The 72,089-nt window shown below is 36.1% G+C and overlaps 1 protein-coding gene across 1 annotated transcript; it reads right to left on the bottom strand.

Moving 5' to 3' along the window:
- Positions 1 to 13,592: 13,592 nt before the first annotated feature.
- On the bottom strand, positions 13,593 to 69,619 carry LOC150086798 (uncharacterized). Its single transcript, XM_090372271.1, has 7 exons — positions 69,376 to 69,619; positions 61,307 to 61,447; positions 49,548 to 49,694; positions 44,931 to 45,065; positions 32,882 to 32,990; positions 26,337 to 26,463; positions 13,593 to 13,972 (listed from the first exon to the last, which is right to left on the bottom strand). Exons 1-7 carry the CDS (start codon positions 69,617 to 69,619, stop codon positions 13,682 to 13,684), a joined length of 1,194 nt encoding a protein of 397 aa, XP_090228397.1. The 3' UTR covers positions 13,593 to 13,681.
- Positions 69,620 to 72,089: the final 2,470 nt, after the last annotated feature.

Here is a 72,089-nt window from a genome sequence, read left to right as displayed (position 1 = left end):
TTTGTCATCTATTACACAGAATTAGGTCTTGATGCTTCAACAGTGAATACTATTTTAAGGGACAGTGCACGTATAAATGAACATGTTAAAGGATCAATGCATTTAAGATCAAAAGAGATGACAAAACAGCGTTCAGGTGCTATATCGAAGCTGGAAAATCAGATTCAGAAGCGAGTGCCCCTGAGTCTAATGGCCATTCAAGCAAAAGCAAGTATTTATGAGGATATTAAGGATAAGTACAGTGAACCCCAAGCCAAGTTTGTGACAAGCAACAGGTGGTTTAATAGGTTCAAGCATTGTGCTGGTTTCCACAATATTAAAATAAAATTTTTGTAATTTCCTAACTTTAATTTTCCTACATGAGATAAAAAAATTTAATAAATTTTATTTACATGCAGAGGCAGGCCATCCAGGGGTGCACTGTACCTGGGCGCCAACATTGAAGGGACTCCTGAAAACTTGAAACTTACATTCACATTTAAGAAAATTTTAAAGGGGGTGGGTGCCAAATTTCAAATAGCACCTAGGCACAAAACTGCAGTTGGCATCCGGGCACCACATACCCTAGGAATGCCATTTACATGTTCGTTGAACATTTTTTTGCTTCAAATTCAACGCATATAATTGCGAGTGCTGCGTAAGCATTTAGGGAAATTCCAACTTATGCAAAATTCCACGGGGCACAACCCTTACATAAGTCGGGGAGTGGCTGTACAGAATTTTTTGACTTTACTATGAAATAATTCATAGCAAATGTTTTATGAAAATATGGTGTAGAAAATGTTTTTTTATTTTCCACAGGAAAATTAAAATTTTCAATTTCAACTTAACATCCTGATTTTATCCATTAATATTTTAGGCCAAAAGTTTGGATCATGAAAAATTTCACAATGTTTACTATTCTGAAGTATTTTCACTCTTCACTTATATCTTTAGCTGTAGGTGACTGAACCACCACATTTTGTGATGGTGTTTCCAAAGAAAAATCTTTTGAAGATACAGAATGTTGACTTGTCCTTTTTTTCATTACTGATATTTGAGAGTTTTGACAATTTTTCTCTAGGCCTTGTATTATGTGTACTCGAAAGTGTGCTGGTTCAAACATTTTGTAATTGAACTAGTTGTTTTAACATTTACTTTTTCGATATGCAGTCCCAATAATTTTTTTCTTTCATCAGACATCTAAAAGGTGGCAAAAATTAAATTTACTAAAACTATGATATGTTTAATTTTAAATAGTTTATTATAAATAAATTAATTGAACAAAAAAGTTGTTTTTTAACTGTCTTTAAAATGCTTATTTCAGAAAAAATGGTACATACCTTAGTGGTTACAAATATGAAATAATTACTCAACAAAATAACAAACATTTATTTATTAAAGCCCATTATATGGATTCACCGGCTTTATATCCAAATTTTTAAGCTCGCACGAACATGATTATTCTTTTTTAAATATGTTTAATAGTATATGGCTGTTAAGTCTTGTTATCAATAATAAGCGATGCCTAGTTGCAACTGTTTAAGCTGAATTGTTTAAAATGAAAAATGTGCAAAATCTTAAATTTTGGAAGGGATGAAAATTATGCAATTGGCTGAAATTCCAAATACTGATTGGTTGTCTAATTTAATGGAAATTTGTGTTCTGAGAAGGTCTGAAAGCAATTTTGTTGTAAAATGTGAAATTTAAAAATATTTGCTAGCATAATAATGTACAAGCTATGATGGTAATAATGCCTTTTCCATATTCTACCTTTGTGAGAGCATTTTCAGCACTGAAATAAAAAAGAAATACTGAAAAAAAAAAAAAAAAACAAAAAAACTGGCAGTTGCACTATCAAATTTCCCCCCCCCCCCCAAATTACAAGGTTGAGCAGGCCCAAATTTCACATTAATTTTTCAGTTGTTATTCACAAGAATTTTTTTTTATTTCTTTATGCTAATTTTGTTAAATAGTGAATTGTAAGATTTCATTGTACACCCTTGAAATGACTTGGTTCATATGTATTTGTACTAATTTGACATTAATAAACAAGCACTATTAGATATTTTTATTGTGATTTCTATTGCTAAATAAGGAATTTAACCGTTATTGTTTTTACCAAGAAAATTGACCTGTTGTCATGAGAATTGGATCACTGAAAAGTTTTTGCTTTTATTTTAAAAACAAAAAAAAGTCTGTTTTATTGTTAAATAAGGAATTATAAGTATATTTGTTATGTATTAATGAAAATTTGAATGCTGTGCTGTGGAAACTGGATAATTTAGCAAGTGTTTGCCAAAGCAAAAAAAGGTTGAGAAACACTGCCCTAGACAGTCTCCTAATGGCAAGTGCAATTTGCAACTTCACTGACTGTTTTTATGGCAATCAACATAACTGTGACCAGTTAACAATGGATCATTTAATTTACACACACACACAGATTCCTTGATTCATCAAAATGAAATATGTCAACCTAAAGCAAAATGGATACTTTCATGATTTGTTTACTGTGATTTTTAAACCATTTTTAGAATACTTATTAATCCCATATGACATTGGGTTATTGAGGCCCTCAGTTTTCCACTGGATATGTTAATTCTACTAGCCTTATGTTTTCCTCATTTCAGAATGATATCAAGTTGTACTCTTCAAAATGTAGCAAATAACAGTTTTAGTTTAACTGTTTCCACAAAAAGTTATTTCAAATGGTAGCAATGGCTTCCTTCTACTGCCCTATGCTAAAGGAGGAAGGCTGTCCTAATAATATTGAAAGTTTTGTCCACTATGAAAGCTATTAAAAGATTCAAGTATATTAAAATATACTTGAATATGAGACACAAAAGTAAACTTTTGTGTCACAAATCAAGTTAAGATACAAATTAAATTTTAATGGTTACATAACAACCTAAAGTTATATGATAAAAACAACTGCAATGAAGATAATCAGCATATTTAAGAAAATAAAAACTTTATTTACAAATTACAGTTTTCTTTTACATGAAAAAATATACCTTGCATTCAGTTGCAAGTTTCTTATTTTATAAAATGAGTGAAAAAATAGGTTTCACGTAACTGGTATTAAAAAGTTATTGGACAGTAATCTTATGGATTGAGATTTTTTTTCTAATTTAAATATAAAATTTTTACATGTAAAAGTTTTTAAATTTTGTACAAGGCATAATTTCAAAAATTTGCTTTTGGATTTAAACATAGCTACTTCTATGGGTAACAGAAGTTAACTGAGCCACTGGAAAATATTTGTATCCAAAGTTTTCACATTATGTGATTTTTGATAAAAGTATTATAAGTATCAAAAAGAGTAAACAATACATAAATATAAAACCAGAATAAATGAATGAATGGATCATTTTACCATCTTCCTTAACCTTCTTTTATTTGCATCCTTAATTTAACAGACACTCGTGTGGCATTTCTACAATATTCCTTTTTTCTTTTAATTATAAAAAATTAATTTTTAGCTTTTTTACTCAATTGATGTTGGTGATCTATTATGATTTGCTAAACCCAATAAAAAAATTCAAATAAAAAAAAAAAGAGAAACCAATAATAGTTTTTTTTTTAGAATTTCCATGGTCACCATCCCACATGCCAATTGAAACCCAGTCATGTGGTGTTTAGTAGACATAACATGAATGCATATATTTCTGTTAGCTGTTCACATTTAGTTGGCAAAATCAAACCTCTATGACAAGGTTAGATACCCGTTACCGGCATCTCACAGATGCCACATGGGAATTGCCTAGAAGCTAAATGTGGTGCTGCTTCTCGTATTCTCTGTATTTTGTGAAGTCCTCTATCTGTGTGGTTGACTGAAGTATTAAACATTGTAATTCACAATATATAAAAATGAAAACAGAAAATACTGTATAACCAGTTAGAGAATATTGGGGAGCAAAGGTACAGATTTGATTTAATTTACAAATTTAAAAAAATAATTTTAAAAAGTGGCATGTGTCAGATGCCACACAAGAAATGGAAATTTAATAATTTAGAGAACGGGAAGAAGCCATCAAAATCCTTGAATGCAGTTAAACTTTTCTTTTTATACTCCACTTGCCATTATGTGTCTAATGGCAAGTGGAGAGTGCAACTTCATTAACTCTTTTTACGGCAGCCAATGTAACTGTGACCGTTTAACAAAGGATCATGTAATTTACACACACACAAATTCCTTGTTTCATCAAAATTAAATATATCAACCTAAAACAAAATGGATCCTATCAGAGAAATTTCTAATGGGGTTCAGAAATAAAAAACGTTTCTTGAGACACATAATATGAAATAAATATACATGGCACACAGAACACCGTTTACCAGAAACAAATTTTTCATAGTATTCTAGTACGTTTGATTGCAAGTCCAGATATCTGAATCTAGATATAAATTTATTATAAGAAGCAAGGGTGTGTTAAACACCCTGATTCTTGAGAGAAGAAAATAAGCTTGGGTACCTCACAAGGATCCCAAAGGAACATACTATCTAATAAACTTACATAGGTTCATGTAAAAAGTATCCTGACAAATGACATTGAAGATATGTGGTTTAGGATTTTCATTAAAGAATGCAATATTTAAGTTCTCTGTAATTGGCAATCTCATTTTGAAATAAATTTTCCATTAAAAGATAAGGATATAAAATGCATTCTAATTAATTTTATATTGTATCTAATATAAAACCCAGTAAATTTTTGGCTTTAAACTCCCAGTGACAAATGAAATCATGTTTTGCTGATTTATTTCAAATGTTCAAAATAAGTTTAAAACTTGTTAAACCTAAAATTATTACACAAGCCAACTACTATAAAATTCTGGTATATTCAAAATCAAATGATGTGCTTACCCTCCTACCTTGGATTGATGACAGTTCATAAATATTTAATGACAGAATTTGTTGACTCAATTATAAATTTTTTACACTATTTATAGTAACATTTTCTTTGACTATGAAGTTACATCACATCTTCACTGTTTTGTGGGGTTTGACAAGGAGAAATTGTTCCTGTAAAAATCCAGAAAATATGACAGACCTGATAGCCATGACTGCTAAGCTGGGGCAGGAGATTACCAATGACATGTCATTAAATAACTAAAAATATTGTGCCGACCGGGCTAGCCGAGTGGGTAAAGTACCTGCCCGGCAACCCAAAAGTCGCGGGTTCGATTCCCGCCTCGGGCTTGGATCAAAGTACTGCAAAAACCTTGGGAGGTGCAATATGGCCATAGAAGCCGATGCGCCAACAACTACCAAATCAAAAAAAAAAAAAAAAAATATTGTCTTAAAGAAACTGTATAAAAAAAGAGCATACACTGGACATGTGTTAGCCTAAAAATATTTTCCAGGAATCTGAGCATAAGACTTCACAAACTGTAAAACATTCCGATGTCACATTTCATGCATATCTCCCTGTACAAAATGTTAGGAGGAACTGGGTGCTAATGATAAAATCACTTTTCCTGGAAAAATCTTTTGACTATAATCTTTTTATAGAAATAAGTTTATTTGCAATAAAGAATGTTATTAGTTCTCAGTTATAAAGTTTAGTATTGTAGCCACAACTATGACCAACAGAAGTGATAGGAAAGAGTTGCAATATTTATGAAAGATATAATTTCAGATATTCAACTAGGAAACCACCAAAATGATCAGCATTAATTTAGACCTGTAAAATGTAATTAAAGCTATTAAATAAAATCAGTAGAAATTAGGATATCTGTCATGAAAGAGACAGATAAAAAGTACTTAGTATTATCAATCATCTAAGTTATGTTTTATTTCAATTGTATAATCACAAATCATTATGGAAATTGATGTGTTCCATTAATTATATAATCTCGGTGTAGATACACCACAGTTTACCCATATATGGGTTAACTATGGTGTATCTACACCGATATTATATAGTTAATTTTAACCCATATCATATTATGCCTCGTGCATTGAATCTTCAAATATTAATATAATTATTAATGGAAATAAGATTATTATTTACCACAAAATAATTACATGGTGTAATTATTTAGAATGAAATCAAATCATTAATTTTATTGGCTAAATGTGTAAAAAAATTACCTTCACAGCCAGTTATTTTTTTTTTCAACATATAAAAAAAAACAAAAAAAAAAACTTTTTTTATTTACTTTTCAAATGTTGGTTGGTTTATGAGATTGTCATGTGTGTGTCTGTCACAGGCTCACTTAAGTTTCTAATGAATTATCTTGAACTCTTGACATCTGGAGGAGATCACAAATTCTATCTTTTACAATTTTTTTTAAAAATTTGGATTTGATTTTTGACAGTAATGTCACTCTAGTGCAATCATGTAAATTAAGAACAAATTAACATTTCTATGTACCAAGTTTTAATTTTTATAAAATATAAAAATATGAAAAAAATGTAGCCATTCACAGAGCCAGCAGCTAGTGGAAAACTCACTGCCTAAGCCACTAGTGTTCATCAAACTCAATGCTGAAAGGGTTAAATCATTAAATAGTTTAATGCTCATGCACATATTCTTGCTGAGATTTATGGAGAGAGCTTAATTCAGAAGAGAGTAATAATTAAGTAAATTTTTGTAACTTAATTTCTGAAGAGAAATCACTGAAACTTTGTGTTGTATGGGATAGTAAATAAATTCTGCAGTATTATTTTACAAAAGTGATACTGCAAAACTCCTTTACTATTTGTTGTCATCTACTTATTACCTTCTTAAAAGTATGCTACAGGTATGAGGAGCATGACAAAAATCTCTTTGGGAAACCTGAATGGGCAGCCAAATGTGACTACATCATTACGGGCAACTTCAGCCAAATTTTACAGAGCAAAAATTGTAGAACAGCAATTTACCACATGGAAAGAGATTTTTGAGCTAACTACAGTAGATAATCGTTATTTATTCTAACATGTCAGAGAAAGTACAAGGGATTCTAATATCCTCAACTTTGTTCTTATGAAAGATCCAAGAGATCTCTTCAAGAAAGGACACTACAGTGGCCTGAAGTACTTCTTGGGTTTCATCAGCTGGAGAGTCAACTATGTTTGTTTGTTTTGTTTTTTAGGAGCATTAGCAACTACGGCCATATTGCTCCGGGATATGCGGTGGTCATTCCCTGACCTTTCCGCATCCTCCGTACTTGGTGGTGACGGGCTCGAACCCAGGTCTAACCAAGAAACGTGTGCTACGCACTGCTGCTCCTTCCCACCTGGCTACTGAGGCGCCTAGTCAACTATGTGATACAATATGAGCTCATTATGGGAAGTCAAAGAATTTACCTTGAAGGGTACAAAATATATTTGTTCTGGAGAAGTTCTGCAAAAGAAAGATACCAATGTGGATGATGAGAGGCTAAAGGTTTAACTGAGAAAAAGCATGGGATAATTACAGACTACTGTGAGATACTGATTGATATGAGTATTATAAGCATTTGCATAAGAAAACCACACATTGGCTAAGATGGAAAAAGCTAAATACCTTTTCATACATAAATACAAAAAAAAGAAGAGAGTGAATTTGATAGGTCCTTACTTGGTAAAAGTGAAGAAAATTCAGCAGAAGTGGCAGATGAGTTGAAAGACCATTAAAATTAGGAGGAACAGTGACAAATCAGACTACTATAAATTAAGTGATATAATGATCTCAGAGGAGTCTGTTGAAAAAATCTATGGAAGCTGAGCAAGGTAAGACCAGATAGTATACATCTGTTATGCCAGAAAAGGCTGCACATGAGCGCATCATCCCATTGGGTATGTTAATGAGATTGTCATTAAATCCTGGGATTCCTTCCTTCTCCAGAGTGGAAAAGGACTAGTCTCCTTACTCCACAAAAGTGCAAAAGACACAACAGACAATTATATGCATTAAACTGTGATCTGGAGAAAGTTCGATCTGTAAAAAAAAAAAACTTGTGGATTGTATATGTGGACTTTTTGTAGCATGAATCCAATGGGAAGTGGGGGAGAGATTACCATATGTTAGTTTTTAACAGTGGATTTTAGGATTTTTAGTCTAAGGAGGACGACATAGGATGTATACTTCCAATGAGTGACCTTGATCCAGGAGTAGGAGGAGTAAGATTCTTATTGGAGCATCCTTGGACTCAGGGGAGGTTCCCATGGACTGGAGATGTGCAAATGTATCCCCAATTCACAAAGGGGGATCGAAGGGTGACACGAGTAATTACAGAGCAGTTAGTTTAACTTCTGTTCCGGGTAAAATAATGGAGTCGCTGGTTAAAGATGCATTGCAGGATCATCTAGACAAGACTGCAGCAATAATTCAGACACAGCATGGGTTTGTTAAGGGAAAGTCTTGTCTGACAAATTTGATAGGATATTATGATGTGGTTACAAAGGAACTGGATGCAAAAAATAATTTTGATATCATATATTTGGATTTCAGGAAAGCTTTTGACACTGTTGCGCATGGAAGACTATTGTACAAATTGGAGCAGAATGGTATTAAGGGTAAGTTGCTACAATGGATAAAAGGATGGTTAAGTGGGAGAAGATAGAGGGTGGTAATCAATGGGTGCTGCTCTTCTTGGACTAATGTTATTAGTGGAGTCCCACAGGGTTCGGTGTTAGGTCCACTGTTGTTTTGTATATTTATCAATTACATTGATGAAGGTATATCAGGCTTAATGTCGAAGTTTGCAGATGATACAAAGGTTGGCAGGGTTGTTAATGACAGTAATGGCAGTGTGCTACTGCAACAGGATCTAAATAATTTGGGCAGATGGGCTAAGAAATGGCAACTGAAGTTTAACCTTGACAAATGCAAAGTACTGCATATGGGTAGAAGTAACCCCAGAGAAACGTACCAACTGTATGGTACTACACTTAAGGTGGTAGAAAATGAAAAAGACCTGGGAGTAATTGTGCAGTCAGATATGAAGTTCTCTGAGCAATGTAGACAGGCAGCCAGGGCAGGTCATGGGGTTTTATCAATGATATATAGGAATTTTGCTAGCAGGGAAAAGGAGGTGATTATCCCTCTGTATAAGGCAATGGTCAGGCCACGCCTTGAGTACTGCGTACGGGTCTGGAGGCCTCATTTTAGGAAGGATGTAGATTTACTTGAGCGTGTACAGAGAAGGGCAACAAGATTGGTGAGGGGAATGAAGGGATCCTCTTACCAAGAGAGGCTTAAGTTCTGCAAATTGCAGTGGCTGGAGACTAGGCACCTGCGCGGTGATCTGATTGAGGTATATAAGGCCTTGAATGGGTTGAGCACGCTGAATTCTGATGGGATTCTTCCACTTGTTCAGATTACGAACCTAAGGGGGCATAAATTCAAATTAAGAAAAGACAGATGTAGAATAGATGTGCAGAAATTTGCCTTTAGCCAGCGGGTGGTTAATTACTGGAACAAACTTCCATCTGTCGTTGTGGAAGTTGATAGGTTGAATAAATTTAAGGAACTGGACAGGCATTTGGAGGGAATGGTGTGATTTTTTTTTTTTTTTTGGCTGATGCTGTATAAGCTCATACATGTGCTTTCTTGCATCACATGCCACTACTACTACTATTACTACTTGCATTGTAGGAGCTGTAAATCCTTAGCAATTTCTATTTCTGAGAGGTACATAGAGTTGTACAGCCTGTGACTCCAGCCTAGCCTCAAGCGAAAGCAGTATTTTGATGACTGGTTCTGGCCTGTCTGTTTTGTTTAGAAGTACACTGTGATTTTCATAAGATAGTGGGGAATGAAAACTGATGTGGGGAAGAAAGGGTACTAGGTCTGAGAGACATTTCCTGGGGTGAAGACCGAGACATTAGGACTACTGAGGTGAAATGTATTGCTCTCACAGTTGCTGTGAAATGCCATGCTGCTCTACATTCCCAAAAATTCATACAAATGCCTAGAGAAATGCATGTTTAAAGTGGTTGCCAATCAAATCCTTTCTCAGAGACCTCAGCATACACATTACACACTCTCACAAAGATCGCCGATAACATGCATACAGGCCCTGAATTTAAAAACCCTTCAAGCCTTGGAGCAAGGCTATGTTATGCATGCTGTTTTTCTGGATCTGAAAGCGGCCTTTGACTCAGTGCATGTTAAGCCACTTATGTGCCTCCTGGAGAACTACTACGGTTTCACGGGTAATGTCTTGAAGCTCCTCAGGAATCTGCTGACCAAGAGGTGCCTTACCTTCCAGCAAGGGAATAACTCACAAAACAGGTGGAAGTCGGTATACCCCAAGGTGGATCGTTGTTGGCACTGCTTTTTTTCAGCGATATTCATTCCGCTAATGAATGAGATTTTTTTTTTGTTGTTTGGACATCGGCTTCTGTGGCCATATTGCACCTCCCAAGGTTTTTGCATTTTCTACTTTGATCCAAGCCCAAGGTGGGATTCGAACCCGTGACCTTTGGGTTGCCAGGCAGGCATTTTACCCACCCGGCTAGCCCGGTCGGCAATGAATGAGATACCTGCATTTATGGCCCACACCAACGATATTGTATGTTACCTCTCAAGCCCGGCTAACACCTCACCAGACCAGGCAGAGGAATTAGAAGACTGTCAGCCTGAACAAATATCTGTCCTCTTTCTGTGAATATGCTACCTATTTTGGGTTTAAAATAAACCCTGAAAAATCCAAATATATTTTGGATTTTTCAGGGTTTATTTTAAAGCACAAGCAGACCTTCTAGAGCACAAGCAGACCTCAATCCTGCACCCTTCCATTGTGGGGCATGTTCTCTTCGCCACTCATTCTGTAAAATTCCTAGGAGTAGTAATCAACGAAAACCTAACGTATAAGGAAAAAATCCAGCAACCGCGTTCAAGAGCATTAGGGGCTTTCTAGGGTATGAAACTTGATCTCTATAGAGTGCACAACAAGGAAACAGTCAGAAAATTTCTCCTCTACTATTTTAGTTCTGTCATCAGTTATGGCATTGAAGTTTGGTTGGCTGCTCCTATGTCCAGTCTGAAGATACTCTGGGGGTCTGGAATTCTGGGTCCTAAAGTGGGCCAACAATTGGGCTCACCTACAACATCAAAATCACAGCTCTGCATAAATCTAAGATACACCCCGGCCGAGCACCTGGCATATGCGAGGAAGCTCACAATGGCGCTTAATCTGTGCTCCGCTGCTCTCGACTTTGTTAATATCTGGGAAATCGTAGGCTGGGAAATCCCTGGCAGAGCCCTCAGAAACCATCCAGTGCTCTGTTCTAACCTGCAGAAGCTCTCGACCTTCAAGCGGCACTTTCCGAACAGCATCATCGGTGCGCTGAACTCCGCAAACATTGATTTGGATGTGTGGTCCAGAGATTCTGCCTACAGAGAAGAAAAGCACAAATCCATAGTGAAGTGAAGTGCAGTCAGCATTCCTGCAATTGTCAGCGGAATAATTTCAGTGAGAGTGTCCAGATCAGACTGTCTTAATGTGTTGCAGATTGTATATAATAACTGTAAAATCTATATAATTCAATATAAACTCTGTATAATAACTATAATGCAATATAAGCTCAGTATAATAACTATATAATGCAATATAAGCTCTGTATAATAACTATATAATGCAATGTAAGCTGTATGTAATCTATTAGCACTTTCTGTGTATTTTATGAATTTGTGAACCCACATAGTTTTTATGTACTGAATGTAATGTGTCCACTTAATTGTTAGATTCCTCTGGTTGCCTGTAGTGGGAATCGTGTCCTACATTTCTATCAGTAAAGAATTTTATTATTATTATAAGGGTATGTTTTGCAGACAAATGCAAGCCTTTTCAGATTTCTCCCCCCCCCTCCCAGGAGTGGATGACTTGGTTTCCTGGGTGGATAACAAGTATAGTAAATGCTGAACACCTTGGGGTGACCCGGTTTTTAAGGTATTTTCTAGGTCACACAATTGTTTCTGGAAGCCTGGACCATCCAATGAAACCCAGGGGGGATGAATCATCTGATTCATCCCCCCATGGATTTTCCCTTTCCCCAACCTCAGATGCTGTCCTTTTAGGAGACACTTCAGACCAGGTAATTCACAGGCCTTTTCCCTCATCCAGGGTTATGTCTACAGACACTAGGAGGTCCCAAGAATGCAATACAAACTTTCCAGGCAGCTAGCAGCCAGTCAACCAAACCTGGCTCTGTCCATCAACATCCAATTACCTGCCATCCTGCAAAGATCTCAATATGTTCTTTACACCAATCAGAAAAACACATCTTTCTCGCTCTAGCTCTCAAGGCTAGAGAGAGAAAGGATACAGAAAACTCCTGGGTACAGAAATCACCGGGATTCTATATTTCCCATAGATGTCCAACAGAAATAGGGATCAATCAGAATCTTCCTCTTACCGCTTTGTTTACTGCTATCACCATGTCAAACTGCTCACTGAAGGTATATATCCCATGCAGTTCTACCTAGCCTAAAAACCCCAAAATCCACTGTTGAAGGCCTTCTTACTTTGGCCTTGGCATATGATATAATCTCTATCTCCCCATTGTCTGTTTTACTTTATTTCAGTTTAGTTTACTTATCTGTATATAGTTTTGTGCTATTTTGCCATACTTCAAAGGAGATGTGACAAGAATTGAGCAACAACTTACAGAGTATTGTTCCTTCTTTCATATCTTCCTACATGTTTACGGCATATGGAGGATTGCCTTTAAACTCTTATATCATGTTTAGAAGTACTTTCATAAAAATAATTGATTTTTCAAAAAATTAGTTATATAGTTTCATGTGTTCATATCTGCCAGCCACATGAAAATAACTGATTTTTGTTGTTTGCCTACTTGAAATAATATGGAGTTAAAAGGAAGTTAAGCTTCAGATATTTAATATTTACCTCTTTTTATAGAATATTTGAAACTTAAATTCTGGTCTGTTCAATTCTCCATGCCTCATAGAGGCACTAGCAATCCAGAAGCTGGTTGGACAGACCTCCAATGAATAACCTGCATTTAATACTGTCAAAGGCAAATTTCTAGAAATATGACAAAGTGAGGCTTAAATACACTGACAATTGTGTGTCCTAATTAAACGTAGTAAGTATCTTCTGGGTAAAAATTTAATGTAGATTTTCAACTCTCATAAGAAATAAGCCTTTTATGATAGCTCAGTGAATTCACTTGTTACTAATTTGGAGAGAGTCTGGACTCAAATTTTGTTTGAGGCTAGAAGAATAATCTGAGATCTAGTTAGCTGATCTCAGGTGGTGAGAGACAGAGAGAACAGATTTTAACCATGAGCTATGTCAGGATTTTCAGCCAGCACAAAATGCTAGTCAGCCCATAAACACATAACTATACAGATATATATGACATAAATATATAAACTGGCATTGCATATAAACTGTGCACTATAATTTTTTTTTTTTTTTTTTTAAGTGCACCAATTAATGTCTTTAAAAACTTCAAAGCAGCCAAAAACAGCTGACAGATTACTTCACATCAAGTACATGGACATAAATAAGAACCTGATTTGAAGCTTGTAAAAATATTTAAATATCACACATAGTATGAACTGGAAATGTTAGTTACACAGATTACACATCAGTATCCTTGATGTATACCACAATATTTTGAAACTGATGTGAATATTAATATTTACAGAGCTAAGTGCACACTCCACAGTTACATACACACTAAAAAAAACCAAAAAACATAAGTTCTATTCATTGCTTAGCAATTATGGCAAATCCAATGGAAATATTTGTGTAAATATCACTTATCATGTTCATAAACTGGATTGTCATATGACACATTTTCTGTACATTTCTGAGATACAAGCAGTTTTGGAACCACAGAAGTAGCAGCAGTATTCATATTAGACACTGAAGGCATCTGAGGGCTAAGTACATTTTCTGTAATAGGTAAGTGAGAGTGTTGTAAAGGTTGAGGATGAAGATTCCTTTCTAAGGAATGGCAAAGTACCTCATCAGCAGATATACTCCGGAATACAGGCTGTAGTCGTTTTTTTCGTACTGCATCCTGATATGCTGGAGGACTACAATCCTGAAATACAAATTGCAGCCATAATTGATATCTTTTTAATTTTTAAAAATGAAACTTTATAACTTAGGTGGCTTTTGTTATATGTTAAGAATATAATAATCTGACTCTTAGAATTAATCATCCTTGTGAAGATAATCATATAACTATTCCCCTCAAATGATATTTCATGATCACTGTAAAGTTAATTTTTATTTTTTTTAAATATAAAAAAAAAAAAAAAAAAAAAAGATTTAACTGAAAATATTTTTCAGATAATACAAATTCAGATATACAAATAATACAGATAATAGGCTTCAATTATCTTCTGTGAATTATAGCTCTACCCTGAACCTAGACAGTTTCTCCTCAGTGAAACTATCTAATGGTTAGAATAGAGATACAATTTTATTGTATTTATTCTCTAAATGCAGTAGATGCTACATGCTAAAGGATTGGTTCTCTATGGTGAATAATTAACCAGCGAGATGTTGATTGCTGGAACAACTTGCCTTCACAGATAGTTGATGTGGTTGAAATGCATAATTTGTATTTTCTTATCTACTTTTTTTTTGGCCGGTGCAGCAAGTCTGTGGTTTCCTCAGACTATATGGCTAACACTAATACTAATTCATTCTCTAATGGCAAATGTTAATATTTATTGCTAGATTATAGTAATAAGGTTACTGATTATAAATCTTCAATAGTTTTCATGCTGTCTATTAGAATAGCTATAAAGTGTACTAAGAGGCTAGACACTAAGCCTACTAAAATCAGGAAAAACCAGGTGAAGGGAAAGGGAATGATTAATGAGAAAACTGTTTCTACAAGCTTGTTCTGATATGGAAGAATGCTTATAGTTTTTTATTCAAAATTTCTTATATTTTTTATGTAGTAGAGGCATGTGATGCAAGAAAGAAAGCTTATGTCGCATTAGCCAAAAAAAAAAAAAAAAAAAAAAAAACCATTTCACACATCCATTTCCTCTAAAAGTTTGTCCAGTTCCTCCTTGAATTTATTTAAGCTATCAACTTCCACAATAGATGGAAGTTTGTTCCAGCAATCAACTACCTGCTGGCTACAGGCAAATTTCTGCACACCCATTCTACAACTGTCTTTCCTTAATTTGAATTTATGCCTCCTCAGGTTCACAATCTGAGCAAGTGGAAGAATTCCATCAGAATTGAGTCTGCTCAACCCATTCAGGGCTTATACACCTCAATCAGATCACCTGCAGGAGCCTAGTCTCCAGATGCTGCAATTTGCAAAAATTAAGCTTTTTTGGTAAGAGGGACCCCTTTGTTCCCCTCACCAATCTTGTTGCCATTCCCTGTACTAACTCAAGCAACTCTACATCCTTCCTAAAATGAGGCCTTCAGACCTGTATGCAGTACTCAAGGCATGGCCTGACCACTGCCTTATACAAAGACCCCCTTTTCCCTACTAGAAAAATTCCTGTATATTATTGACAATACTCCATGACTTCCTCTGGCAGCTTGTTACTCCCAAGTCTTTTTCATTTAATACCACCCTAAGTGTAGTACCTAAGCATAAGTGATTATAGTAACATTATGGGGAGAAGGAATTGAGGTTGAAAAAGGAGAAAAAACTAGGTACCCTCCCTTTCCCAAACACAGATAGATGTTGAAAAACTGTTCTTTTCCACGATGAATGAAGGCCAATTGGGAAGTAAAGAACAAATGAATTAAATACAAAATGGCACCACAAATGTCACTAAAGAGTTCAAGAAGATACAACTGAAGGTAAACCACATCAAAAACTACTGGCAGAATTATATAAAACTAAGTCTGAGAATGCAAACAGTATTTCTGGGAGAAATACTGTGAGACACCTCGTCTTCCATAAAAAATATGGAAGAACTGAAAAGAGAATCTGAAGAATCTGGCGAGAAGAGATTATTGAAATAATTTTTGCTAGAGAGATGAGATGGAAGTAGAGCATCAATCTTTGTAGACACTAGTATCAGTTTCTTGGCACAGAAAAATCTAATAATTCGGCCAAAAATTAGAAAAATATTTTTATTTTAGAAAATGATTAAAGGCAGAGGATATTAGTATTAGCCACACAGTGCAAGGAGGACATAGGCTTTTGCTGTACCATCCAAAAAAAAAAAAAAAAAAAAGATAAAAAAAGAAAATACAAATTATACACTTTTCTTCTTGCATACTGTAGGTTATTATCCAGTTGACATTTGCATTTCTTCAAACTATCAATCAACTATCTGCAGAGGTAAATAGTTCCAGTAATAAATGACTTGCTGGATAACAGAAAGCTTCCTACAATCTAGGCTAAACTTCTTCCCTTGTAATTTGATTTAATGGCCTCTAGTTGTGGAATTCTTTATAATAGTGAAATTGCACCATCATTCATTCATTTTACTAAACCCTCTCAGAGCCTTATAAACCTCAGTTAAGTTGCCTGTAAGGTGCCTGGTTGCCAAGCTCTGCAGTCAACATAATCAGTCTTTCCTTGTTATGGTCACCCTTTTGCCAATTTCATCGTGTGAGTTGCCATCTTTGAACCCATTCAAGATCAATGTCTTTTTTTTTTTCTGATGAGGTCTCCATACTTTAGCATTAGCACATGATGCAAGAAAACAAGCTTATATAGCATCAGCCAAAAAAAAAAAAAAAAAAACCCACACACACCCCCTTCTCATTTCACTCATCCACCCACCCCAAATGTTTGTCTAGTTCTGCCTTGATTCTGCTTAAGCTATCAATTTCTACAATGACAGATGGAAGTTTGTTCCAGCAATCAACCACCCGCTGGCTAAAGGCAAACTTCCGCACATCTATCCTACAATTGTCTTTCCTCAATTTGAATTTATGCCCTCTCAGATGATTATTTTGAGTAAGAGGAAGAATCCCATCAGCATTGAGCATTTGGGGACTAGGCACCAGCGAGGTGATCTGATAGAGGTGTATAAGGCCTTGAATGGTTTGAGCATGCTCAATGCCGATGGGATTCTTCCTCTTGCTCAGAATAATCACCTGAGAGGGCATAAATTCAAATTGAGGAAAGACAGATATAGGATAGATGTGCAGAAATTTGCCTTTAGCCAGTGGGTAATTGGTTGGTGGAACAGACTTCCATCACTTGTTGTTGAAGTTGATAGCCTAAATAAATTTAAGGCTCAGCTGGACAGGTATTTCGAACGAATGGAGGGGTGAAATGGGAGTGGTGTTTTTTTTTTTTTTTGGCTGATGCTGAATAAGCTTGCTTTCTTGCATCATATGCCTCTACTAATGCTAATGCTCAAACCATTCAAGGCTTTATACACCTCAATCAGATCACCTTGCAGTTGCCTAGTCTCCAGACACTGTAATTTGCAAAACTTAAGCAACCCTTTTGTCCATTCACTAATCTTGTTGCCCTTCTCTGTACTCATTCCAACAGCTCTATATCCTTCTTAAAATGAGGCCTCCAGACCTGTATACAGTACTGAAGGTGTGGCCTGACCACTGCCTTATACAAGGGGATAATCACCTCCTTATCCCTTCTAGAAAAATTCCTGTATATCATTGACAAGACACCATGGGCTACTCTTGCAGACCATCTACACTGCTCAGAAAACTTCATATCTGCCTGCACAATTACCCCCAGGTCCTTTTCACTCTCTACCTCTGTCAGCGTAGTATCACACAGTTGATATGTTACTGGAGTTACTGCTTCCCATATGCAGTACTTTACATTTGCCAATGTTAAACTTAGATATGATATTTCAAATGTAGTCTTTTAATTGCCTTTATATGGTTTTTGATATATTTCTATATATTTTTGATAGGACACCATCAGCTTCCTGGCCGCCTGTTTACCTCATCAGTAAACTTCGTATCTGCTCGTATCATAACTCTCAGATCACTTTCTTCCTCTATTGTTTTTAATTGAAGTGCATAAGTTATTTTGGGGTTGCTGTTTCCCAAGTGTAAGACTTTGCAGTTTGCTGCATAAAAACATAGCTGCCACTTTTCTGACCATCCTTGAGCCTGAGAATGGTCATCCTGAATGCAGCACTGCTTGGCCCTGATCACCAATCTTTATGTCAACTGTAAAGTTTGATATCATGCACTTTATTCCTTCATCGATGTTGTTTATGAAAATCAGAAACAAAAGTAGTCAAAGAACCAATCCTCTGGGGATCTCACTTCTGACGTTACACCAATTTGAAGAATATCCATTAATCACATCACTCTGCTTTCTTCCCTGCAACCATCCCAATCCATCTTAGAATCCTTTTAGTAATCCCAACTTATACAGGAACCTCTCATGATGGACTGAGTTAAATGCTTTGCTAAAATCCAAATAAACTATGTTGAAATTTTTCCCCTACATTCAGCTCATGAGTAACTGTGCCAAAATAACTTATTAGATTAATTAAATGTGATTTTCCCTTAACAAAACCATATGTGTCCTTCAGAATGCCATTTCTATCTAAATGTCCGTGGACTGTACTCTTAATTACTGCCTCTAAGATTTTCCCTACCACTGAAGTCAGACTAACTAGTCTGTAGTTAGTCTGATCAACTACAAACTAGAGTAGTAGTCAGACTTCTTAGTCTGACTCTTAGAACCACCTTTATGTACTAGCGATATGTTGGCACTTCACCAATCCAAAGGAATCTCTCTCTCGTCCAATGATGCCCTCATAATTAATCCAAATAGTTCAATACTCTCTCTGGCCACCTCCCTCAAAATTACTGGGTATATCATCAACTGCAAGAGCTATACTTGCCTTTAGGCTCAAAAGTTTTTCTTATAAACCATCACCTGCAATTTCGATATCAATAATTTCATATAGCTTAGCTTCATTTGCACAGCCTCTCCTCAACGTGAAGGATTTTTTGTCAGTAAAGACCAATGTGAAATACCTACTCAATTCATCAGCTGGGTTATCTATGACTCTCCCACACCCAGTACACAAGGGTCCAATCTGATTTGTTCTTTTTCTTTGTGTTTGCATACAGGAAAAACTCCTTGTCCCCCATTCTTTGCTTTCTTAGCCAGAGTTTTCTCACACTCAGCCTTGGCCTTCCTAACCTTATCTGTGGCACTATTATAGATCAACTGGTAGCTGTTGTAGGCTTCAGTATTTTTCATCACATATATTTTTCATTTCAAGGCTAACTGGTCCCTCGTCAGATGGTGTCTAGTGACAAGACTCAGATAAAGCAGTTGTAAAGAAGCTGTTCAATGTGAGTTATCATACAGTATACAAAAGAGTTTTCAAAGTTGTGATATAGCTAAAACTATTTGAAATTAGTGCAAAACTAGGCCAACTCATTACAAAGACAAGCCTGTTCTACTGTGAGAATTAAGACTATTGCATTATCCATCTAGTTTAAATCATGTACGGGTAATGTATGACTTAAACAGCCCTAATGCCTTAGATTGTATGTACTTCTTAACCAAGATCAGAACTCCTTCCCCCCATCCTTTCTGAAAAAAAACAGATGAAAGGACATAATAAGTCATTATAAATATTCATTGAAATGGGTTCCTATAAATCTACACAACCACTCAGTAAACATCTCTAAAATCAGGAAAATTTTAAAATCCAGCACCTCTCAATCACTGAAGGTGCCACACTTTACAAAGTTTTCTGTACAAGCTAATTATAACTTTCCCATGCTATTATTTTCTCCTCTATTAGAATGGTCAGCTCTGTATTCATCCATCTTGGCGTCCTCCATGTGTTATATCTTCTTAGTGATATATGTGTTCATAGCTTCTATGATTATAGCTTTAAAGGTATTCCATGAGTCTAATGTAATTGCCATCCCTCTGCAATCCACCCAATTAACAGATGCCATGGAGTGCCTTAAACCGTCATAGTCTCCCTTTCTGAAATAAAACCTGTGCCTTTACCTTTAACCACTGCAACATCTTTTTTCATCTTCCAACTAATGACTGAATGATCATTACCTGCCAATGGTTCTTGTACTTTAAGCCCTGTGATATATTCTAATCCATAAGTTATGATTAGCTCAAGGATATTCTTATCCCCTGGTATTTTCTCTAACATTTTGGTATAAATAATAATCATATCATGTATTTTATTTAAAAATTTTGTTGCCCATGGAAAAAGTGGGAGAGCATAGTGATTAGAGAGGATTAGATTAGGATTCAGAGGTTAGATAACTGCATTTAAATAACTTATTTAATATATTGTTAAGTTTATTTTGATATGTTTTTTTTTTCTTGGAATAGTTTTGTAAAATAAATTTTTATAATATTCTAAATATAATTTTTACTTTCTATGATATTTAGTAAATTTAACTATGGCCGTAACAAGATTGAGCCACCTTGAACACTTTGTCAGAGGGTATCATGATTCATAAAGAAATAGCCGATGGCGATTTCTGGGTGAATCATATTTTATCATTTGTAGAAGCTGTGGCATGTATTTTAAGGTTGACCTAGTGGATAATCACGGCTCACCTGGCGATTCTTTTATTTGTCACCATTGTACAGAGTGTACCGATCTAAATTTAAAAATTAGTACATTGCTAGAAGTTGAGTCACTGAAAAAACAGGTGCTTGCCCTCGAGAATAATGTAACTGGGAGCTCGTCGGTGACTCAAGGCTCTAGTAACCTACCAAGTGATGATGCACTCCCGATTCGGGCTGCAGAGCAGAATAATCAAGTGCAAACTGTTCTGGTTAAGAAGGACTTAGTTCTATTAAGAGACTCCATTGTCAGGGAAACAGAAATATTTTTTGCAAGAAGGATAGGTGGACTAGAATCAAGGTATGTCTGTCGGGAGCAACAATTAATGTCACCAACAGATTGTCAGATTTAAGGGGGTTAAAGAGAATATTATTATTCATGTGGGACTAATGATATTAAGCACACATGATCTGATGATTTGTTAGACAAATATAGGATAATTCTGAAAAAATGCTGTTAGGTCAGAATGTTTATGCGTCTGCTATTCTGCTCAGGCACAATAGGAGGGATTATCCCTCTTATCGTGCCTGAGCAGACTTGAAGAGTCCTTAAAACAAGACTTTGAAGGACTCTGCAAGGCTTTTGGTGGGAAATTTTTATCAGTTTGGCCTGTACTCATAGGTAGAAGGAATCTGTTTTGTAGAGACAGGATACATTTAAACAAAGTTGGTGCCAGGGTTTTTGCCAGTATTAGTGAGGATACTTTAAAGGTTCAGGGAAAATGCTCGTTGGGGGAGGTGGACAAGGGCAATATAAATATGCATTTATCTGATAATATTGGTCAAAGTAACATACCTGAAGAGTTCTTGTTTGTTACCGAAAGAGATCATATTAGCAAGGTGTTCTGAGGGCAGAAATGTTTCAAATGAGCAGGTAACCAATGATAGGGAAGCAAGTTTAAATAATTTCAAGGGGTGTGTCAGGGGAGTTAACTATTCAAGAACACCAAGTTTTAATTGTTAATACAGTAATGACAGAAGTGTTGTCAATAAAATGAGTGAATTCGAACTTCTGATTACGACAAGTAACGTTGACATAATAGGGCTTACGGAAACATGGTGTCACCCAGAAATAGGGAATGATGAGTTTCAGTACACTATGTACAATGTATTTAGGAAGGATAGGGCAGATAGAAGGGGTGGTGGGGTCATGCTTCTTATCAAAAGCAGCCTGAGTACAATGCCAACTTTCCCAGATTCAGACATTTTACATGATAGTATAGAATCTGTATGGTGTGAGATAGTTGGAAGCAAAGGTATAATGAAAGTGGGAGTAATCTACAGGCCAAGTGATTGTGCAAATTACGATGAGAGCCTCTATAAGAAAATGGAATGGGCAAGTAAGCGTGAATGTCTTATTATGGGTGATTTTAATTTGCCACTAACTGATTGGAGCAAATGGGAAGGATTGTTTTTTTTTTTTTTTTTTTTTTTTTAGGAGCATTAGCAACTAAGGCCATATTGCTCCGGGGATATGCGGTGGTCATTCCTAATCAAGAAGCGTGTGCTATGCACTGCCGCTCCTGCCTACCTGGCTATGGAGGTGCCCGCAAATGGGAAGGAAACTCTACATGGGGGACAAAACATTTAAATCAACTAGATGATTGTTATTTGTATCAGCATGTCAGGGAAAGTACTAGGGAAAAGAATATTCTAGACCTGATCATTACCCACGAATCAGATGACATAATAGGGCTAACAGTACAGGAACCAGTAGCAGGAAGTGATCACAGAGTTCCATGAGTGCATCACTGAGCCCAGGAGAGATTCCATTGGATTGGAAGAGTGCCAATGTATCTCCAATACATAAGGGTAGTTTTAAAGAGTGTAGTGAGAAATTACTGACCAGTCAGTCTAACTTCAGTAATAGGGAAAATCATGGAGGCAATGATCAAGAGTAGAATTCAGGATCATTTGGATAGAAATAGAATTCTGAGGATATGCAGCATGGTTTTGTAAAGGGAAAGTTATGTTTAACAAATTTGGTTAGCTATTTTGAAAGGGTCACTCATGAGCTGCATTTAGGGAATAATTTTGACACTGTTTATTTGGATTTCAGCAAAGCATTTGACTTAGTCCCACATGAGCGGTTACTTTATAAGCTGGAACAGGTTGGAATCACGGGAAAAATCCTTAGATGGATAGCAGGATGGCTTCAGGGCAGGATGCAGAGGGTTGTGATAAATGGTGATTCCTGAGATTGGGTTAAGGTAAGAAGTGATGTTCCCCAAGAAACAGTACTGGAACCACTGTTCCAGTACTGTTGTTTTTGATTTTCTTAAGTGACATCGACGAAGGGCATGACGTCTAAATTTGCAGATGATGTAAAGATTGGTAGAGTAGTTAATGATTACTACCAAGCAGAGCTTTTTCAGAGTGACCTAGATAGACTGCAGGGATGGTCAGAAAAGTGGCAGCTAAGTTTTAATCCCGCAAAGTGCAAGGTCTTACACCTGGGGAATGGTAACCCCAAAATAATTTATATACTTGGTGGAGTTTAACTAAAGTCAGTAGTGGAAGAAAGGCACTTGAGAGTTATGATACGGTCAGATATGAAGTCTCAGAGCATTGCAGACATGTTGCAAGGAAGGCCCGTGGTGTCCTATTGATGATTTATGGAACATTAGCTAGTAGACATAAGGATGTCATAATCCCATTATATAAGGCTATTGTTAGAACACACTTGGAATAATGTGTTCAAGTGTGGAGACTGCACCTAAAAAAAGACATCAAGCTTCTTGAAAGGGTCCAGAGACAAGTAACTCACCTGGTGAGATCAGAAAAGGACGTCTGTACGAGGAAAGACTATGAATATGTGGGTTGCCCAGCTTGGCACCTTAGAGGAGACTTGATTGAGGTGTGTAAGGCTCTGAGAGGCAATAATAAAATGAATGAGGATGAAATTTTCATGGTTATAAATGATTCTAGAACTAGGGGCCATAAATTCAAGTAACAGGGAGAGATGTTTAGACTGGATTGTAGGAAGTTTTATTTTAGCTAGAGAGTTATAAATTACTAGAATAAGTTACCTACATGGGTGGTAGAGGCTGACAGTTTGGGGGAAATTCAAAGATCAGCTGTATAGTTACCTACGGGAGGAGAGAAATGCATAGGTTTTCTATTTTCTTTTCTCTTATTATTTATTTTATTTTATTATTATTTTAAAAATTTTTATTTATTAATTTTTTTTTTTTGGCTGGTGAGCATAAGCTTTAGGTTTCCTTGCACCATATGGCCATTACTAATACTAATTCCAATTAATTATGGGCAGATTGAAGACACCAATAATAGACATTCAAACTTGCTTGTCCATTCCATCTACATGTGGAGACTCATTATACTCTTCACAATCTTCTGGACTGTAGATTATTCCCACTCTCATTATACCTTTGCTTCAAACTAACACACAAATTCTATGCTGGCAGATGTAACCTCTGACTCAGCAAAAATTGTTTTTGTACTCAGGCTGATTTTGTGATAATAAGCATGATCCCCCCCTTCTGTCTTTCCTAAATACATTATACATGCCACAATGGAACTCATCATCCCCAATTTCCAGGTGGTATCATATTTCTGTTAGTCCCATTATGTCAGTATTAGTTGTCCTAGTCAGGAGTTCGAATTCGCCCATTTTATTGACAACATTCCTGACATTCTTGTAGATAGAAGGCTAAGTAGTCTCCTATAGTTCACTACCCTAACACACCTTTTGAAGTTATTCAGGCTTGTTTCTATAGCTTTATCTTCTCACTCATTTGAAACATTGCCACCCTCAAAATATCTTGCCAAGATCAGCTGTTGCAGCAACAAACAAGAATTGAGATGTGTACAAGCATTACTTATCCGATGATATGTGGGTAATATATACCAACATATCATCGGATAAATGTGGGTATATATTACACTTTCCCCCTAACTAGCAGTTTCCCTGAACCTTTAAGACATCCTCATCAATGATGTATATACTAGCAAATTTTATATTAGAATTTGGAATATTGTCAGGACTTGGAAAATCTGAAAAGGGGAAGCATATTAATTTCATTTCTAAGTATGTTCACTAAAATTTCAAGTTCTTGTTATTGTATTTATTATTCTGCCACAAATATTGTGGCTGCATAGGCTGATATTGGTTAGGTGTTCCCAGGGTAGTAGTAGTAGTAGTGGCATGTGATGCAAGAAAGCAAGTGTATGAGCTTATGCAGCATCAGCCAAAAAAAAAAAAAAAAAAAAAAATCACACCATTCCCTCCAAATGCCTGTCCAGTTCCTCCTTAAATGTATTTAACCTATCAACTTCCACAACGACAGATGGAAGTTTGTTCAGGCAATTAACCACCCGCTGGCTAAAGGCAAATTTCCGCATATCTATTCTATATCTGTCTTTTCTTAATTTGAATTTATGCCCCCTTAGGTTCGTAATCTGAACAAGTGGAAGGATCCATCAGAATTCAGCGTGCTCAACCCATTCAAGGCCTTATACACCTCAATCAGATCACCGATAGTTTTTCTTCAAACAAACGGGAAGTTAATCCTAGGGAAACAAACTTAAAAACTTCAAGGGTCAAAAACTTCAAAAACTTCCAGATGATCTTCCTGTATCAGAGTCAATGTTATTAGTCTTGACTGCATCTAGTCAGATCATCAATAAAATGAGTACATTTGAGCTTCTGGTTAGGACAACTAATGCTAATATAACAGGGCTAACAACATCACCCATACAGGATGATGAATTTCACAATAAGTATGTCTTTAGGAAAGTTAGAACAAGGTAGAAGGAATAAGATGGAGCAGGTGAAAAGGTCATGATTCTTAATCAAAAGCAGCATGAGCATGGCAAAGCTTCCTAAGTAGGGAAAAGGAATGAAACACAATCTGTGTGATGTGAAGAATTGGATGCAAAGGTAAAGTGAGAGTGGGGATTATGCTACAGACCAAAAGAGTGTGAAGAGTATCACAAGAGCCTCTATGTGGAGCTGGATAGATGAGCAAGCATTAATGTCATGCAATTCAAGCTGCCCCTTATGACTGGAACATGTGGGAGGGAACTCACAAAAGGGACAAAATTTTAAAATAAACTAGATGATTATTTTATAAGATGCTTGCATGACTATCTTATCCTTTCATATGTGTTTTTGGCCAGCATTGATAACTGCATTGGATAATGCAATTGTTTTAATTTCCATAGCACTTGCTTTTGCAGAGTTTTTTGGTATTGCGCTATTTTCAAACAGATAGATTTGCTCATAGGGTAATTGGCCATTTGTTAAAAAATGAAACTGCTATGATAGCCTGTTTCAAGACTAACTGGTCCCTCGTCAGATGATGTCTAATGACAAGACTCAGATAAAGCGGTTGTAAAGAAGCTGTTTGATGTGAGCTATCATGCAGTATATGAAATCAGAATTTTAAAAGTTGTGATATAGCTAAAACTATCTGAAATTAGTGCAACACTAGGACAACTCATTACAAAGGCAAGCCTGTTCTACTGTGGGAATTAAGACTATTGCATTACCCATCTAGTTTAAATCCTGTACAGGTAATGCAGGACTTAAACAGCCCCAATGCCTTAGATTCTATGTGCTTCTAAACCAAGATCACAACTCTTCTCCCCATCCTTTCTGCAAAAAACAGATGAAAGGACATGATAGTCATTATAAATATTTACAGATATAAATAAGTCCAACTGTTTGTGCTTAATATTCATTGAAATGTGTTCCTATAAATCTACACAGCCACTCAGTAAACCTCTCTAAAATCAGGAAAATTTTAAAATCCAGCATCTTTCAATCACTGAAAGCGCCATACTTACAGAGTTTGCTGTACAAGCTAATTAAAATTAGCTTGTTTGCTGGTTCATAAACACAAACTTTGGGAATATTAGAATTCAGACTAAATAACTGTAATAGTAATTTCCTTACCTGTTGTTCAATTTGAAGTAAATCATTATAAGAAGGAGGTTTATCTGCTGGATTGATTTCTCCTGAAATTCTTATTTCATTTCCATTACCCCTTTGAGCCTGACTATTTGAATTCACCTGACAAGATCTATATTTAAATAAGTCGTTTTTACTATATTACAAAAAAATTTGAAGGTAGAGAAAGCCAATGTGAGAAACACAGCAAACTACAGGAAACTTACCGGACAAACTGGTTTGCTGCTACTGAAGTTTCTTCCTGCATTCACAGTAAACAGAAACAGTTATCGGTAGCGGCAGTAGACGCCGAGAATGATATATTGATTGATGCGTAGGCACGACAGATGATGTACTGATTGGTGCTTGAACACAACAGAACATAACAGCATAGTGTTAAGTGATTTATTGATGTTACGATACACATATATATATATACAGAATCTTTCTTTCTTTCTTTTCCTATTATTTCCTAACCTTTAAAGTTAGGTAAGGAGACCTTACCTATTTTTTTTTTTTTTTTGGTAGTTGTTGGCGCATCGGCTTCTGTGGCCATAGTGCACCTCCCAAGGTTTTTGCAGTACTTTGATCCAAGCCCGAGGTGGGATTCGAACCCACGACCTTTGGGTTGCCAGGCAGGCACTTTACCCACCTGGCTAGCCCGGTCGGCCCTTACCTATTATTTCATAACATAACATTTAAGGTCAGGTTAGGAAATAGAACGGAAAATAAAGAAACCTGGTAAAACTTGGAACAGGGTCCACACTCCAGCATAACATAACCTAACCTTTTTTCATTAATCAAAAATGAAAATCTATTAAAAAACCTACACAATTAAAAAAATGCAGAGTCTGGAGTGTGCACCCAGTTCTGAAGACCAGCCAAAACCGGTAAACCATTTCCTTTTTTTCTTAACCTACCCTTAAAGGTTAAGTTAAAAAGGAAACCTAACCTTAAAAACATACAAAGAAATCAATAATATGGTTTTCTTTTTTTAATAGCGAAAAAACTCATGAACTCCAATAATCTGCTTTTAATAATGAGAAAAAATTAATTATTACACCGTCTCACACCTACATGTCAATCAATATATCATTCTCGACTTCTACTGCTGCTATCATCAATAACACACACACACTGTCTGTTTTCCGAGAATGCAGGGAGAAACTGCAGTAGCAGTAAACCAGTTTGTCCATTAAGTTTCACGTAGTTTGCCATGGTTCTCATCTTGGCTTTCTTTACCTTAGCCAAAAATTTTACATTTTGTTACTATTTTAACCCTTTAGCAGGAGCATGAGGGGTTACAAAAATAAGCTATTTTACGGTTTAGGTAGAAACATTGGACAATAAAAAATCCCATAATAAAAAGCTTATTAAAAAGTCCATAATTAAAGAGGGATTAAAGAGAGAGAAGGAATTAAGCAGATGGGATTCAAATCCTGTTTTCCAGGTTTTTAACCTTAAAGAAAATGCACAGAACACTAGGAAAACAACACTAATCATGTATATGTGTTTATAGTCTTTTATCTATTCTTTTATGATAATCAAACTTAAAAGGTATAAGAACCTAAAACACTTTCATACTCTATACAGAATGACGGTTGAAAAAAAGTTTTACTACTATGGTAGTGTTGTTTTTTTTTTTTTTTTCTTGGTAGTTGTTGGCACATCGGCATCTGTGGCCATAATGCACCTCCCAAGGTTTTTGCAGTACTTTAATCCAAGCCCGAGGCGGGATTTGAACCCGCGACCTTTGGATTGTCAGGCAGGTACTTTACCCACTCGGCTAGCCCGGTCGGCACTATGTGAGTGACCAACTCACATGTTGCAGTCAATATCTAGAAAGTTAAAATTCCCTATATGACATTCTAATTTATTGGCCCACTCTATTTATCTATGTAGCTGTTCTGTTTTCTTCACAGTCATTTGGCACATAACATACTCCAACTCTCATTTGTGTTTCCGGCACCTACATCACTTCAAACTGATTAAACATTATCCTGGCAGCTTGTCAACTGAGTGCACCTTAGAGTCTGTGTGCTTCTTAACCAATGGCATAACTCTTCCCCCTCCCCCACCCATCTTCTGTCCATAAACACTGTACTCACCACCACACTCAAATTCAATTCAAACTCAATTCCTATGTCTGAATAGTAGCATGTTTCTGCTATTGCCACAATGTCTACATTTGATGACATGATTAATACTTTAAAATCTTCAAATTTATTTACTGTACTCCTTGCATTAGTGTAAAAGTATATGCATACCGTTTTTTATTCTTCATAAACCTAACACAGCCCTTGCAATCCCTGACACCTTGCTTTCTAGGTTCCTGCATGTCCCAATAGAAACAGTGCAAGAAACAATTTCACTATTGCTCATGGTTGCTGTTAAGCTATTATTAAAATGGAAGCAAAGGTATCACATAAATGCTTTCTAAGGAGGCCTTTATGCAAAAGAAGATCCCAAAATCCTTAGAAGTTCAAAAACTATTTGAGCTGTTGCTTCTTCAAACTTTGTACTTACTCATCTTCGCACAAACTCTGTAGGAAAGTTTCAAACTTTTCCTACAGAGTTTGTGCAAAGATGTGTAACTAGATAGTATGAATCAGAGCTGTAATACTCAATACATTCTACCTTGATATTTGTAATATAATTTGTAATATTTGTAAAATAATAAGAGGTGTTTACCTCAATATAGTATGTAGAACACTTCCGAATGATACTCTCCAGAAATTAAAACAAAAAAATTGAAAACTTACATTAGAGTAAAAAATAAATAATTAAAAACCAATTTAACACAATTCAAATCAATTAAACACAATTAAAAATCAATTTAATGCAATTAAAAATGAAAGAGAATCTAATATTTTCATTAGATTCTTTTTAATTTTTAAATGCATTAAATTGATTTGAATTGTGTTAAATTGGTTTTTAATTATTTATTTTTAACTCTAATGTAAGTTTTCGATTTTTTTGTTTTAATTTCTGGAGAGTATCATTCGGAAGTGTTCTACATACTATATTGAGGTAAACTCCTCTTAGTATTTTACAAAAAAAATAAGATGTGTAACATAAGCCACATAACACATAAGTAATATAGCATCAGATACAGTGGATATCATTGAACAGATGGAAGGTTTCAAGAGAGTGCAAGAGGGTTAGTGGTCAGTACATTTCTCCAGTTTGGAAAGAGTTGAGGTAACTGCAATGGAATGATACTTGGGAGGGATTCTTCATTTTGCTTGGAGCTAAAAATATGTTTCAAATTCCTTGCCAGAATTAGTAAATTTAATGAGTAGTAAGGCAGCTGTTGCCTTCATTTAATTTTTTTTCTTTACTTTCTTCGCCTACAGGTTTTTCTTCTCGAAATGCTGTTGCTATTTCTTTTTCTGTCCCCATACAATATCTAGCCTCATCTTCATTATTCTTAGCCATGTTCTTATGCCAACCAAATTACCTTTAGTAATATTATGATCCCATCTCTCATTCCATCTTAATCAGCACGAACATAGTCAACATTAAATAGCTTTTTCAATGCATCTACGATCGTATACAGCTCTACTTCATTCCAACTTGCAGCACAATTGCAAATAGCACTTTTTGTTATAATTTTTAATAGTAGCCACTGTCTTTTCTCCTCGAGCCCACCCACTGTCGGATTGTCAAAAAACTCTTTCCATAAGACAGGGTTAGTATGACTTCCTGGTCTATAGGTTAAGAAAAGGCACAGATATTGCCATCACTGCTTGATAAAATTTCAGCAGAAGGCTGTGCAGATGCACAATCTAACAGGTCGATGCCTTAATGTTTTTATTTACTTTCGTAAAAGAAGTAAAATTATTCCATTTGAATGATTTTACTTCTTTTACAGTTTGGAAATGTATCATTAAATTCTCATTTAGGTAAAATGTTAGTTCCGCATAAATAAAAAACATGCATAAAGGCAGGTAGTCCAAATTATTGAGGGCCTGAATTTACTGTACTGCCACTCCCCAGCTTACGTAATACTCGACTTACAGAAATTTGACTTTATGTAATTTTTTTTCCAGTGGGTGTAAACTTAAAAAATCGTGGAAACGTATTTTGCATCCCACAGGAATAATAGTAATAGTAACAGAAGCATGTGATGCAAGAAAGAAAGCTTATGAGCTTATGTAGCATCAGCCAAAAAAATAAAATAATAATAAAAAAATAAAAAACATCATAATGTGAACCCAATAACACATTGTTTTTTTTTTTGGTAATTCATTCCAAGACCTTGGAAGTTGAAATTTTTGCTATATAATAAACTATTTATCTCTCTAAAAGGTAATTTTTATAATGAAAATTGCACTACACTTTCATCATTATCATATGTTCTGTTATAAGAACCAATTTTGAACGACTTTGTGATATTTTTCTAAAACACATTTTTGGAGGTCACTACCATAAAACAATAAAAACAATTTGCACTTTCTGGTTTACTGGGCTTTTCTGTTAGTGTAATATATTATAAACGGGCAGTAAACTCGATCTTATTGCATTTGAAATAATACTGATGACTGGAATTCTGTGGGTTTTTATGTTATTATGGTGAAATGAGTTCCCCTCACTGAAATCTTCAATCGTATAAAAAACATAAATAAATTTTCAGAATCTTCTCTTCATTCCTATTTACTTATTACAATGGTGAAGGGAAAGGAACCAATGGAAAGTGCAAGTGCTGACTGTGCTAGGAAATGAAACATTATTGATTTAGAAATGAAGATGATTAATTAAGAAGTACGAAGCAGGACAAAGTTTGTCATCTATTACACAGAATTATGTCTTGCTGCTTCAACAGTGAATACTATTTTAAGGGACAGTGCACGTATAAAAGAACATGTTAAAGAATCAACAGTGATCACAAAACAGCATTCAGGTGCTATATCGAAGATGGAAAAGCTATTAATAATATGGATGGAAAATCAGATTCAGAAGCAAGTGCCCCTGAATCCAATGGTCATTCAAGCAAAAACAAGAATTATTTATGAAGATATTAAGGATAAGTACGGCGAACCTCAAGCCAAGTTTATGGCAAGCAATGGGGGGTTTTATAGGTTCAAGCATCGCGCTGGTTTCCAAAACATTAAAGTATGCGGTGAAGTCGCCAATGCCGATACTGCAGCTGCAGAGAAATTTTGTGATGGGTTGGAAAAAACCCCTTCTAAATATCCATAGCCCTCACCTTCAGCAGCGGCGTGCTTATCAGCTGGAGAATTAATTCTGGCAACGATGTTCAAAAGATAAAACTTGCTGATGTTATGCCTGTCTCCTCTCTCTTTTTGTATGTAATTTTATAATATTGAAATTTTTGTAATTTTGTACACTTTTGTAATTTTTCCTGCGCATGAGATAAAAAAATTGCATAAATAATTCTATTTACATGTTCGTCGAACATTTTTTTTTGCTTCGATGAAATTTGCGAGTGCTGCATAAGCATTTAGGGAAATTCTGACTTACGTAGAGTTCCGCGGAACGCAACCCTTACATAATTGGGGAGTGGCTGTATTCCTAATTAAATAATTCATTTTGTTCAAATGTGACTTACAAAGTGCTATTAATAAGCCAAGTTCTGGTACTTGTGAATATTTTTATTATACAGGGAGATTCACTACCAGCGCGACAAACTTGCAGGAGGTGTAGGGGGCACAAAGACGAATCGGAATCACATAGCATTGCAGGGTCCGAAATGCCTTCGTCATATGGTAGGGGACATTGAACGGGAGGTTCCATGAACAGCGATCCCGCTGGAAGTCAGCATTTGCAAACCGTTTCTGTTGAAGAAACCAAGTAGCAAAAGTCCTCCAGGGTGGATAATCTGCAGGCTCTAATGATTGGACGCGTTGCAGATGGTATGAACTCATTTGGTTTGTTGACAGTATCCTCCATACAGTGGATTGGGAAATACTCAAATCGTTCGCCTCCTATCGTTCGAGTACTCATACTCGGATTACCTTCTGCAAGACGTAGGACATTCTCCTCATTGTCTGGCATCCTCGTTGTTCGCTCTAGATTCATGGTACCTCTCGTGAAACAACCAGTCTCAAGTAACCTTCTGTGCACACGTGTGAAAACTGTATGATGAGGAGCACGCCTGTGCGGGAAACGTTCCTGGTACATGCGCAGAGTGACGCGCCTGTTACAGTCCGCAGCTCCATACGCGAGGTGCATGTCGGCCAGTTCAATGTTTGAATACTCGTCCATTTGAATACTGCCTCGGGAACCGGTTCGCAAATGCTGACTTCCAGCGGGATCGCTGTTCACGCGACCTCCCGTTCAATGTCCTCTACCGCATGATGAAGGCATTTAGGACCCTGCAATGCTATGTGATTCCGATTCGTCTTTGTGCCCCCTACACCTCTTGCAAGTTTGTCGCACTGGTAGTGAATCACCCTATATACTTTTTTTTTCAAAGAATTTAACTGCAACTATAATGGGATTTTCCTGTATTCAGTAAGTGACTAAACAGAATAATAACCTTTATTAAAAGAAAAAGAAAAAAAGGAAGGGGGAAACAAGAAACTTACCTCCTCAGAGTTACCCACAAAGATAAGGCTACAATAATAACAATTATGCATGTTGCTGCAATAAGACCGATGCGATATACATCCTGCCCTTTAGAATATTCATATGCATCTGAAAGAAATAATTCATTACAAGCCAGTAAAGAAAGCACATCATATTTTCACATTTAAACTTTCATTTAAAGAAAGTGAACAAAAAGGAGAATATATACAATACTGTTAAGCAAAGTTGGAGCAATGAATGAAATACCTAAATAAAATTAAACTCTCAAGGCCAGCCCTTTTAATATTCTTTGTGCAATGCAATATAATTAGTAGTAGTAGTATGTTGCTTTCTTTGTACAGATAACATGGCTGAAAATCAAATAACACTGCACAATACAGAACGGTGTCCATCCAAAATTTACAAATTGCTCTAGCCATTAGGAATTAGAAAAATATCTATTGTGCTATTAAAGGAAACAGCTACACCTAGAGAATAGATGACCACTATCTAATCAATCACACAAAGTCCACAGATGATTGTCAGAAAAATGTAAATATCACCAAGAACCACATCAAGTCAATTAAATCAGATCAAGGGATACATACTTTGCATATGATGCTAAATCTACTCCAAAGGAAAATCAAGAGGTTGTGATATGAACTTTTACTGTAAAAGTACAGTATATCCTCATATGTTCAATATCAGATTATTTGAAATGTGATGTATTTCAAAGTTGCTACTATTCCCCAATTAGTGTTATATTGTTTTAAATGCAGTTTTGTACAGATTATTTGAAATATGTCTACAATAAAATCTGAAGTCAGTACAGGTAACCATTTTCTTCTGAAAAATTTTCCAAAAGAAAATGGTTACCTGTACTGACTTCAGGAAAATTTTGGGTGTTTTTGAATTCTACTTGAACAATGCCAGTCTTTCTATTTTCTTAATGGATTACAATACTTACTGTATGTAACTTTTTAAGTTTTAAAACATGCTATGTGTTTTACACCTTTTATTTTAAAAAAAATAAAAAAATAATTCTGCTGAAAACAAAAACAGAAAAAACGTTTTATACATACAATATAAATATGAATCTATTAAACAGTCAATTCCATTTTCTAGTTTAAAAGACCATTAAGTGTACAAAGATTCAAACATGCACATATTCTTGAGGGTCATTTTGACAAGTGACCAACTTTTATTTTTAATTTATGGAAAATTTTTTAGGTTTTTTGGAATGCTACTTTCATAATACCAATATTTCATCTTTTCTTAATGGATTGCAATACTTATTTATATAACTTATTAATTTTTAATAAAAAGATAAAACATTTAAAAAGTGTGTTGTTGCATTTTCAAAAAAAAAAAAAATAAATGTAATTAATAATACTGAAAATTACAAAACGTTTTAGACAGAAAATATAAACATCAATCTATCAGTCATGTACATGTGCATACATTTCTGCTTTTTATGTATATAAATATTATTAAAAAAATCATATATATTATTTACTACTATTAGTTATATTACTTAGTACTATTAGTTACTTCTGTTCTTAGAATTTTTTAAAAAATTTTATTTCAAATATTGCATGCTGGGAAACATACAATTTTACATATGTAGCTAGCAACAAAGTAGTAGACACTGAATAGATATCATGTTCTGAGAATCCTGACCTGTACCTACTGGGTTACAAATTATAGTACCATAGCAGGTACCGATTTGTAACAGTACCATATAAAAGGTTAGTTTGAAAAAAAGGTGCCTCCATAGCCAGGTGGGAAGGAGCAGCAGTGCATAGCACATGCTTCTTGATTAGACTGGGGTTCGAGCCCGTTCCCACCAAATATGGAGGATGCGGAAAGGTCAGGGAATGACCACCGCATATCCCGGAGCAATATAGCCTTAGTTGCTAATGCTCCTAAAAACCAAATAACAAAACAGTTTGAAAAAAGCTCAATTATGACAAATCACTGATTCAGGGAGCAAAGAAGATGGAAAAAGAGTTTTTCACATATACAAATATGAAGAAAAGAATGAATCATGGACCTTTGCATAATGAGTGCAGAAAAGTCTTAAATAAACCAACTAATGTGGATGATTTGAATGGGTACTCTGCATTGATATTTACAGACAAAAAAATCTTCATTGCAAAAAGAAACTGTGTGAGCTGGGCACATAAAATTAATGATACTGAAATTAAAGAATATTGTTTTGTATATGTTACATTAATATTAACGTAATAGTAATTTCATTTATTCTTTTTTCTTTCTGTATGGTTCGAGGATGGGTTCCAGCAAAGTTTCTGAAATGTTACCTTAACATATAAGGATTTAGTTATTAGCTAAATAAACTATCTTAATATTCACGGAAACCACCACGTTAATGTCCTTCTCCAACTATATTACTTGCTTTTCTTCCTATAATTTAATTCAACTCCACCAAATGTATAAGTTACACTTCAGGAATGGCAATCCCAATATAACACTTTGCATTTTGTTACATAAAAACATAGCTACCACTTATCTGACCATCCCTGAAGCCTAAGTTGAAGAAGCAATGCTTAATACTGATCATTAACTACTCTCCCAATCTTGACATCATTAGAAAATTTTGAAATCATGCCTCATATCCTTTCAATGTCATGGAAGAAAATCTGAAACAACAACTGTTTCCAGTACTAATCCTTGAGGAACCCACTTCTTACATTAGCTCAATCTGAGGAGTAACCATTAATCACAACCCTTACCTCCTGTCCTTCAGCCAACCTGCATCTAAGAATCTTTCCTGTGGTCCCAACATGTCCCAGCTTATACCGCAACCTCCTATGCAGAACCGAGGAGAATGCATTGCTAAAATCCAAATAAACAATGTAAAAATTATTTCCTACATCTGGCTGATAAATAGCTTACCTAGTTGATTAAACATGATTTTCCTTTTACAAAACTGTGATATGTTTCCTTTAGAATTCCATTTCTATTTAAACTCTTGAGCACTGCCACCATGATTGCACAAAATGTGGTAATACTGGCCAAGTGGTAGTTACACACTTTGCTCTTAGAACTGAAAGGTTGGCACTGCTCCAGTCCAAAGGAATCTCTTGAGCCCAATAATGTCTTCACAATTAATCTCAGTGATTCAATAGCTTTTCTTGCAGCCTCTCTCAAAATTACTGGATGTATGCCATCAATGCCAGGAGCCTCACTTGCCTCTAGGCTCAAAGGTTTTTCTAATAAACAACCCTCTGTAATTTCAAGCTACCAAACTTCATTTTCACAGTATCTCCTTGCCACAGAGGGTCTTATATCAATGACTATAAATATCAATGTGATGTATCTGCTCATTTCATCCACAACATCAGCTAGGTTATTGAAGAGTTTCCCAAAGCCATTATGCTTACATTCAATCTTTTCTTCTTTGTATATACATATATGAAAACCTTCCTTGTCCCTATCTCTTAACTAGTGAGTTCTCATAATTAACCCTTACCAAGCTAACCTTTTCTGCAGTACTATTATACAGGGTGTTCCATGTAAAACTGGCCCGCCTCATACTGGTGTGATATTCATTTTTGAACTCCAGCACAAAGTTGTTCAAAGAATGAATTTTAGCCAAATCATTTCAGTTTATGTTACTCAACATACAGTCGGCATTTGACACTCATAAGTGATAGGTGTGTGAGAGTATCATCAAGAATGCCATATTCAGTGCAAGAAAGGATTTGTATAGTGGAAGCCTATGTACGTACTGGCTCTTTTAAGGATTGATTGATTGATTTGGTAGTTGTTGGCGCATCAGCTTCTGTGGCCATATTGCACCTCCCAAGGTTTTTGCAGTACTTTGATCCAAGCCCGAGGCGGGAATCGAACCCGCGACCTTTGGGTTGCCGGGCAGGTACTTTACCCACTCGGCTAGCCCGGTCGGCCTCTTTTAAGGAAACTCAGGAACTGTTTTCTGAGAAATTTCCTGTTGCTACCATCCCAGCTAAGAGTACTAGTTAGTGTTTACTTGCAAAATGGCAGACAACAGGTTCCGTTGTAACTGCACCAAGAAATCGTCTACTCTGTTAGGACTCCAGAGGCAGTGTTGAACATTCAAAAGAGAATTTTAGCTAGCGCTGGAAATTCTATCAGGAAATTGTTGCAACAAACTGGAGTGAAACCAACTACTTGTTTTTGTGTACTTCATTACCTGAAATTGAAACCATATCGAGTGACGTGTGTCCAAGAATTACTGACACCTCACACAGCAAAATGTCTGAATTATTGTGAGTGGCTCCTTAACAAGACTGCATATGGTGTTGCATTGTATCGACCCACTGCCTTATTTCATGAGTGATGAGGCATGGTTCCATCTTTCTGGTCATGTGAATTCTCATAACACTCGATACTGGTGTGCCAAAAATCCTAACAACTTACATCAGAAACCGCTTCACAACCAGAAAATCAGGGTAATGGCTAGCATTAGCAAGGGCACATGATGCAAGAAAGAAAGCTTCTATAGCATCAGCCAACCCCCCCCCCTCATTTCACTCATCCACCCACTCCAAATGTTTGTCTAGTTGAATCTGTTTAAGCTATCAACTTCTACAGCGACAGATGGAAGTTTGTTCCAACAATCAACCACACGCTGGCTAAAGGCAAACTTCCATACATCTGTCCTACAACTGCCTTTAATCAATTTGAATTTATGCCCTCTCAGGTGATTATTCTGAGCAAGAGGAAGAATCCCATCAGCATTGAGCATGCTCAAATCATTCAAGGCTTTATACACCTCAATCAGATCACCTCGCAGGTGCCTAGTCTCCAGACACTGTAATTTGCAAAACTTAAGCCTTTCTTCGTAAGAGCGACCCTTTGTTCCATTCACTAATCTTGTCGCCCTTCTCTGTACTCATTCCAACAGCTCTACATCCTTCTTAAAATGAGGCCTTGAGACCTGTATACAGTACTCAAGGTGTGCAGTTTCTGGCAATCGAATTGTCGGCCCAATATTTTTTGACACTACAGTGAACACAGAATTTTTGAGAACTTCTACATTCAGTTAACAGAACATGAGTGTGAAAACTGCTACTTTCAACAGGATGGTGGCACATGTCACACATCTCATGAATCATTGCCCGGTGTTCATGACAGTTTCATAGAGGAACGCACAGTTGGCAAAGGATTGTGGCTGCTGCATTCTCCAGATTTGTCTTTTTTGTGTGAAGAGTGTATCAGCACAACCCCCACACAATAAATGAACTGAAGGACAGCATCCGAAAAAATATCGACGTCACTGTTTTGCATAGCGTCACGTTCAATGATTACATGTGCACAAAAGTGTAGATGCACAAGGACATCATTTCCAGCATCTCTTATAACTGAGTGTACATTTGGAGAGAATAAATAAAGTTACTTTTGACTGATTTTTTTTTGTGTTTATCGCATTTTACTCCTGTCTAGATTTCTCTAATTATTTTGCCAGTGACTGGGGCCGGTTTTATGTGAAACACCCTGTAGATAAAATTTACAGATCAAATTGTTATTATAGGAATCAATACTTTTCATTGCTCCATAACTTTCCCATGCCATCTTTTATGCTCTATTAAACTTTCTTATTCATCTGTCTTGGCATCCTCCTCATGCTAAATTTTTTAATGGTATATATGCCTTCAGCCAGAGGGTGGCTGATTGTTGGAATAAACTCTGGTGTAGTAGAGGTTGTTGTTGTTAGCATTCGCATTAGTAGAGGCATATGATGCAAGAAAGCAAGCTTATTCAGCATCAGCCAAAAAAAAAAAAAAAAAAACACACACCACTCCCATTTCACCCCTCCGTTCGTTCAAAATACCTGTCCAGTTGAGCTTTAAATTTGTTTAGGCTATCAACTTCAACAACAAGTGATGGAAGTCGGTTCCACCAACCAACCACCCGCTGGCCAAAGGCAAATTTCCGCACATCTATCCGACATCCGTCCTTCCTCAATTTGAATTTATGCCCTCTGAGGTGATTATTCTGAGCAAGATGAAGAATCCCATTGGCATTGAGCATGCTCAAACCATTCAAAGCCCTATACACCTCTATCAGATCACCTCGCTGGTGCCTAGTCTCCAGACTCTGTAATTTGCAAAACTTAAGCCTTTCTTCGTAAGAGCAACCTTTTGTTCCATTCACTAATCTTGTTGCGCTTCTCTGTACCCGTTCCAGCAGCTCTATATCCTTCTTGAAATGAGGCCTCCAGACCTGTATACAGTACTCAAGATGTGGCCTAACCATTGCCTTATACAAGGGAATAATCACCTCCTTATCCCTGCTAGAAAAATTCCTGTATATCATTGACAAGACACCATGAGCTACTCTTGCAGCTCGTCTGCACTGCTCAGAGAACTTCATATCTGCCTGCACAATTACCCCCAGGTCCTTTTCATTCTCCACCACTGTCAATGTAGTACCGCAGAGTTGATACGTTGCTCTGGAGTTTCTGTTTCCCATATGTAGTACTTTACATTTGTCAATGTTAAACTTCATTTGCCACCTCTCAGAACATCTGTTCAACCTTTCCAGATCCTGTTGCAGCAGCATAGCGTCAGTAGTGTCCTTAACAACCCTGCCAACCTTTGTATCATCTGCAAACTTGGACATTAAACTTGATATCCCATCATCAATATCATTCATAAACACAGAAAACAACAATGGACCCAACACAGAACCCTGAGGAACTCCACTAATAACATTAGTCCACGTTGAGCAGTGTCCATTGATTACCACTCTCTGTCTTCTGCCACTCAACCATCCCCTTATCCATAGCAGCAATTTGCCTCCAATGCCACACTGCTCCAATTTGTGCAGCAGTCTTCCATGTGCAACAGTATCAAAAGCCTTTCTAAGATCCAAATATATAATATCAAAGTTATTCCCTGCATCCAGTTCTTTTGTGACTACATCATAGTATCCAATCAAATTGGTCAGGCAAGACCTGCCCTTAAAACCATGCTGCATCTGAGCTATAACTGAATTCTTGTCTAGATGATCCTGCAGTGCTTCTTTAACCAGTGCCTCCATTAATTTACCTGGAACAGAAGTTAAACTAACAGGTCTATAATTACTTGTGTCAGCCTTTGATCCTCCTTTGTGAATTGGGGTTACATTTGCACATCTCCAGTCTATGGGTACCTCCCCTGAGTCCAAAGAAGCTCTCATAATTATGGCTAGGGGTTTGCTTACTTCCTTTGCTGCCTCCTTTAATATAACTGGATAGATCCCATCCACCCCAGGTGCCTTTTTTATGTTTATCCTCAACAATCTCTCCTCCACTTACCTCTCAGTTATTACGAAATCATCCAGCTCACTGCCAATGTTTACTTTACCCACATCATTCTCCTTCCTGAATAACTCCTCATGCGTGAATGTAGATGCAAAATACTCGTTTAGATTGTTAGCCACCTGAGTAGGATCCTCAACTGTTGAACCATCAATATCCAGTGGACCAATGTGATTCATCCCTTTCCTTCTTGAGTTTAAATAGGTAAAGAACTCTTTTCTGTTTTTCTTTGCATCCTTTGCCAAGGATTTTTCGTAGTCTGCCTTTGCCTGCCTAATCTCCTTTGTGACTTGGTTACAGACCAACTTATATCTATCATAGGCTTCCATGTCACCCATTAATTTGTATGTATCCCATGCATTTTTCTTCTCTGACACGTCTCATTAGTTCATCTGACAAACATTTAGGCCTAAACCTTGAACAATATTTCTTAGTTGGTATGTAGAGCCTGGTAGTCTCCAAGATTAGTTCCTTGAATGCTTCCCATTTTGAGTTTGCTGTTGGTAACATCATCAGTTGGTCCCACTGTATAGAATTTAAATACTGTCTCAGACCATCATAGTCACCTTTACGAAAACAAAAACCCTTCCCTTTACCTCTTTTGGTAGTTACCTCCTTGAGTAAATCCCACTTCAACACACTGTGATCACTGCCACCTAGTGGTTCATTTATCTGCAAATTCTTAATGCATGAAGAATCACTACTGATAATCAGATCAAGAGTATTGCTCCCTCTTGTTGCCTCACGAACATGCTGACGTAGAAAACAATCATCCAATAAATCCACAAAAGCCTTGCTAGTGTGCGAGTGACCAACCCACAAATTCCAGTCAATATCTGGGAAATTAAAATCCCCCATTATAAGACTCTCTGATTTACTGGCCCACTCTATTTCCCTGTACAATATCTTATTATACTCATCAGAGTCATTGGGCCTATAGCACACTCCTACTCTCAATTTTGATTTCCCTATGCTTATGTCACACCAAACTGACTCAACACTGCCCTGTCCATCGATGTCAATTGGCTTCACTTCCTTGGACTTTATGTGTTTCTTAACTAATAGCATAACCCCTCCACCCCTCCTGTCCTGTCTATCCTTTCTATACACATTGTATTCCCCAAATTCCAGTTCCGCATTACTTATATCTGTGTGACACCACGTCTCTGATATCCCAACAATATCTGCCTTTGATGTTTTGAGCAATACCTCAATTTCATCAAATTTATTTACCAAACTCCTAGCATTGGTGTACACGCAGGTATACATGCACCTGTTTCTATTCTTAGCTACCCTAACACAACCCATGTGTTTACTTGTACCACAATGACTACCAGCAGTCTCTGAAATATCCTGCATCTTGTTTTTCAGGCTTCTGCTCATTTCAATAGAAGCAGTGCAAGAATCACTTCCACCTCTGCCAGTGGCTACTGTTAATCTATTAGTCCTTGTATCCCCCCAACTAGCAGTTTTCCGACCCACCTAACACTGCCTCGACAGCATTAGCAAAAATTCTTGCACCCTTTCTATTTAAGTGTATCCCATCCCTGTAGAAGCAATCTCTCCTGTTAACAAGTACAGTCCAGGCTGAAAAAAATTCTACCCCTTGAGCCTTGCACAATCCCTCCAGGACCGAATTGATCGACAAGGCTCTCATCATATACTCCCTCCTATCGTGTCTGGGCAGAATTGCAGACACTTTCAAATTCAACCCTAATTCACGGCTTTTTTTCAACAGTGACCTGTACTTGCTAAGTAATTCCGCCGGTCTCCTACTCTTAATATCATTAGTTGTTTGTTGGATTTATTGGTGCAAGGGCCTAGTAGAGGTAGATAGTATGAATAAATTCAGGAAAGAACTAGATAAACCGTTTAAGGGGATGAAGAGATGAAATGGGACGTGTTGGCTTTTTTGCTAATGCTGTATAAGCTTTATTGCATCATTTACCACTAATAATACATTCACGGTTTCTGTGACTATCACTTTAAAGGAATTCCGCAATTCTAATATATTCACTCTCAATGTCTATCTTGGAACCATTAGCTGGTTCATGGGTGATGATCAGATCTAGAATATTCTTGGCCCTAGTACTTTCCCTAACATTCTGATACAAATAATTATCATCTAGGTGACTAAAAAATTTTATTCTCCATAGTAAGTTTCACTTGCTTCAATCATTAAGGGGTAAACCGGAAAAGTCCACTGGTTACAATGCATTAAATCATGAATGCTGCAACCTAGGTTAATTTTTATATCCTACATTATGGCAATTTTATGGAGGTGGGCCTTACTTCGAACTCCATGTCATAAAGCAATGATTGCGAATACATGGTTTGAAGAGAATAACATCAAAGCATTGCAATGGCCAGCACATAGCTCCAATCTAAAACCAACTGAACATCTTTAAGATGAATCGGAATGCAGAGTACTCCATTAACAAATGCTTCAAAGGAGGAGTGGAGTACAATGCCACCAGCTTTATACAAAAAATACAGGTACTCATCAACAGCACATGGAAGCAGTCATTATTGTCAAAGGTGGACCAATATGCTATTAATACTACCTGGAAACTAGGCAACTGCTAGGAGGTTTTACTGGAGTGCTTAAGGCTCTGAATGGATTGAGTAAGCTAAATGTTGATAGCATCCTTATTCTAGCTCAGACAGCACACGTAAGGGAGTACAAATTTAAATTGAGGAAGGATGGTTGTATGAGAGATGAATGGAAATTTGCTTACAGCCAGAGGACAGTTGATTGTTGGAACAAACTTCCATCTGGTATTGTGGAAGTGGGAAGGTGGAATAAAATTAAACAAAAATTAAATAAGCTATTATTAGAGGGGATAGACAGATGATGTGGAAATTTTCTTTGGTGAATGCTTTTAATGGATGGTTAGTGTGGACAGAAAAATGTGAACAGTTAGTACTGACAGTAAAGTATCCATGTTGTTTTGTCTGCAAAAAGCAAAAGAAGAAATGGGCTTATGATATGTTTCATGAAGATTATTACATTGAGAACAGGAAAAACCTTCAGAGGGTTGCATGCATGTAACTTTTTCAATATATTGTATTCATCGGTGAAATAGGTATTTTTTTATTATTACATTCTTAATCTTGCCCGTGCAAGTACCACTTCTTCCCCGAGAAAAGTGGGTTTTGCTGACAAAGCTAGGGAAGTTACATACACACACACACTGGCCAAAAAAATACGGACCTTTTGTATTAAGACAGTCACAGACAGAAGAAATGTGAACAAATGCAAATTGATGCAAAGAAAATAAACTGTGATGTGAGGTGATGGTGTGTTGCCTCGTTGAGTACAAAGACTGCATAGGCTGTTTGACTGCAGTAATCTGAAGCCAGAATGGGGAAAATGCGTGAGCTATCAGACTTTGAAAAAGGTCTTATTGTGGTGTGCACATTTAGCAGGAGCCAAGATTCAAGAAACAAAAAACATAACTGGTTTTTCAAAAGCATCTATCTCAAAGGTTTTTAATGACTGGAAAGCATGCGGTTCTTCCACATCTCAAAGACATAAATGTGGCAGAAAAATAACGCTTCAAGAATGAAGCCATTGTATTCTAAGGAAGACTGCACAAAAAAAATAACATCCAAATTCAACCAAGCCCAGAGCTGCCCTATTTCAACCCATACCATACGCAGGGAATTTAAGAAATTGGGTATTGGCAGTCACCTGCCTATTCAGAAGCCACCTGTTTCAGAGAAAAACAGAAAAATCTGCTTGCAATAGTGCTGAGAACATTGTGATAGGGCAGTGGAACAATGGAAAAAAAGTCATGCGGTCAGACGAATCATGATACACTGCTTTTCACTGATGGTAGGCAGAGCGTGTAGTGAGAACCTCATGAAGCAGTGGACCCTGTTTGCCTTGTTAAGACAATCCAAGCATCTGTAGATGGTATCATGGTATGGGGGAACGTTTTGTTGGCATAGACTGGGTCCACTGATACCAGTGGAAGACTGAATGTCATCAAGGGAGTACCTGAATTTTATATCTGATCTATTGCACCTTCAATGTTATGCTTTTATCCTTAAGTATGATGGCCACTTTATGGATGACAATGCAACAGCATATCATGCTAGAATAGTGCAGAGTGGAGAACATGACACAGATTTCCACCATCTTTCCTGGTCCTCACATTCACCTGATCTCAATCTTATTGAGAATGTGTGGTATATGCTGCAGAGAGAGATATTCGGCAACAAAGTCATCTTCCTTAAACTTTGTCACAGCTGTGTGATATATTTTTTTTTTTTTTTTTTTTTATGAAAACCCCAACACGAAAGGTATCAAAACCTATAGTACTTAGTACCGTGCATGGGTTGAAGGAGAAGTATGGGGGGGGGGGGTTACCGGAAACTTTGCTCTAGAGACTAAACATAGGTTTCACCACTTCAAGCCTCCAATAAGCAAAGTGGTGGTATTTCACCGGTTGATGAAAGTCATCTACCACCTACGAATTTGCTGGAAGGATGATTACAATTAAACAAAAATACACCAAAAACCTTATAGAATCCATGCTGTGCTGCACACTTTGCTCAAAACAAAGGCGACTTGATTCAATAACGAATAAAGGTTTGTTTTTGGCCAGTATGTGTGTATAAGCAAATTGCCTGCATAGCAGACTGGTTTTCTAGTACAAATTATAATGCACAGATCATCTAATCCAAAAACTTAATGGTAAACATGTAATAAAATTATTATCAAAAAGAATTTTAATGGCAAGTAGAAAACCTCTTACTCTTTAGTATACATCTTCCATTAATGTCTCTTGTAAGTGCTGAACAAATACATATACCACTCTTAGAGCACTCTGACGTCGGAGATATCCTTTGGCATTGTTCATTCACGTCACAGACATCGTATAGTTTTCTCACTAAATCAAATGTTTTATATATTATTAGATTTATATTATTGTCACTATTATTAATAATGATCCATGTAATGCATTATTCAGAAATTAGTAATTAATAATTATTTAATTCAAAGCTTAATAAGGTGTTCCCTTTTCAAATTATACAATATCCAACTAATCGTTATGGTTTAAAGTTTACATGCTATAAAAAAAAAAGGAAAAAAAAAAGGGGGCTTATAATACATTTAGTAAGGATATATTATGCACACAACTCTGCACAAGTCAAGACTATTAATCTTCAACAATTCATGAAGATGAAGTTCTCCCACACACTCACAGAGATGCACAATTTTACACAAATCTTTAATGGTAAGTATATATTATACAGAAAAAAAACCTGAGGTATATATTCAAACAAATACAGGTAGGCCCCGATTTACAGCAGGGTTATGCTCCACCTCCTCAGGGTTGTTAGCTGAAGCGGTGTAAATCAAGGAAGAATTATAATGTATTTAAATGAAATAGGTTCCTTCATTATGAAAATTGAACTGTAAGAGTTAATATAAGTGCTTTTTATATTAAATATTTGTGGTTATTTTATAATTATGAGATATTAATAATACAGTAAAACCCAGATAAGAAGTTTTCCAAGGGACTGGAGGTTTAGAACTTCTTACGCAGGAAAACTTCTTAAAAGGGAAAATGCCCAAGGACATCAAATATTAACTACACAAATATAAATGAAAAGATACACATATATAAGTTAAAGATCATTTTTAAGTAGTATTTTAGAATTTATAAATATTTTACTCTGCCTAGGGAAAACATTTTTAAAATGAGGATTTCTAATTGCTTAAATTCTGTTCATTGAGCTCATTACCAAGTTGGGAGGATGAGTTCCTTTGGAGTTTCAACATACCTTAAAAGGTCACAATTACAATACGCCATAGCAACAATCCACTAAGTAATTCAGAACTGTTCACAACCATCGCAACTTCATGGCAAATGCTTTACTGTGCTATCCATAATTGATATCCAATTATGGATATCAATGAAAACAATTGCAATGTGTCACTTCCATCATATCAAAATGTTTACACTAAAAAAGGTTTTAGCACTGAAAGCCTCAGACTACAGAAAATTCACTAATCGAACAAGTTAGTGCATAGCGTCATTTTAGTTCGCAGAAAATCAGCGAAGTAGGTGAAATGGAATCATTTTTGTGATATCCCATATTGTGAATGGCTTCACAATGAGTTGCCCTGATATTGAACTACCTTGAATAAGCAATGCTTCAACACTGTATTCTTGAATAGGCAGCACTTTGCCAGTGGATACCACCACCACTAGTATCCACCGAGAATAAGTAACATTAGTCTTATCCATTGGCAAAGCATTGCTTATTGGAGGTAGTGCAATATCAGGGTAACTCGTTGTGAAGGCATTCACAATATGAGATACTGAATATCAAAAATGATGCCATTTCGCCTAATTCGGTGATTTACTACGAATTAAAATGATGCTTGGCACTAACTTGTTCGATTACTAAAATGTTTATATTGTTTAATATTTTTTTAATATTAAAAATAAAGAATTTCTATATTTAAAAATGTATTAAGTGGGAAAACATCATTATAAAAATACACTGTATATTCTTTATCGCGAACTTTTTATGCGGGAAAACTTTTTACCTGGGAAACTTCTTATGTGGGGAAAATAATACATTACAATACAAAGAGGTGAAAATGGAACTTAAGAGACCAAACCTAGTACACAGGAAAACTTCTTAAGTGGGAATTTCTTATCCAGGTTCTACTGTATTTATAGATAAAATATAAGTAATAAAATAAAAATTTATCTTAGAATTTCATTCCTGTAGAGCCATCTTTGGAATAAGTAGTAATGCCACTGTCTGTCCCCCACCCTTATTGATGTTCTTTGACAGTGGCGTAATGGGATGGGCCTGATGGAGGGTTGACCAGTTCTGCAGGTTATTTAGCCTTAGAAAAGAACTGCAGCAATGATGTCTGTTGAGTCTTTCTCTTTTCTAACATATTGCAGTAGGGCTTCAATATGTTAGTAACAGCTCTTTGGATGAAAGAGCTGCATTCCCAGTCTGGGTCATTATCACAGAGAGTTTCACAGCCTGTATGTGCCAAAGCTGAAGTGTCTTTGTGGTGAGGGTCCTATCTGGCACAATCTCCCGCTCTTCCTCTTCATCCTCAAAATCCTGTTTAGCCAGTTGAGTAGCCAGCTCCTCTAAGGCCTCCTTTGAAAGAGGCTCACCATGGCTTTGCAGCAACTCACTGACATCAATGTCAAGCTTGTCAAGGCCAACACCTTCAGCCACTGCTGAAACTGGCTCAGACTCAAGAATGTAAGACACTGCATCAGGCCACAATTTTCTGCAATCACCATTCATGCATGATTGCGACACTTCTTTCCAGGCTGCAGCAATATTACTTATGGCCTTAAGGATGTTGTAGGATCTCCAGTAGTCTCTCAGTCATTGAGTTAGATGCCCGCACTGCCTCGACAATCCCCTTGAAGGTCGTATGTAAATAGTACATCAACGAATAACGTCCATTTTCACTTCACTCATTAGAGATTTGTGGCTTTTTTTTAACACGTGCAGGCACAGATTCACCACTATGCTTAGAAGATATGGTTGCACAATTTGTTTAAAATAATAAGGCACTAATGAACACAGGAAATTATTAAAATTTAAGGTACAGCTCACAACACATGCACACTGGCAGATGAGGAGAAAGCAACTGATGTCGACAATAGCACTGTCTAGGTATCCACTTCCTGTGCTGCATTTACACAGGAAGTGGGTACTAGACGTGGGTACCTAAATATATATATATATTTTTTTATTTTTTCATTATTATTTTAAAAGGGCATTAAGGTGAAACAGCATAAATTGAAGCATCATAAAGCTGGGCCTATTTGTATATCAAAAACAGGTAGCAATAAGGTTTTAATATTCATGATTGGCTAAAATTACATGATTACCAAGATCACCTAATTCAAAGTTAACACCATTTTCCATTGGGACTTAAAATTCAAATTTTATGCTGTTCTACCATATAATCAGCAAAACTAAATTGTTAAATTGTCACTGGAATATAAAGGAAGTTTAAAAAGAACAAGATGAATGTAAAGGAAATGAAAGAAATCTTGAAAGGATTTTGGGAAAAACATGGAAAACAAATATCATGAAGGCAAAAAAATGTTTTGCAATTTAGCTAAAATTCATACAGCAGGTGAAAAAACCACAATTAAGGTAATCAATAATGACAGGAGTTAAGTTTAAACAGAGGGGAAGGATATTTTAGAAGTATGGGCTAAATGTTGTGAACTGCTAAACAAAGGAACTAAGGATATCAGTGAAGACAAAAAGATACTATCTATTATTGAGATAAAAAAGGACACAGAAAATATGGAAAGGCAGCAAGTGCAGATGAAATTAGTCCTGAAATGCTGAAAGCTGAAGAGGAAATAGCATCAGAGTAGTTACAATATACTATTCAGAGGTCATTTTTTAAAGACCAGTTCCACTGAATGGAGCCAAGGCTTTACAAAACTATAAAAAGGAAATAAAACTAAATGTGAAAAATTATACAGAAATTTCATACTCTGTAGCATACTAGATAAAATTGTATGCAAATATTTTGGAGAAGAAAGTTAGCAGTATTGTTGAATGCAACTTTGAAGAAAATAGATAATGCTTTCAACCAAAACAGAGAAATGCTATGATCAAATTAGCAGAAGTTAGATAAAAAGCATACAATAAAGTACAAAGAAAACCATTCATTTTGGTGAAATCCACTTGGTTAAAAATGAGCTTGTCTTTTAAGAGGATTAATAAGGGTGTTAATATAAAAATGGCAAATGTGCAGTGAGAATTAAAGAAAGAACTGGAAAATGGTTTGGGGTTAAACAAAGTGAGATAGGGCTGAAACTTACTGCCAGTTTTTTTTTTATAATTTTCATGGACTATTTAATAAAATAATGTAAGTTTAGTGTGGGAGATGTAAAAACTGGATCATTATTATATAGAGATGATATTGTGCTATAAAATAGCTAGCAAGGTTTCTGAATAAATTAGATAATGGTTTTCGAGAAATTAGCATGAAAATTAATGTATAAAACAAAATTTATTAAGGTTTGGAGAGACAAAGAGAATTGTTGTAATAATGAAAAATTAGAACATAGTAATTTTGTGTATCCAGGAACAGTTTTAATGAAAATCAGTCACAAAAATAAACAATATAATAAGTAAAGCAGTAAATTTAGAAAGACAGAAAATTCTGGCTAAAACTAAAAATCTAAAAGGAAAGAGGACAGCATACTAGTGAATGGGAGGCTAATAGTCCAGAACTATCTGTACTACCATAGTGATCTTATACCCACTGGATAAAATAGATTTGGATGTTTTGATGATGAGAGTGACTTTATATATTTATTTTGTATAATTACTGAAAAAAATCAACTTACCAATTTTATAACATTTCTTTTCCAAAGAATTTAATGGAACAATATATGTAAAGCCACTAATACACTGACATTGTCCTCCTTCGCAAACAGCGTTATGATCAATTTCCTTGCAGTCACGAGAATGGTCACACCATTCTGCATGTTTAGCTGAAAGGAAAAAGTTAAATATAAAATGCTATAAACTTGTATTTCCTATTTGCTTATGTCTTCAATATAATGTGCGAACTCTGTACATTCTATGTTTTTAACTGGATACTTCTATTCTTGTGGAAGTTGGAATTTATTATTAAATTGTTTCCACAGCATAGTTAATCATTTAATTTCTGGCGACTTCACTGCTAGTATATATGTGTGTCATCTTTTACATGGATATGAATCAAATATGTCAGTATGAATTACAAGTTGGGACAAGACGATCGATGTTGGCAAGACCAACATTGAACAGTTCATTAACAGTCATCTTGGATTTTGTTCCTTATATTTTTATATGTCACAAAGGTAAATTGTGAAATTGTGTTAGTATTAGCAGTATTAATGATTCAAGGAAGCAAGCTCATATGTCATTAGCTAAAAAAAAAACCTCATCTTTTATCTCCTCTAATAATTTGTCTAATTCTCCTTTAAACTTGTTCAAACTACCCACTTCCACAACACTAGATGAAAGTTTGTTTCAACACCCAATCACTCTCTGGCTGAAAGCAAAATTTCAGCCATCTATCCTACAGCCATTCTTCTTTAAACAAATTTATGTCTCTAGATATGTGTGCTGTCCAAAAAAGAGTAAGAATGACAACTGCATTTAGTTTATTCAATCTATTTAAAGCCTTAAATATTTAAATCAGGTCTCCTTAAAGATGCCTAGTTTCCAAGTGCTGCAAATTGTAAAATGGAAGTCTTTTATGGTAAGATAACTCTTTGTGCCCCTAACTAATCTTTTTGCACTTTTCTGTACTCATTACAATAGATCCACATTCTTAAAAATGAGGCTTCCAAATCTGTATGCAACACTCAAGAGGTCTAACTATTGCCTTATACAATGGGATAACTTAAGAAAGGCTCCAATTCTGCAAACTTCAGCATCTGGAGACTAGGCACCTGCGGAGAGATCTGATTGAGGTGTTTAAGGCCTTGAGTGGATAGAGTAAGCTAAATGTTGATGGCATTCTTCCTCTTGCTGAGATTACACACATTAGGCGGCATAAATTGTAGTTGAGAAAGGATGGTTGCTGGATAGATGTGCAGAAGTTTGTTTTCATTCAGTGGGTGGTTGATCGTTGGAACAAACTTCCATCTACTGTTGTGCAAGTGGGTGGTTTGAATAAATCCAAAGAACTCAGCGTTGTTATGGGCCTTTATGAGAGCTTGAAGGACAGGGTGGATGCCCTCGAAGGAAATAAATTGAGGGGCCCACCAAGCTCTCAGCCGCCCACATCAACGCCAGAGCTTGCACTTGGTCATCAGGCAACACAGAGGCAGCCCCCTAGGCAGAATGCGCTGGTCCCACAGGAACTAGTAGTTGTTGGTGACTCTATTGTCAGGGAAGCGGGGAACATGCTTTGTAAAAAGGATAGGTGGAATAGGACCAGGGTATGTCTGCCAGGGGCAAAGGTTGATGATGTTCTAGAGCGGATATCATCTTTTAAGGGCACAAAAGGTGATATAGTTGTACACGTTGGCACAAATGATATTAAGAGTAGGAGACCGGCGGAATTACTTAGCAAGTACAGGTCACTGTTGAAAAAAAGCCGTGAATTAGGGTTGAATTTGAAAGTGTCTGCAATTCTGCCCAGACACGATAGGAGGGAGTATATGATGAGAGCCTTGTCGATCAATTCGGCCTTGGAGGGATTGTGCAAGGCTCAAGGGGTAGAATTTTTTTCAGCCTGGACTGTACTTGTTAACAGGAGAGATTGCTTCTACAGGGATGGGATACACTTAAATAGAAAGGGTGCAAGAATTTTTGCTGATGCTGTCGAGGCAGAGTTAGGTGGGTCAGAAAACTGCTAGTTGGGGGGGGATACAAGGACTAATAGATTAACAGTAGCCACTGGCAGAGGTGGAAGTGATTCTTGCACTGCTTCTATTGAAATGAGCAGAAGCCTGAAAAACAAGATGCAGGATATTTCAGAGACTGCTGGGAGTCATTGCGGTACAAGTAAATACATGGGTTGTGTTAGGGTAGCCAAGAATAGAAACAGGTGCATGTATACCTGCGTGTACACCAATGCTAGGAGTTTGGTAAATAAATTTGATGAATTTGAGGTATTGCTCAAAACATCAAAGGCAGATATTGTTGGGATATCAGAGACGTGGTGTCACACAGATATAAGTAATGCAAAACTGGAATTTGGGGAATACAATGTGTATAGAAAGGATAAACAGGACAGGAGGGGAGGAGGGGTTATGCTATTAGTTAAGAAACACATAAAGTCCAAGGAAGTGAAGCCAGTCGACATCGATGGACAGGGCAGTGTTAAGTCAGTTTGGTGTGACATAAGCATAGGGAAATCAAAATTGAGAGTAGGAGTGTGCTATAGGCCTAATGACTCTGATGAGTATAATAAGATATTGTACAGGGAAATAGAGTGGGCCAGTAAATCAGAGAGTCTTATAATGGGGGATTTTAATTTCCCAGATATTGACTGGAATTTGTGGATTGGTCACTCGCACACTAGCAAGGCTTTTGTGGATTTATTGGATGATTGTTTTCTACATCAGCATGTTCGTGAGGCAACAAGAGGGAGCAATACTCTTGATCTGATTATCAGTAGTGATTCTTCATGCATTAAGAATCTGCAGATAAATGAACCACTAGGTGGCAGTGATCACAGTGTGTTGAAGTGGGATTTACTCAAGGAGGTAACTACCATCAGAGGTAAAGGGAAGGGTTTTTGTTTTCGTAAAAGCGACTATGATGGTCTGAGACAGTATTTAAATTCTATACAGTGGGACCAACTGATGATGTTACCAACAACAAACTCAAAATGGGAAGCATTCAAGGAACTAATCTTGGAGGCTACCAGGCTTTACATACCAACTAAGAAATATTGTTCAAGGTTTAGGCCTAAATGGTTGTCAGATGAACTAATGAGCCATGTGGCAAAGAAGAAAAATGCATGGGATACATACAAATTAATGGGTGACATGGAAGCCTATGATAGATATAAGTTGGTCTGTAACCAAGTCACAAAGGAGATTAGGCAGGCAAAGGCAGACTACGAAAAATCCTTGGCAAAGGATGCAAAGAAAAACAGAAAAGAGTTCTTTACCTATTTAAACTCAAGAAGGAAAGGGATGAATCAGATTGGTCCACTGGATATTGATGGTTCAACAGTTGAGGATCCTGCTCAGGTGGCTAACAATCTAAACGAGTATTTTGCATCTACATTCACGCATGAGGAGTTATTCAGGAAGGAGAATGATGTAGGTAAAGTAAACATTGGCAGTGAGCTGGATGATTTTGTAATAACTGAGAGGAAAGTGGAGGAGAGATTGTTGAGGATAAACATAAAAAAGGCACCTGGGGTGGATGGGATCTATCCAGTTATATTAAAGGAGGCAGCAAAGGACGTAAGCAAACCCCTAGCCATAATTATGAGAGCTACTTTGGACTCAGGGGAGGTACCCATAGACTGGAGATGTGCAAATGTAACCCCAATTCACAAAGGAGGATCAAAGGCTGACACAAGTAATTATAGACCTGTTAGTTTAACTTCTGTTCCAGGTAAATTAATGGAGGCACTGGTTAAAGAAGCACTGCAGGATCATCTAGACAAGAATTCAGTTATAGCTCAGATGCAGCACAGCATGGTTTTGTTAAGGGCAGGTCTTGCCTGACCAATTTGATTGGATACTATGATGTAGTCACAAAAGAACTAGATGCAGGGAATAACTTTGATATTATATATTTGGATCTTAGAAAGGCTTTTGATACTGTTGCACATGGAAGACTGCTGCACAAATTGGAGCAGTGTGGCATTGGAGGCAAATTGCTGCTATGGATAAGGGGATGGTTGAGTGGCAGAAGACAGAGAGTGGTAATCAATGGACACTGCTCAACGTGGACTAATGTTATTAGTGGAGTTCCTCAGGGTTCAGTGTTGGGTCCGTTGTTGTTTTCGGTGTTTATGAATGATATTGATGATGGGATATCAAGTTTAATGTCCAAGTTTGCAGATGATACAAAGGTTGGCGGGGTTGTTAAGGACACCACTGACGCTATGCTGCTGCAACAGGATATGGAAAGGTTGAGCAGATGGGCTGAGAGGTGGCAAATGAAGTTTAACATTGACAAATGTAAAGTACTACATATGGGAAACAGTAACCCCAGAGCAACGTATCAACTCTGCGGTACTACACTGACAGTGGTGGAGAATGAAAAGGACCTGGGGGTAATTGTGCAGGCAGATATGAAGTTCTCTGAGCAGTGCAGACGAGCTGCAAGAGTAGCTCATGGTGTCTTGTCAATGATATACAGGAATTTTTCTAGCAGGGATAAGGAGGTGATTATTCCCTTGTATAAGGCAATGGTTAGGCCACATCTTGAGTACTGTATACAGGTCTGGAGGCCTCATTTCAAGAAGGATGTAGAGCTGATGGAACGGGTACAGAGAAGGGCAACAAGATTAGTGAATGGAACAAAGGGTTGCTCTTATGAAGAAAGGCTTAAGTTTTGCAAATTACAGAGTCTGGAGACTAGGCACCGGCGAGGTGATCTGATAGAGGTGTATAAGGCTTTGAATGGTTTGAGTATGCTCAATGCCAATGGGATTCTTCATCTTGTTCAGAATAATCACCTCAGAGGGCATAAATTCAAATTGAGGAAGGACGGATGTCGGATAGATGTGCGGAAATTTGCCTTTGGCCAGCGGGTGGTTGGTTGGTGGAACCGACTTCCATCACTTGTTGTTGAAGTTGATAGCCTAAACAAATTTAAGGCTCAACTGGACAGGTATTTCGAGCGAACGGAGGGGTGAAATGGGAGTCGTGTGTTTTTTTGTTTTTTTTTTGGCTGATGCTGAATAAGCTTGCTTTCTTGCATCATATGCCTCTACTAATGCTAATGCTAACTACACAAATTCTTGGAGGGTATGGATGGGTGAAGCGTGTAGTTTTTTTTGGCCACTGCTTTATAAACTTGCTTTCTTGCATCATTTGCCATTACTAATACACTAAAGGTGTCACAACTTAAATGTTCGTTACTGATATCAATTATATTGAGTTAAATCTAATCTTTGATGGTTTATGCTGGGTTTGTACATACACTCTTTTCATTTTAACTGCACAAGATTACTGAACTCTAAATTGGCTAAATTTCATCTTTCTGACATTCCACTATATTCTTGCAGTTTTCCAAAGATCAGAAGCATGTTCTGTACAGATCCACTCTATTCAGATCTCTAGCAGTCTTCAATTTTGACATTTCATATGTTTTGCACCTGGTTTTGTGTCTTCTTTGCTTGCTTTTTAAGGGCAATTTTCCTTGCTACAAGCCTTCACTACTATTGTTTTCAAACATTGGGTAGATATAATATGCAACTTTAAGTTCTTGTTTCACTGATAATTTATATCACAGCTGCTACTACAACACCTGTTTTGGACACATACACTGGTGTTCAAAGAAAGTGCATCACCCGTTAAAATTGTAATTGTCATCTGAATAAAGTAAGTACATGGCAATATTTCTTACAGATTGCGTCAGATAAGATTAACACGTGTAGGTGATGATGTAATATTGCATCAGCTGTTACTTTCAGCTATATAAGCACGCTCTGCAAGAGTTGCAGCCATTCCTTGCTTGTGTCAGGATGGCGAGTTATGTGCAGTTGATGCCACAAAGAAAGAGTGCTATTGTTGCTTTACACGAGGAAGGATGTTCTTCCTGTCATATTGCTTATAGAGTGTCTTGTAATCAGTCGACAGTGAGTAGATTTCTTTCCAAACTCAAGAATACTGGTTCTGCTGATAGGAAAAAAGGAACCGGATGCAAACAAGTCTCTATTCCAAAACAGGACCATATTTTGAAGTGCTTATGCCTTAAAAACTGTAAAGCTTCTTTGTCTGGGCTGAAAAACAGAAGGAGAACATACAGGAGTGGTAGCAAGTGCAGTAACAGTCAGAAGATGCCTATTAAAAAATGGACTTGTAGCCCATCGTCCTAAGAAGAAGTCCTCCTCACACAAAAAATGAAAAAGGCCAGATTAATTTGATATACGGAGCATGTCAAATGGACCCCTGAGCAGTGGAAGTCAGTTATTTTCTCAGATGAGAAGAAATTCAACCTGCATGGCTCCGATGGGAGACAAACGATTTGCTGTAGACATGGTGAAGAATACCATCCAGACTGTATGGTGTCTACAGTGAAATTCCCTACCAGACAAATGATAGGGGGGTGCATTTTGTATCACAAAGTAGGTCACCTGTAGTTTATAAAACGTTCTGTAAATGCCAATGGATACCTGGCTATATTGGAAGGCAAATTGCTGCCAACCATTAGTGACCATTTTAACCTGCCAAGTAACTGCATCTTTCAGGACGACTGTGATCCTTGTCATTGGGCGGAAAGTGTAAGTAGGCACTTCTGTAGTTTAGCTTCAGCTTCATTTCTGCATTAGAGGTTCGACAGCCCAGACCTGAATACTATAGAGAACTGTCGGCATCGTGTGGAATCTGCTGTTGCCAGAAAGAAACCAAAGACCATTCGTGAAATTCAGGAAACCATAATTCGTGTTTGGAACCATGAACTATCAGTTGATTATCTTCAGAAATTGATCTTGTTAATGCCTCGATGGTGTGCTGCTGCAGTCATCAGGGCCAGAGGCAGTTCAACTAAATATTAGTTTGTACTTGGTGAACTTTTCATTTTGTTTTCCATTTAAAATGATAAATTGTAGCAAACTGAGGGCTTCTGATAAAATTTCAGCCAAAATTGTCATGTTTACCTTTATACTGTTGTATAAAGGTTGCAAATACTCATTTTGGAATATTTTGAGAGAGCACCTGTTAAATATTACTTAGCTTTGCCTTAACTATTAATAAATATATTTTGTTTATATTTCTATTTGTGATGCTAGTCATTAATGTAACATACCATCACAAAAAAGGGTTAGAAATGTGAAATTCCTAGGTGATGCACTTTCTTTGAACACCAGTTTATGCCCTACTCTCTTTCTGCTTTGAATGCCTACACTTACTACCATTGTTCTTGACCCAATGGATCTTGTTATGCTATCTGCATTGTAATGTCAATCTTGCTAGCAGTGACCATTGGTCGGTGCAGGATTATTCACCACTCTCTCTCACCTTTTATATTAAATCTCTTGTCCTTATATTTTCTTCGATTTTATTTGAATGCATGTGTGAGCAATGTGTACACTGAAATCAGGCAAGTCCTGTGTGGGATCCTTATTTATTTTCTTATCTTTAGTCACTTTAATTCAATTTGCCCACCTATTCTTCATGTGAAAGTCTGTGTAAGAATCAGTGTGTGTGCGCTGGCATTGGATTTCCCTGTGTAGGATCTTCATTTGCTCTCACTCTGGGAATGAGGCACAATCAGCAGTGCAGGACAGGATTTTTGCCACTATTTTTATCTTCTCTTTCCTCTTCTTTCCCTTCCTGCATATGTGAGTATCTTTGCTGGCACCAGTCTAGCACTGGTGCAGGATTCCGTGTGAACGTTTCCCCCCCCACCAATGATACAGCATTTTCTCGATTCCCTATGTTTGTTTCGACAATCATGAGATTCAGTACATGTGCATTTGAGTTGTCTCCCTGTGGACAGTAAGTGCAGAGCCAAGCCAACCCGGTAGTGCAAGTGGCGTACCACACCAGGGCGGCAGAGACTTTGCCGTCTCTTTTAATGTTCTGCAAACATTAAAAGAGAAGGCAAAGACCAAGGAGACTAAAAGTTCAATGTATCGAAGAATGTGTTTTGTTGTATTTCATATTAACAAATAATGAATTTTAAATTTAAAACTTTTTTTTTTTTCAATATTTCTCATATGTCTTATGGAAGGAAATGACTCTCTGGTTATGAATACAGAAAAAGAAAAAAAAAAAAAAAAAATGAAAAGGACCAAATGAAAAAAACAAGTTCAATTACCAGGTTTCTGGACATTCAGCCACAGCCAGGTCCATTGACTTCGATTTCCTCTAGTTTTAATGATATTGATGAATTGATGAATAAACTGAAACGTGAATTATTACCTGTCCAATATGTTGATATTCCAATTCAGTAAGAAACACTAGGCGCAAGTGAAGCAAATTCGGATGAAGAAGAAAGTAAAGATCATAATAGTGGTATAAAAGATCAACTAATTTCACTTAGTGATCCCGGTAAATGGCTAAAAATTTTAAATAATAAAATAAGAATGATGTTAGTTGAAAACAAACCAGAACAATTAAAACAATTTGATTTTCCAAAAGATAAAGATAATAATAGATGAAACTTTTCTATTGAATATTATACTAAAAAATTAAAATTAAAATAAAACTAATCACTTTGCGTAATTGGTTACTGTATTAGAGACTCAGAGAGGACATAAGAAGATTTAACACAAGAAAAGTAGAACAAGCATTAAGGGAAAACAAAGGATTTAAATTAGCAGCCATGAGCAGTAATACAGAAAGACAAATGATACTGAAACTGAAGAATAGCAATGGTGTACTTATAAACAGCAGAGAAGGCATAATTCAAATAGCAGAAGACTACTATAAAGAATTATACAAGGAGCGAGGGAATGATACCAGCAGTGGGGAACATGGATTGCAAAGTAGCAACACATACGACATACCCGATATTCTTCCTGATGAGGTAGAACATGCATTGAAGAAAATGAAGAATCGGAAAGCCCCAGGGGAAGATGAAGTTACTGTAGAGTTGTTAAAATTGGGAGGAAGAGACATAACACTAAAACTGGCAAGGCTCTTCACAAAGTGCATTAGAAAAGGTGTGATGCCTAAGCAGTGGAATAATGCAATCATAGTTTTGCTGCATAAGAAAGGAGATAAATCAGAAATTGGAAATTATAGACCAATTAGTTTGTTATCCCATATCTACAAGTTGTTCACAAGGGTCATTACTAACAGATTAGAAAGAATACTTGATGAGAATCAACCGAAAGAGCAAGCTGGCTTTAGGAGAGGATTCTCAACTATGGATCACCTTCACGTAATATCACAGCTAATGGAGAAAGCAAATGAATATAAAACACCATTATGCCTGGCGTTTGTGGATTATGAAAAGGCGTTTGACTCCATACAGCATAAGGCAATGTTCCGGGCACTGGAAAGACAAGGCATAGATACTCCATATATTATGATTTTGAAGAAAATATATGAGAGTGCTACATCCTTTATTAGACTAGACAAAGACAGTAGCAAGTTTAAAATTGAGAAAGGAGTTCGACAAGGAGACACAATATCTCCGAAGCTGTTTACTGCTGCCCTTGAGGAAGCTTTCAGAAGATTAGACTGGTCGCAGAAAGGAGTCAATGTGAACGGAGTGTACCTAAACCATTTACGATTTGCAGATGACATTGTGGTCATAAGCCACGATCCCAAAGAATTAGAGGAAAATCTTAATCAGTTATGCACAGTTAGTAAGGATTTTGGACTAAAGATGAATATGGCTAAAACAAAAGTAATGATGAACAAGTATGCCACGGAAAGGGAAATAATGATTGAAGGAGCAGTAATTGAAAAGGTGGAGTCATATACTTATCAGGGACAAGTTATTAGCTGTAATAATGATAAATGGCTGGAAGTCAAGAGAAGAATAAATTTTGGATGGATAGCATTCAGGAAATATAGTCACATACTGAAGAGCAATATCCCAGTTTGTCTGAAACGTAAAATAATGAATCAATGTATACTCCCCACCATGACTTATGGAAGTGAAACTTGGGCACTCACCAAAAGAATGGAAGAGAAGCTAAGAACTACACAGCGAAGAATGGAACGAATTATATTGGGAATCAGACTGTTAGATAAGAAGAGAAACACATGGATTAGGCAGCAAACTCAAGTAAAGGACATTCTTATCAAAACTAAAGAACTAAAATGGTCTTGGGCAGGACACATAGCTCGAAGACATGATGGCAGATGGACTAAGAAAATAACAGAATGGTACCCAAGAGGAGCTAGAAGAAAACCTGGAAGACAAAGGCGGAGATGGATAGATGAAATTCATGAGTTTTTGAGTAGTAAATGGATGGCCAGTGCTCAAAACAGAAGGAACTGGAAAGTTGCTGGAGAGGCCTTCATCCTGCAGTGGATTGAAAATGGCTGATGATGATGATGATGATGATTCGATTGCGCAAAATGCTGTCTTTTGTTATAATTGTAGCATTTTAATTAGCATTAGTAGAGGCATATGATGCAAGAAAGCAAGCTTATGCAGCATCAGCCAAAAAAAAAAAAAAAAAAGAAAAAAGTTCCCAGTTCACCCCTCCATTCGTTCCAAATACCTGTCCAGCTCAGCCTTAAATTTATTTAGGCTATCAACTTTCACAACAAAGGATGGAAGTCTGTTCCACCAAACAACTACCCGTTGGCTAAAGGCAAACTTTCGCACATCTATCCTACATCTGTCTTTCCTCAATTTGAATTTATGCCCTCTCAGGTGATTATTCTGAGCAAGAGGAAGAATCCCATCAGCACTGAGCATGCTCAAACCATTCAAGGCTTTATACACCTGAATCAGACCACCTCGCAGGTGCCTAGTCTCCAGACACTGTAATTTGCAAAACCCAAGCCTTTCTTTGTAAGAGCAACCCTTTGTTTCGTTCACTAATCTTGTTTCCCTTCTCTGTACTCGTTCCAACAGCTCTACATCCTTCTTAAAATGAGGCCTCCAGACCTGTAATTGTAATATTTATAGTTTAATCTTAATAATAATTAATATTAAATTAATTTTAATATTAAAATTTAATTTAATATTAATTAATATTAAATTCATTTTAATATTAAAAATTAATAATATTAATTGTAATATTTTAAGTTTATAGTTTTATTTTATTGTCTACAGCCAAAGCAAAATAAATGTATTTTCATTTTTTTATTTTATTTTTAACATATTTACTTTATATATCATAATAAATGTTATTTTGTGTTTAAAAAATAAAATTATATATTATTTTGGAAATAGTTTTTTCAATTCCTAAAAAAAAAAAAAAAAAAGGTTGTGGTCTACCTCCTAATAGCATGGTTATTATTTTGTTATTTGGTTTTTAGAAGCATTAGCAACTAAGGCCATATTGCTAATAGCATGGTTGGGTACTTGTAGACTGTGATCACCTTCTGGGTGATTGCTGCTTCCTAGTAGCAAAGTAGCCAGAAACAACTAAACAACACCATACAAACTGCACAAACACAGCAGCACACTCACTTCTGGCAATTTTATAGTTATGTATCACAGTGGAGCCAATTAATGTTCTGTAACTGCCCGGCACACCCAGGGTCCTGAGCTGGATATCATCATTCTTCTCTTTCTTGGTGATTCCTTTCTACTTCTCTCTCTCTCTTTCAGGGTAACTCGGGAATATTTTTGCTGGTGCAGTATAAGCCTCGGGCTTCCTTGCACCATATGGCTATTAATAATAATAATAATAATAATAATAATACATAGGCAGGTATATCCATAACCATGTTACTACTTGCAACTAAAACAGGTACAATTAATTTTAAACACCTCTGTCCCTGAGTATGAATTAAAATTTATTACTAAAAAAAAAAACAAAAACAACCCCAGACTGTACCTTTCCGCCTGCATTCTTGTTCGCTATCATTTTTTCTTGCAAGATAGTATCCATCAGGACATGAACACATATTCTGGATACATACTGATTCCTTTATATCACAGGCTTCATTTGTTTGGCAATAATTTCCAATTTTTTTACCTAAGAAGTAAAAATTAAGTAAAAGTAAGTAAAAGGTTACTAAAAATTTTGTACATTACTTTTAGCATATTAAAATTTGTTTCAAAATAAATATTAAGCAGTACATTTAAAGAATCAGTAAAAGAATGATCTACTTATTATAACTTTTTTTTTATGGAATTCTCAAAATTTATTGAAACTTACGCACTTGACTTCACATTGCTTATGAAATATTAAATGGTTTATTGTAAAATGTAAAACAAAATTAAACAAAACATTTAAACTTATTTCCTATCAAGGCAAAATGAGTATACTAAAATAATATTGCATTCTTGTTGCCATTTTGGATCCAACTATAGGTATCAGTTATCAAGGTAAAGTTGAGCAGTTAACAGGTCTTATCCAAGTTTGCTTTGTTTGCCAAACAAAACTGGCAAACTAGTCTATATCAGTTGCATCTGCACCTTATTTGCCGGTAAAAACTAATTAACGTGCTTTAGTGACACATTAAACCTGCAACGAAGATAAAAATCTGTAATTTTCTATACCTCCTAAATATGGACAAATTTTTACTTGGTAAGGTTTCGAAGTGATTTTTATGGTTTTCCTGGAACATGTGAACATGAGAACCAGTCAGATGTCACATTATTGGTTTGTTATTAGCATGGGAACGGATTAGTACCGTTACAAAGCTTGGAACAATGTGTTTATTTATAGTTGAAGGTTACTTGCCTTTACTCACCCATGAGTTCTATGCATCTAAAGTCTTATGTAAATGAATTCTATAAATATTACAGTATTACAATACTACAATATTTTACAATGTTACAGTATTTTTCAAAAAGTCATTCTTATTTCTGAATAATTACCATGCAAACATAGATGATATTCATTTGGGATAAAGAGTTAGCAAGAACATAATACTCATAAAAGATTCTCTTCACATGCTTCACTGTGAAGAGAAATTTGAAATAAATTTGCAAATAGAAGTGAATAATAGTATTTAATATATACATACATGTATATATACGCAAGGTGAAATTAATAAGTCAGATAAGTGTGAAGATGGAAGTGTAAATTATACAAAATGCCAAAAGCTAATAGGAAAAGGATAGCAGAAATAGGAGATATTGTAGTTGTAAAAGGAAAAAAAGAATGTGAATATTATGTTGTAATGAATTAAGCAAAATTATAGGCTGAAATCAGATATGTGTGGGCAAATTGGGGAATAAGTCAAAAAAAAAGGGGGGGGGGGGAGATGTTATTTGGTTTTTTAGGAGCATTAGCAACTAAGGCCATATTGCTCCGGTGCGGTGGTCATTCCCTGACCTTTCTGCATGTTCCGTATTTGGTGGTGACGGGCTCGAACCCCGGTCTAATCAAGAAGGGTGTGCTACGCACTGCTGCTCCTTCCCACCTGGCTACGGAGGCGCCTAAGGGGGGGGGGGAGAAAATATGCTTGTTTGTTTGTTATTTGGAGCATTAGCAACTAAGGCCATATTGCTCCAGGATATGTGGTGGTCATTCCCTGACCTTTCCGCATCCTCCGTATTTGGTGGTCACGGGCTCGAACCCTGGTCTAATCAAGAAGCATGTGCTATGCACTGCTGCTCCTGCCCACCTGGCTACGGAGGCGCCAGTTGAGCAAATATGCAATCAAATCTGATGTTAGCAAAAGTAAATACTGATACATGATCAGGTTTTTATGTGGAAAATTCTAACTTGGATTTTAACATATGCTTTATGTGGACAATTCTAATTTGGATTTCAAAATATACTTTTGTACAGCCACTCCCCGATTAATGTAAGGGTTGCATTCCGTGGAACGCTATGTAAGTTGAATTTTACGTAAGTCAGAATTTTCTTAAATAAGCATTTAGGGAAATGCTTTTTTAAGAAAATTAAGCAGACTTTCTAAATGTTTCATATGCTGATTTCAAATATAATCAAGTTTTTCGTAATAATCAGTCTCTTGTCTTCATATAATTAGTGTCATCACAAAAACTAAACACCAGAGGAAAACTAGTGAAAACAGGTTTAGAATCAGCACACAAAGATCTATCTAGTTCACACACACACATAAATATACAGTAATACCCTGAAGTTACGCGATGGGTGGGTCCGACGAAAATTGCTTAAGTCGAATTTGCGTAAGTCGGGGTACAACTTTGCATATAAATACATATAAATTTTGTTTAATTGGGACCAAGGACTAACAAAAACACTAGTTTAAAAGAAAAATATTTAATAAAATTGCAGTTATTTATACATATTAATACAAATTATGTATTAAAAAAATAAATGAGTTACGTAAAAAAGTTATTTCGACGTCGATGGCTTCATAAAATCTAACAAATTCATCTGACGATACAGTGCCTTCTTTTTTTCACGCAGAATTTCTTCATAGCAAGCTAATAATTTTTTATTCCTTGGCTTTGTAGCTATAATGCGTTCTTCATTGGAGTCTGTTTTCTAAAATTTTTAAACCCTTTTCAATTGAGCTGAGACCTTCTGTCAAACTTGGAATTGTCATGTGCTTTTCTGGTGGAACTGGGTCTGAAGTGTCGGATACTTCAGTGACGTTTTGCTCACACATCTCTATGAGCTCATTCATTGTCAGCTCCTATGTGAATCCAACAGCTCATTGACATCATCACCATTGACTTCCAAATCTAATTGCCTGGCAAGATTAACAACTTTTTCTATCACATGAGCAACATGATCAGTTTCTGGCATTGTTTTCGTCTCGTTTTTGAAAAAAATTAACAGCGGTTCTTCCAGAGACCATTCAATGTTTTTTTTGTGAATTTCATCCCAAGATTCTTCAATGATTCTTATTGACATCTAAAACATTGAATTGTTTCCAAAAGTCTTTAACAGATATCTCACTATTTTGTCTCATAGCTTCATTCAGACGTGCAAAAGAACGCCTCGTGTAGTAAGCCTTGAATGTTTTGATGACTCCCTGGTCCATCGGTTGAAGCAAGCTGGTTGTGTTTGGAGGCAAAAACACAACTTTCACATGTGGGTCGAAATTAATTAGGGTGGCAGGAGGGTGACCGGGTGCATTGTCAATAAGAAGCATCACTTTAAATGGAATCTGTTTAGACTTGCAATAACGTTCGACTTCGGGTATGAAGTGGTGACCAAACCAGTCCTCAAAAACGGAAGCTGTCACCCAAACTTTATGATTTGACTTCCAAATCACTGGTAAGCTAATTTTAGATATATTTTTTAAAACTCTTGGGTTTTCGGAGTGATAAATTAAGAGAGGTTTTAACTTGCAGTCACCAGCTGCATTCCCGTCAACCATCATTGTCAATCGGTCTTTGGAAACCTTAAAGCCTGGAAAGTTTTTTTATTCGTGAAAACGATGTAATTTCCGACAAAAGGAGGCCTCTTTTTAGGAATGATGTAGAGCTGTTGGAGCGAGTACAGAGAAGGCTAACGACATTGGTGAGGGGAGCAAAGGGGTGTTCTTACCGAGAATGGCTTTACTTCTGAAATTTGCAGCATCTGGACACTAGGTCCTGCAAGGTGATCTGATTGAGGCTTTGAATGGATTGAGCAAACTCAATGCTGATAGGATTCTTCCTCTTTCCCAGATTATGCACATAAGGAGGCTTGATTTGGGGCTCAAATTGATTGAACAGTGCAATTTATTATGCTGTTTTTAAGTGTTATTTAAGTACAAAGACAAAACAAGATAAAACAATTTGATGTTTCCTTTAACTGATCTCAACTTCAGCTGAAATCAGTAAAAATCCACTTGCTTCATCTGCTGTTATTTAATGAAGTGCATTTTTTTTTCTTGTTTTTATCTGACAACAATATTGAAATGTACAGAGAGAGAAGTTAAAAAGAATGTAGGACCAGTAAATATATTAGTCAAAAGTGAAGAATTCTCATAATGACAATTCAGCAATACATTCTTAGTGAGCATGATAATTTATTTGAAATGGTAAAGTTAATCAGAAGTAGGGCTGACAAGATTTTCTAGTATAGTTCCATTAATTTGCTATAAGTGATGAATTTATTTCTAAATGAGATATGCTTTGGGCATGAAATACACTTTGCATTAGCATTAGGAACAATAAATTTAAAAGGACAATTCCATTGTTAGAAACTGGTACCTATAATACTAGTGATTAAATACATATAAAATTTCCTTTTATGGTCTACAAACATATGAATGGAAGTCAGAAGGTAACAATTTGTTACTGCTGTAATAAATTCAGAATTTATTACAACATTTACTTATATCATGGAAATCAACAAGAAAATTTAAACTTTGTTTGGTGGCTTATTAACCTGGCAGCAGGTGCATGGGACCTGTCTGGTGCCTCACAAGAAAATGTTTTGCACATTAATTGTTGGTTCATGATTAATTTTTGAAACTTTCTCTACCTTCTTAAATATAGATCTAGTTTTATTCAAGTTGTTTTTGAAGTAATATTTTAATATTTTTCACAGAATTATAGCATGAAAGAATGTGAGTGGTGCCAAGTGCCTGTTTTTGTAACTTTCTGTGCTTAGTAGGATTTTGGCACCTCACAGGCGCTGCTCATGTTTCATGTTAATATTTCGACCTCACAGTGAAAGACTGATATGCATGAAGAATCTAATTTATAATTCAAGGTTACATACCAGTTATGCTCTGTAGTTTTGTAAACATAGCATTGTCTCAATCTTGAAAGGAATATTTCTTTTCTTTAAAGAGTAACTAGCTGAAAACAAGTTTGGGAATGATGTAGAGCTGCAGGAGCGAGTACAGAGAAGGCTAACTATGTTGGTGAGGAGAACACAAGGGTGCTCTTAACGAGAAAGGCTTTACTTCAGAAATTTGCAGCATCTGGACACTAAGTGCCTGCAAGGTGATCTGATTGAGGCTTTGAATGGATTCAGCAAGCTCAATGCTAATAGGATCCTTCCTCTTTCCCAGACTATGCATATAAGGGGGCTTGATTCCCTACACTTCTTGTAATTATTTTTTGTGAAGTGAATGTGTAATCCAATTTTGAAGTTTGTTTTAATTGAAAACTATAAAATATTCTGATATGCTAGAAATTTTTGCATAATTTTTTCAGAATATTTTGAAATTTTTGCATAAATTTTATTATAAACTGGAAAATTGAAGAAACTACTCCTTTCATGCTCATATTTTATGTTAATAAGGATTTTTCAAAAAATATATATAAGATTTTTAAATTTCTTAATTAAAAGAATAGAAAAGTTACAAATAACAATTAATGCAATCCATTCACAAGAGGTTTAGCATTGATATACCGCAAACAGAATTTTAAAAAACAAAAAAAATTTACAGAAATAAAAAACAAATTTGGGAACCTGTCAAGTCCTGCATGTTCTCCCTTTATCACTATTGAGCACACTCCTGCTGACATAAAAACTATATGAAACTAATTTCATATAGCACATAATTTAAAGTACATGAGTAAAAGTATGTGACTTAAAGAAACTTTTAAAGCAAGAAATTTCCCTAACTGATGCAATAAACAGAAAGGAGGTTTCCAAAATACTCAAATATTTAAACCTAAAGCTTAGTGAAAGAAAAAAAAAGTTGTACATATATTAAGAATATAAAGGATACTTCTGTTTCAATTTTCAGTTCTCATGTTAAATTTTTGGTTAGGTTATGTCAGAACTGTTCTAAATTGTTTTAGTTTGGTAATCTGGGTAACAGAAGCAAACATTTCTACATTACTAAAAATTTTGTAACTCAAAGTCTATCTCCAAAAGACATTTGTTTAAGCTTTAAAATTGCTCAATGTATTATTTCAAAACTGAACTAAAAAAAACAACTAACAGTCTATAAAGTGAAATTAAGCATTTTGGGCCTGTAATGCTTGGGAGCCCATTATCAGTTTATAAAATATACTTGCTTTAGAAACCTTTTTCAAAAAATACTTAAATCTATTACTGACTTAGGTGTGCAATTATTTTGAGGAATGTGTTTATTCATACAGCTGCTCTCCGAAACTGCTGTTGCACTCATTCCCTAAGACACATTGAAATATTACTATTCAGAAGAAAAATGACAACAACTTGTTATCTGATGTGGATTTTAATGTTTTAAACTGTTAAGTTAAAGAAAATACCAAACAGAAATCAGAATCAACCCTTGCTCTATTAAATTAGAATTTCAAGTTCAATTTGTTTATTCTTTTACACCAGATCAGCAACATTACTGCACAATATACCCATAAGTCGCTACACCACACTGTTCATCATACTCACTGAAGTCATCTGAGTATGATGAGAATGTGATATTCTTAAATAATATTACATACTGTTTAAGTGGAAAAAATGTTTTTACATCAATTTTACAGACAAATTTTTCCATAATATAACTTTAATTTGCGGACCGGTGCAAGATTTTATGTTTACCACACAAACTTTCCATAACTGCTGCTAGGGGTGCTCTCCCTGATCACTACTGAGCAGACTGTGTGTGTGTGTGCACATGCCAGTACTTATCAAGCTAGCCTTAAGTGAAGAGAGTTTTTTTAGCCATATGTCACTGACGATCGTTTTGAAGCAAGTATCATGTTGGGCATACAGACTGAACAGTGATATGTGATTCGTTATTGTGCCAGACTGGGCTTAAATGCATTGGAAACAGTTAAAGAGATGAATGAAGCATATGGTATTGAGTGTCATGGTAGGACAGCCATATTTAAAAGGCACAAGTGATTCAGTGAAGGCTGTGAATCTGTTGCAGATGACCCAAAACCTGGTCAACCTGCCTCCTCAACAACTCCTGAGCAAATTGCAAAAGCCCAGTAGCCTTGGATGAAGACAGGCGAATTACACTTTGTGAATTAGCTGTTAGAATGTCCATTTCATACAGTAGTACTCACAATATTGTGAAAGATCACTTGAAAATGTTGCGAATCTGTGCCTGCTGGATTCCACACAATTTGACTCCAGAACAAAAATGGCAAAGAGTAGACGTGTGCAAAGAAATGCTTGACCGTTTTGAAACACAGGGTCAAAATTTCTTAAATCGAATAGTGACTTCTGATGAAACTTGGATTTTTCACTATGATTCAGAAACAAAACAAGAATCAAGTGAGTGGAAGCATTCTGATTCACCAAGACCAAAGAAATTTTGAGATTCTCGTTCGGCTGACAAAACAAATGGTTCTTGTGATTTTTGACATTAAAGGCATTCTTGTTACACATTTTGTGCCTCGTGGAACAACTATGAATAAGGAAGCATACTCTAAGGTTATCAGATTCAAACTTCGCTGTGCCATTTGTGAGAAACATCAAGAACTTTCCAGTATGAAATGGTTTCTCCATCAAGACAATGCCAGGCCCCATATGGCTAATACTGTGCAGCCAGTGATCACTGCCATAGGTGGCAAGGTTCTGCCATCCCCTCCCCTAATTCACTGGATTTAGCCCCATGTGATTTCTTCTTGTTTCCACATCTGAAGAAAGCTCTGAAAGGCAAGTGTTTCAAGCTTGACAATGATGCTCGCAGAGTTAAAATGGAAGCACTTCACAGTCTTTCGAAAAATGGCTTGCAAGAAGCATTTAGTGCGTGGGTACGACAGTGGCAAAAGTGTGTAAAGTTCGAGGAGAAATCCACAGAAGATTCTGATGATGAAAATTAAGATAAGATCTTGCGCCAGTCTGCAAATTAAAGGATCATCCCTTGTATTTTTACCAAATCTGCTGAAAATGTTTGTGTACACCAACTAATTGAAAATAAAGTTAGAAACACAATTTTATATACCGTAATTTTATTCAAAATTTTTTACTATTATGCATATATAAAAGTAAACTATTTATCAAATAATGAATATAAATGTACGCTTACATCCACTACTTTATTGATTTTTTTTAATGTACAAACTGTGCTTTAAATATCCACCAATGATTTATTTATTTTAAATTTTTTATGAATAAAAAAAAATACATACCTGTACTTCTAGAGGTAGTATGGTAGGCATATAGACTGTCAGATAACAAATCAGATAATGTTACCTGAATCAATTCCTCAGTTTGTAATGGAACAAACTGCATCAAAATGATTATGAAATAATTTAAAGAGAACATTAAAATGCAGACTTTTAAGATCTTTGATGAAATTTTCAAATTACAAGGTCCAACTGCTGGAACAATTATATGCAAACAAATCATTTTCCATATTTTCCATGAAGACATAGTGAGTCAATCTGGAAAAACAAAAAAAAATTGCTAACTGCTTATTATTAACCATTGACCATTGTTTACCATTATTATATACTGTTCAATAAGATAATATAATTCTGTGTATTCATAATAATACAAAAATGTTATCTGTATCAAACATTAATCCATCTTTAAATCTTTCTGTAAGGATAGATTAAGTTATATCTTTTAAACTCTATATTAAGAATACTTACTATTATTTACTGTAATAAAACAACAGAAAATCTTAATGAATGTCTAGTAAATGATGTCAAATTATAGTGATATGAAATTACTGAATTTAAAATTGTTAATTGAATAAAGGTTGCCTAGGATTGTTTTATTATTTGTAATTAGTAAATAATATTAGATGCAATATTGTCAAAAAAAAAAAAAAAACTAGATGCAGAGCTTTCTGTTGTGAAAACATCAGTGGAGAATCCTAAACATCCATTATTAATTAGTTTTAGTATCAGTACTGGCAAAATGATGCAGAGAAGCAACGTTTATTAATTTCCATATTCCTTCCAATAATTTTTCCAACTCTTGCTTAAATTTATTCAAACTACCCACCTCCAACAACACTATTTGAGTAAAAATATTTCTTGATTTGCTGGATGACTGCTTTTTGTACCAACATTTTAGAGAGGCAACAGGAGAAAGCAATATTCTTGATCTGCTTATCAACAGTGTATCATCATATATTAAAAACCTTCAAGCAAAGAAATATTTAGATCTCAGTGATCAGAGCATACTGATGTGGGATTCATTCAAAGAAATAATTACTATCAAGAATAAAAGGTTTATACAAGGGTTTTTGCTTCACCAAGGTGATTATATTGGGCACAGAAATTTTTTAAAACCTTCAGTGCTAAACTGAAAAGAATTTAAAAACTGCTAACTTTTAAAACTTTTTTAAACTGCTACTGATGTTAAAAAATGTAAATTTAAATGTGATGTGATCAAAGAAGTAATCATCAAGACCACTAAGCATTTTATATAAACTAAGAGGTGTTGCTCAACATTTAGACAAAAACTGATTCAGACTGGAAATATGCAAATGTATCTCCTATTCACAAGGGTGGTTCAAAGGATAAAGTGGGTAACTACAGACCCATAAGTTTAACCTCTGTGACAGAGAAAATAATGGAGTCAATAGTAAAAGAAGTAATACAAGATCACCTCAATAGTAGTGGAGCAATAGGACAGCATGGCACCGTTCGTATTGGGGTAGAGCCATGCATGGATTTGTTACAGACAGATTGTGCCTGACCAGTCTGATTAACTACTAGGATTGATTGATTTAAGAATCCTTGGCGCAAGAGCTACTAGGGCTAAAATGTACCAACTACTAGGAGGTCATCTCAAAAGAACTGGATGCAAATAATAATTCTGAATTATATATTTAGATTTCACACTGTCAGTGGTAACAAAAATATCATCGTTCTGCATGGTGCTCAGCAGCTCTTCTGGTGTTGGTGTTGCTGTGGTAACTAACTTCATCATCCACCTTCAAATTCACCAAAAAAATCCATATGCTCCTTCAAATTCTCTTGTTCCTTACTGTTGCTATTACATTCGTCTGATGGACCATGTTTTTTGATGATATTCTCTCCAAAGCCACTCTTTCTGTAGCAGCTGATTATTACACTTGATGCAATACTGTCTCAAGCAATAACAAGATTATGGATAGCATCCAAGACATTCCAATTTGGCTACAAATTGTTCCCTCTTTCTATGTTGCAGATCAAGTACCTTATCAGGTGGGCTCTACTTGCTCTCCTGAGGTTATAAATAATGCCTTTATTCAATGGCTGCATAAAACTGGGTTATTGGATGGTAAAAACAACAGCCGTATATATATCTGTCAACTTAAATGTCTCTGCAAAATGTGCTGTACAATGATTTAGAATCATCAAAATGCTCCTTTTTTTCTGAAGCCATTCTTCTGTCCACTTTTGATAACCAAGACTGAAAAATTCTGACCATAAGCCAAGCACTTCTATTAGCCTCATAATCACAGGGAAGTTGGTTAACTTCTTTAAAACATTTTGGCTTGGAAAACTTACCAATTACAAGTGGGCATAGTTTTGTACTGCCATCTGAATTGCAGCATAACAGAGCAGTGAGTCTTTGTTTACTTAATTATACATCATGACAAAACTCTCCTCGAACAGCAAATGTTTTGTTTGGCAGAAAATTATAAAATAAACCTGTCCCGTCAATATTAAAAATATCATTTGCCTTATATTTTATAAGAATGTACCATAAAGAACACAATAAGTCTGTAGCCTTTTCTTCGTTGACTAATCCGGACTCACCACAAACATTTCACAAAACCAAGTTATTCCTGTCTTTAAATTTTTGGAGCCAGCCACTGCTGTCTTTGAAGTCACTAATTCCATGTTGCTGAGCTAGATAATTTGCCTCTTCTTGCAAAATAAGACCTGATATTGGCCAATTA

This window comes from Mastigoproctus giganteus, chromosome 4, assembly GCF_048544385.1.
Source record: "Mastigoproctus giganteus isolate SK-2022 chromosome 4, ASM4854438v1, whole genome shotgun sequence".
Classification (NCBI taxonomy): Eukaryota; Metazoa; Arthropoda; class Arachnida; order Uropygi; family Thelyphonidae; genus Mastigoproctus; species Mastigoproctus giganteus.
The sequence above is the reverse complement of the archived record's forward strand: the minus strand, read 5'-3'. Positions and strand labels throughout refer to the sequence as shown.

Bases quoted from the DNA above. Each gene is read 5' to 3' on its own strand.
- LOC150086798 (XM_090372271.1), bottom strand. From the start codon at position 69,619: ATGTCTTCATGGAAAATATGGAAAATGATTTGTTTGCATATAATTGTT. The intron at 32,991-44,930 runs GTAAGAGGTTTT...TATTTCTTTCAG, and splicing joins TGGAAGATGTATACTAAAGA to ATGCATATGAATATTCTAAA. The intron at 13,973-26,336 runs GTAAGGAAATTA...TTTGTATTTCAG, and splicing joins TACTTCAAATTGAACAACAG to GATTGTAGTCCTCCAGCATA.